Source organism: Pinus tabuliformis, chromosome 7 (genome assembly GCF_031772625.1).
Source record: "Pinus tabuliformis cultivar Carrire ecotype Pingquan chromosome 7, CPIR1, whole genome shotgun sequence".
Classification (NCBI taxonomy): Eukaryota; Viridiplantae; Streptophyta; class Pinopsida; order Pinales; family Pinaceae; genus Pinus; species Pinus tabuliformis.
Genome location: NC_142293.1, coordinates 1,693,446,614 through 1,693,518,702, shown reverse-complemented (window position 1 = coordinate 1,693,518,702; position 72,089 = coordinate 1,693,446,614). Strand labels below are relative to the sequence as shown.

The following is a 72,089-nucleotide window of genomic DNA, read 5'->3' as shown; positions in this document are numbered from 1 at the left end:
ATAGTCCTGATCTTCCTTAAAAGAAATTACACCTCCAAAAAGATCCTCTTAAAGCCTAACAGTGCTATCCCTTTTATAGGGAAGATGGCGGAGATATCTAGGTACAGAAAATAGGTAAAATAGCGATCCCTCAGGATCTCAGATCTTGAGGGATTCGCAGAATCATTAATACTGCGTTACTTCTTCCCTTTTCTGTTTCGTGCTAGTATCTCCGCGTCCTTTCTTAGGTTGATTCGTTGTGATCTAGTTCATTTCCGATCTTCCATCAAAGGGACAGCAGTTAGCTCATCCTTGTCTTTACTTTTGGAATGGCCACCTCCCATATTTCCTCCCTCCTGCACATAGAAATGACGACTATTAGTGCTCTTCATTAATCTCTCGTGTTTCGTTATAAATTCTTATCATTATCTAGATTTCTCATGCAAAAGGCTTTTGAGTTCTGATGAAAAGATACCAAAATGACCATCGAAACATACCTTCCTTGGTACTCCACAGTTATGCTCCCTATTCACAAATAGATTTATAACCGAGATGCCCCCAAGTTTTCCCAAGAAGCTGAGGTAGATATCCTCCCAGTGGCTAGATGGTTTGGGGAGGAGGCATTTATGTATATCAGGGTATTTGGCAACATTACCTCCCCCATGTCCTCCCATACTATGTTCCAGATAAATTGTTGGCTAGAGAGATAGCCTATCAAATAGCTAGTGAGGGAGGGGTGAGCAAAACATCAAAGGAATAAAAAATGGCCATCTGGACTACATTCCCTTTTTAGTGTGGAGAATTTTCATTTCAAGACCTAGGGCATGCACTTAAGGAAGTAGAGAATATGTTATCTCTGCAATTATCTAAATTCCCTGGAAGGCAATATGACCCATTCGGCACTGTCAAAGACTTTACCATCATGGTGAAAATAAAAGTATTCAATAATGAGGAAGATGCATTTGATGACATTATTTTTGCAGAAAACACCTTCACAGAGGTGAAGCATATGGCACAATTACTTTTTAACTGTGAAGATCTTGAAAACTTTACAGCTACAGAGAAATGAGGCTATCAAAGGTCCCATTGGACCAATTATTGATTGAACCAGTAAGGGAGCTTGCTCCCAGTGTCAGTATAGAAGGTGACTCCAAAGAAAATTCTAAAACTGATTCTGGAGTAGAATCCCAAGAGAAATCTACGAGGGAATCTGAGAAGTCATCACAAAATGGGAAAAGCAGAAGAAGAGAGTCAGAAAAGGATACAACCCAATCTACAATGGAGACAACTGAGAAAACTTCAGCTAGCAAATAGGCTGAAATCCATGCCACCTCCACACAACCAATAAAGCCCCTGGTAATTGATTTAGAGGAAGAATGGGACAATTTTAATAAAAGGCTCAATATAGAGGAACAAACACTAGAGTTTCAAACTCCACAACAAAAAACAACTCAGGAAATTACAACGAAGGAGACTATAAATGCTTAAGAGGTAGAACACATCCATGTTAGCCCCACCTGTGAAATTGTTTTGAGAATAGAGGAGATTCCCCCTCTAAATGTGTTTTATAGCCCACAACATAAGGCCGTTGTGAAAAGACAAAGGAAGAAAAGGAAATTATATTCTATAGTTGTTAGTACCCCTAATAATGAACCGATGGATGTTCTCTAGAAAGACTCACCTGTCGACCTGTCTGCCAACCTTAATAGACTCTCATAGTTTGTAGGTGCCTACGCTACAACAACCATCGACAAAGAAACAAAGGTGAAAATGTTAAAGAAAAAGGAGATAAAATTTTGTCGCTTGAACAACAATTACAACAAGCAAAATCTGACCAGCAGGCAGAGATATAGTTAGCTAAGCTACAACAAGATTTCGAGTAGATGAAAATAAAACATCAAACCAACTTAGCATAAAAGGAAGCACAAATACAGGGAATAAATGATCTACATAAAGATGATCCAAAAATTGATCAGTTTATTATCGAAGCGCTAGGCCTTAACTCCTAGCTGATGCACCAAAAAGAACTACTATGCCAAAAGATTTCGCAATGGAACTCTTATTGTGAAACAAGAAACAAATTGACAAGTCAAGTCGTGGAAACAAGACTTGAATATGATGAAATCTTGAAAAAGGTCTCCGACTTCATCACCTGGCTTTAGAAGATGGGACAAAAGCCGACTTGCCTAAACTAGAGGAGTCGCATAAAGAAATATTATTTGCAAACTGGGATTCTCGGCTTAAAGAAGCAGAAAAGGCAACAACAAACATGACAAAAACAAAAAACAGTGTCATCTAAAACGTTAATGAAAATTTACATAGCGCCAACCTTGTGGTAGAATCCATTCTAGGTTTCCTTCCTAATATAAAACAACTTGAACTACAATGGAAACAGGTAACAGAAGAAAAAGCAGAAGCAATTAGGCAAACAACCAGGTTAAAACTAGGAAGCATATTGGTGACATTTGGTAAAACCTCACAGCCAGTGGATGACCCAATGATGCCTAACCACTTCTACGGAGAAAATGGTGCCAACACTAACCGACACTGTATTCACTGGACAATTGAAAACTAAAATCGGCTAACCAACACAGCTCAAGCCCATGATGGACATTTGCTATCTAAAGGATCAAATGCAGAATAGTTAGTCACCATGCTCATTTTTATTTTGGTTTTATTTTGCATAATTTGAGGAAGGTCATTTAAACTTCCTCAAATATTTTTGTAATAATTTGTTTTTAGTTTTATAGTTTAAGTAAATTTAAACCCCTTTCATGCATTTAGAGAGGGGTCCAGAAATTTTATCAGAAACAATCTTCAAAACATGCACTTCTGTCCCTTTGAGGAAGTTTTGGTGAAATTAATGGAACAAGATTTATTTTTATCTGATTTAGCATCTTCTATTGAAATTGCACTTTTGTACTCTTAGATGGTGTTGAATCGACTGAAAGTAGAGCAATATTGCTGAAGCACATGAGTAGGACGTATTATAAATGGTGCTTTATCTCATAATTCTTTTTACTTATGTATCAAGAAATAATTTCTCTTCAAGTTGTTTATGTATGAAAGTCTAAATCTTGGTTGCCATTATTGCAATTTTGTATGATGATGATCTATATTTTATGCCGAATACGTGAATAATTTCTTATGTGATATATCTTTCACAATCGTTTCGGCTAACTTTTTATACGAAACGATTATTGTTAAAACAGATTCATTTCACATCGCAATTGAATGATCTTTATTATTAATTGCTTTCAGACATTATTGTAGATCGCATACATCAATTTACTCCCGGGTATAGTTATAATTAGATAGTGTTTAAATTAGGATAAAATGCATGTGATTATTACTTTAGTTAAGATTACTTCTAAGCTTAAACATTACTCCAAAACATCTCATATCACCCCATTAGCACAATCATTAAATAGATTTGGACACTGGTCCCATTACCCCCAGTTGGAGTCACTACTCTAAACGGAAAATGAGCTACCAACCAAGGTCTGGACTGGGTGGTTTTCCCCCATGTTGAAGCAACGATTTTCGAGGCTTCAACACCCCCCAAAAGAGGAGTGTAATTAGCCAGAGATTGCATTGGCTCAACCACATTATCAACCAACGCTTGATGATATTGTTGAGAAACCATACCAGATTCAAGAGTAGAAGAACTTTCAGACTCAGAACATATCCTTTGTACTTCTGGAATACCAGGGCATAAATGAGTAAGATGGTCTCCCTTGCATATATTTCAAGGAAACTTAGGTTTAAAACTTCCACGCCTAGGTTTCTTATCAACATCCATTCCGCCAACATGACTAGTAATGGTTTTCGGAGAGTCCCCAACATGACTTACAATGGTCAGTGACTCTTTCCCAAGAGAGATAGGACTAGTGCCCCCAGCCCTACACAATGAAGTCGATGAGTCAACAGAAATATGACTCATAGAGGTAGGTGACCCGTTGCTAGTATAACTCGTAGTGACTAGACTTATGCCCCCAGCGTGACTTGCAGCAGCTGAAAGCTCATCTCAAACATGACTAGAAGAGGTTGATGATGCATGGCTAGTATGCCTTGCAGTGACTAGACTTATGCCCCTAACATGAATTGCAGTGGCTGAAAGCTCATCTTCAACATGACTAGCAGAGGTTGATGATGAATTTCTAGTATGACTTGTAGTGACTAGACTTGTGCCCCTAGCAACATGACTAGCAAAGGTTGGTGATGTCTGGATATAATTATTATTCTTCTTCGCCTTCCTCTTTCTCCTCTTTTTAGATCTCTTATTATAAAAGGGAGGAGGAAGAGGAATCCCAGATTTCTCTTTGAAAGAAGACAAACAACCCATTTGATGCCATGGAAATAAAGCATTCGTCTGAAAAGCTTCAAGAACATTAGGAATATTCGGAGTGGACCATAACCAAACTGGTAGTCCAACATTCAATCCAGGAATATTCAAAGTGGCCATAAAGGGGGTACCAACGTTTCCGAAGAAAGGAAAAGCACAAGGATCCCCTTTTGGGAGGTTACCTTGGTTGGTTTCCACAAGAATATTGGCCATATCTAACTTATTTGTAGATCATTCCCTTACGGGAATGTACAAAGGACTTTCCAAGGAAGATAGATGCACAATCAAAACCTTTTCCCTTGAGGAGGCAACTCCACAACTTTCAAAAGAAATATCAAAAGCCTTTCAAGATTGGTAGAGTGGTAGGTTAGTCACTCAGAATCTAAAGTCCAAAAGTGACAAGACAAAAATACCTAAATCCAACTATATACAAAATAGCAAAGAGAACTCGACTATAAAGTCCCTAAAGATACAACCAATCAAGCAACTTCCAAGTATTTTCGCTCCGGGTGATGAGGATCAGACACCAAAATACAAGAAAGAAAAGTAAGGGACCTTCCAAAGATAGTCTAGGATAATGACGGCCCAGGCCTACTAGCGAAGGTATCAGAAGCAATTATGCTGACCTCTACACAATCGCCTTTGCCGGTGCAAGCATCCAAGATTCACAAGGGTACCCTCCAGAAGTACTACTGAACGTGATGCAACGTCAGCCTTAGGTGCCATGGGATTCCCCTCCACAACCACCTATGCGATCCCTATTAAAGGCAACTATGGATACCAACTCGTATCAAAATCTGGGTGGAACAGTCATGAGGCAGGATCCAACAAGTTGGAGAGGGGGTATCTCTCTTCCTTGTCTTCACTCTCCCTCGTGCTTAACTCCCAGTCACGGAGCTTTCCCGGTCTTTCTAACAATATTGGGTTTCGCTCTTTATTCAACTTCTAAGTTTTGTAATTTGAGCAGCCTTGGAGAGTTAACTCTCCACTCACCTAATCCAAGGCCCTAATGAACCTAAACTTGTTGGTGTTTGTTTAATGACAACAATAAAAGTTCTAGTTCATTTTATTAATCGCTTGATTTTATATAGCTATTCTTTAAGTCAGGGGGAATTACGAGAGTGAAACTGATGATGTTTTGACGCAACAAAAACCAATAGAAACTTAGCTACATGCCAATGCAATTATTTTCTTCAATGAAAAGGGATTTCTATAGAGTTCTATGAATAAACTTGTACAAGAAACTTTTTCTTTTTCCAGAAAACACACTCCACACACCCAAAATCTAACAAAAAGACTAAAATGTCTGTAATGCAAATTATCTTAATGCAAACTATAATGATAGTGCATGGATGCTCATAAAAGAAGCAAAAATGTGTTTCTTTATAGAGACAATAAGCCAACTTGAAAAATGAAGAGGGCCAAAAAATTAAAAAAAAATCTCTCCAAAGCAAGCAACACAAATTGAAAAAGATCACAAGTCACTTCTCAACGACAAAACAAAAGAAATCGTAAACCAAAAGCTTGGAAAAAGAAAAACAAAAAGCAATATTTTTGTGATTTTTCTTTTAAGGGAATAAAAGCAACTTTTTGAGGTCACAAACTCTAAAGATCAATAAATAAGCACAAGGTGTCTTTTAATCTCATAAGTTATAAATTCAAAAACAAATGAAACTTGAACAAGAAAGACTACAAACTTGCACAAACTGATCCAAATAGTAGCAAAATATTTTGACAAATTGACAAAAATTCCAAGAAAGAAATACTTTCAAACTTGTCAAAAGGACTCTCAAAAAGGCAAGAAAAGCAACAAGGCCATAAAACATATAAAATCAAATCAAGGGAACTTGAAATCTGGGCTGAAAAAGAAATTGAAAACAATTTCTTGTTCTGGAAGACCATAACAACCAAGAACTTCAGAACGAAGCCTTGAACCCAAGATACAAACTATAAACTTGCATAAGAAGCAATCCTAGGCCAAATCTTTTCAGCGAGAAGGAGATTTTGAAAAAGAAAGCTTGTAGGAAAAATGAATTCTCCAGACAACAGATAACCATACAACAACATAAACCACCAGGTAGAAGACCTAACTGGGCAGAAAGATTTGAAAAACAATTAAAAAAATTGCATATGTGACTGTGTAAAGACACAGAAGCGTGCACACATGTTTCTAATACAACAAAACTCACATATACGCGAGTCTTATTTAAAGAAACCTGCGTGTATATGCCACTGTAGTCAAAGAAAACAACGTATATAAATTTTTATTAGGGAAAACAAAAATCAAGGTCTGGTCAAAAAGTTCAGACTTGATGCATCGGATACTAATGGACCAAACAATACTATAAAAGCAAGCAATCAAGAAATTGAATCCTGATTGAGAACAAACAACCCAAACCAGGAATAACAAGATTGTTATCCCCAGTGGAGTCGCCAATTCTGTTGCAGGTGAAACCACCCTAGGGCTTTGGGTTGAGAATCCCAACAGAGTAGAGGGAAAACCACACCAAGAAATGCTTAGGCAATCAACCAAAATGCTTATTCTAATAAATCGTGTAGGAGTGTCCTTACTCGGATGTCCTTTGTTTGGGTAGATCCTGCAGTGTGCAAACCCTCAGCTTCTCCCGATGTTCTTGAAACCTGAAAATTATTCAAATTGAACATACATGGTTGTAGAAACATAAATCATGTTCATGATATTAAATTTAAATCATATAAATGAATGACTAATTATACATCAATATAAGATTCATAAATGAATTACAACATAATTTGATGCATAAACACATTTAATATCGGAAATAAAACAAAATTCCTTTTATTGAAGTAAGCTACAAGTAAAGTGGAGAAATATGACTTGAGTCCTTCTTCGAATCCAAGAGGAACCGTCCTCCGGATCCGTCCTTTCCTGGTCTTCATCAATCTTCCTCCATCACCGATACAAGGATATCTCAAGTAAGATGGGGGATATCTATAATCAAGGAAACAAGGGTTTCCTGAAGCTTTGGGGAGTGCAGGAGGCACAAGGATTCTTCAGACTAGATCAGGGATAATCTCACTATAGTATCAATATCTCATCTCTTCTCCCTTAAGGCCTTTTCATGGAGATTTATTTATACTTCTCCAAATTAGTTTTTTTCAGTTGGGAAACAGTTGGGCCATGGGCAATAGGAGGTGAGTAACAAGTAAAACCCATGAACTCTGCCCGAAATTAAGGAAATTTAATTTTTAAAGTGTTTTAACATATGTACGTGGGTTGGATATATGTTGACCCACGTGTACACACTTTTATCATAGGGCAAAGTAGCGTATAGGGAATAAAACTCTGTTTTTTAGATTTTGGACCAAGTCTGGAAGGAAGGGTTGCCTTAGGCCATAATCATAGCATCAGATCTACCAAGAGTGGTAAATGGTGCTATAACAACATGACACACCAAAAATAATTGCAATACCGATGCTTTCTCTTAAACACGCAACACTGACACGCCTTGTTTGTATAAATGCACCGGTGCATTTGTTTTATAGAGGTACGGTGCTCTTAATTTTAATAGTGCACCATGAATGGAAATCATATTTTGTAGAACTGGGGGGTGTTAGTTCTATGAAAGCACTGGTGCATTAAGAGTTACAATGCACCAGGGCATTAATTAAAACAATACCGGTGCTTGAAGACCTGAAAGGCTGGGTGCTACCATTTTCCAAAAAGTCAATGGTTATGCTAAAATGTGACATCACCATGCATTTATTTAAAGTAAAGCACTGATGCATTTTTATGTTATGGAAACACCAGTGTTTTTTTATGAGATTTTCCATTTTTTGGAGAGATCAACCTGTGACAGTACAATTATTGTAATTTTTTAAATCCGTTATTCATTGAAAAATCAACATATATCTTATAAAAATATTCATATAAATTAATATTTGATTAGTGCATTTGTATATGATGTTTGGATTAATTTGTTATATTATCAGATTTCACATCTCTTCATTATAATATTTAATCCTCCATATATTTAATAAGTGGTGTAACATTTCACAATGACATTGGATAACACAATAGAATAAATTAAATATATTTTATTATATATCAATAAGAGACTCTTTGTCATACAAAATCGGATTGTTACTGGTAACCCCTTGTCTTTCAATTGGGACACTATGTCCATCATTACATTAAACAAAATGTCTAATTTTCACAGACAATTATTTCAAAAAATACAACAGGTTGCACTAATATACAAATAAATCATCATTCTTTGCTGAAACAACTGTAATTTATATATAATTTTGTTCTTAATATAATTGCATTGATTTTTGTATTATAAGTGGAAAGTAAGTCTATATGTTCGTTCCACTAGATCCCTCATAGTTCTGTAAAAATCCCCCCCTTTCATTAACCTCCAGCACTATTCTAAATAAGCTAAGGACCAATTCATCATCATTTACATGTTTCATAATTTTTCTTTTCTTAGAATGACATTGATTTTTTCCTTTGTTGTTGCTCCATGTAGAACATTAAACATATATGAATTAATATATTGTTTGAAACATGTTATCTAATATTCTTAAGTATATTATTAATGAAAATTAAAAAGAAAAAAACTCATATTGAATAGTATTTTTTCATTCACCTAATTCATCATTCTGCAATTTTTCTATCAAGATTTTATGCTCTTCTGCACTTAGATTAGAAATAATATTATCGACCTTGTTCATTTTGTGGCTCTGCATGACACACACCAACTAATACATATTAGTTAAACTTACATATAGTTCAAACATATTAATTTTGTAAATAATTTACAAAGAACTTGCCTTCTCTAATTTTTTTGATGTGTTGTCATTGTGTCGATCAATATTTTTGTTACTTGAGACCTTCTGAGACATTTTTATCAATATACAACCTGTAACATTCAATACAAAATCCATTAAAAAGATTTTACAAATAAATCAAATAATTTTCAGCGCAAAAAAGCTCTGGTGCATTTATATGAATAAATGCACCAGTGCGTTTATAAGGTTAAATGCAATGGGATTTTAATTGTTCAGCACCAGATAAATGCACCAGTGTGTTTATAATGTTAAATGCAATGGGATTTTAATTGTTCAGCACCGTCATGGAAAATTAATTTTAAAATTTAATTCTAAATTAGGAAGGTGCGATTTGTAAGGATAAACGTACGTATTGATTTAATGGTGTTATTAGGAACATGCGCTCCTGTGTGTTATATTACACCGGGAGCAACAACGAACAAACTTGATAGAATCGAAAGTGTTATAATATATCGATGCATTGTATGACTTTGGTAGCTCCGGTGTGTTATATTACAAAGTGTGCAATGTGCAACATATAATTGTTTTTTAAAAAAGGAAAGGGCTAGCGGTGCAATTTGTAAGCCTAAACATAGCAAAATGATTTAACGATGCTATTAGGAACAAGCGTGGAAATGCGGTATATTACATTGGGAGAAATGATGAACATACAAGAGAAAATAAAAAGTGTTATAATATATCAGTGCATTCTGTTAATTAGGTAGCCCTGGTGCATTAAATTACATAGGGCACACCACGAAACATATAACCATTTTTAAAAAAATCAGAGAGTGCTGACAATGCAATTTGTAAGGCTCAATGCAATGCAATGATTTAACGATGCTATTAAGAATACACGCTTCAGTGCATTATATTACAAAGGGAGCAACGATGAACATACTATACAGAATCAAAAGTGTTATCATTTACCGATGCGTTGCATTACTCAGGAAACACTAGTTTGTTATGTTACAGATGGCGCAGCACGAAACATATAGCCGTTTAAAAAAAAATGGAGAGGGTTGACAAGGTTTGGATCTAATTCAATAAGTGATTCCTCTACTCTATATGTCAAACACCCTATATATAGTAAGTAAATGTCTAAATTGAAAAACCCTAATTGTGAAGTGGTAGAGAAAGTTAAACCCTAATGTGAAATTTTGCAGGAAGAAATAAGGGTTTAAGGTAAGTATTAATTTTTTTTGTCTTTTTTCAAAATTTTAATTAAATTTAAATAGGAACAAAGATCATACAAAATTTTACTAATAAAATCTTTAGTAAATTTTTTATTATACAAGGTTTTTATTTTTTATTTATTTTTCTGAATTGTGAATAAATCTAATACAAATTGTAAAATATTTTAACAGTAAAATTTAAGATTCTGTCTATCCAGGATTTTGAGTGAATCACCATACTTTTCAACTTCTGATCTTTCAGCGGATCCAAAATATTTTGCAGCTATGATCTAATCTTCTCTTGCAAATGATCTCTCTTTTAATTAAATCCTAACAAAAGGTTTAAAATGTTTTATTAGTAAAATAAACAATAAAATTTAAAACTTAATATGTAGGATTTTGAGTGAATCACCATACCTTTTAGCTTATGATCTTCTGAGTAGTTCTGCTGTTGCATAGTGTTCCTAGTATATCTCTCTTACAAATCACACCCTTGAAAATTTGGGTAAAATAATCAAATGACGATTTTTTTTTACTATTTGAAATACTTTATGAAATTAGATTTCGAAAAATCAATTGCCACTCGTTTTTTAATTTAAAAAAGAAGAAGAAGAAAAAAATCCCACTTTTTTTAATTCAAATTTTCCGCACATTAGTGCGTTTGATAGTCAAGCGCACTGGTGTGTTTATAAAAAAAACGCATTGACACTTCTAAGACGTCATATTTTTTCAACGCATCGAAATGATTCAAATCTTTTTCATTTTTGAAATCCCGAAATGGTGCGATTATTTTTTTAATGCAACAGTGTGGTCTATATTTAAAATAGCACCAAGATGGTTGAATTGTTTTTATTTTCTAAATTCGGGAAACAATTGCACACCGATGTTGTTTCTTATTTAAACATACCAACACATTTTTATGTAAAAGAACACTTATATGATAACTTGTTTTTTATTTTTATTTTTCAAAATGTCAGAAATTGGTGCAAGTATTATTTAAACGGATCGATGCTCTTATTATTTAAATGAACCGGTGCGATTTATTCTGATTAGTGCAGTGGTGGGGTTTAAAAGCTCTCTAAAATTTTACCTTCACATAAGATGGCATATTAATCTCAAATTATCCTTTAGGACTCATCGACATAAATTACAATAGTTCATTGTATACATTTTCTGCTTAAAGTCTCCTTGTTATTGAAAAATGGTTTCAAAACTATATTGAAATTCATATGGTGGTTATATGGTTCTTGAGATTAACTTTAGAAATTCACACAAAATTTTATTTCTGATTTTTCTCAAATACATGGAAAAAATATCAATAATATCAAATGGCCAATTCTTCAAATTCTAGCTCATTCCATATTGCTGATCAAAGTACTTCACGAAGTTCTCCCTTTCCATCTCGAGTAAGTTCAGATTTTATTTACATTTTGATTATCTAATTGGTTTTTTTAATCCATATCAATTTCAATAAAAATGTATGCAAAATATTTGTAGGATCCAGATTCAGAATCGATTTTAGATATAGAAAGTATTACTCTATATTATTTTCAAAAACATTGGAAACTCTTATAAGGATAAACATATAAAAAAAAATGGTAGATGAAAATGGACAATGTAGAAAATCTTGTGGATTCACAAGCTTATGCAATGTACTAAAGCACAACACAAAAATGTACTTCTACTTTCAACCAGTGGAAGACAATAGATTGATGAAAACAATATGAACAAGAAGAAGATAAATCAATGACACATAACACAAGGTGTATATGGGGAAATCCACTACTCAAAACCCCGCTATCTGTATTGCATATATCAGAAATATGAGTGAAAATACAAAGCTTGTTCTCACTAGAACAATTTCGGACAAGTATGCTCAACTCACTTAGCTCACAAGCTAGCTCTTGGCCAACACTTGGCGAATTATGCAACTCTCCAAGCCCCTAATCTCTTGCATAATTCCTAGGATGAATAACTCGTATTTAAAGGGAATTCATGCTTCCAAAACTACGAAAATCCAAACATAGGATCAATCTCTGATGCATGCATGATATTTACACTCTAGTTAATAATACAACTGATAGTACATTGTCCCTGCACTCTAGTCTCAATTGGATCTTTCTCAGAACGACATGCATGTGTTTCTTATGAGGGAATCTTCAATTAACTAGAGTGACACTTGTGGATGAACTGGTGCACCAACTGACTATTAACTCTCTAATAGTTCCACAAACAGTTTGGGACTAATTTAATTAATCTTAACTCAGTAAAACGAGTGATCTAATTTCCAACTCAATTTAAATTCATACTGAACCCCTAAAACTTAGGAAGAACATATACATGACTACAGAAAGACTTCCAACTCAAAATTCCCAAGTTAATTAAGTTAATTAAACTTAATTAACTATTTATAAGTTGCTATGAGAATAGAATTTGATTTTAATTCTTAGTTTAGTTCAAGGATAAATTAAACTGGAATTTCTTATTGCCATTTCTCAGCACTCCCTCTCAACAAGAAAGGGATTATCAGCTACCCCAATCATGTCTCTGTGAAATTCAAATTTACATCTTGATAATGCCTTTGTCAAAATGTTAGCATCTTGCTCCTCTGTGGGAATGTACTCTAACAACATAATCCACCTCAATACATAATCTTCAAGATGATGATATTAGATATCAATATGCTTGGACCGATCATGAAAAACTGGATTTTTAGAGAGTTTGATACAACTTCTATTATCACAGTAAATCACAGTTGGATCCATCTGCTGACTAAACAAACCAACCAGGATCTTCCTCATTTAGATGGCCTCACATGATGCCTGACTCGCAGCCATGTACTCTACCTCTGCCGAACTGAGTGCAATCGATCTCTGTTTCCTGTTGTACCAAGAAATTTCCACTGACCCAATACTGAAGATCCCTCCTAATATGATCTTCCTATCAAATGGACTCCCTGCCAAATCTACATCAGTGAAGCCTTGAAGATTCATTCCCTCTATCCGTCTGTACCATAATCCATACTGAGAAGTGCCCCTAGTGATATCTCAACACATGCTTTTCCATCTTCCAATACAACTTGTCAAGCCTAACCATCACTTGAATAAGCTGGTTAACTGCATAGCACATATCCGGTCGTGTGTTCACCAAGTACATGTGTGAAACTACAAGCTACTTGTAAACAATAGCTTCCACTACTTCCCCTCAAGTAGCATCCTCCTTCCACCAATTACCTGTCAGCCTCTCTAGTGCACTTTCTTCCCTCCTTGGAACACTTTTCCTGAGTGGATGTCTCCACTCCTAGATCCTCTTCATGTGGCAACTCCATATTAATCTGACGCTCCTCAACCTTAGGAGCTAAAAGATCCTCATCCACATGTATCTCAAGATCCCTCTCAAGGGAAACTTGCATGGCCTTCTTCTCTTCGAATTTGACATCCCTGCGGACCACTGTCATCCTACTGGTTGACAAGTACACCCGATAGTTGTGAGGTGTATCAGTGTACCCCATAAATATCCCCAACTCTGCTATCGACTCAAGCTTCTTCTATGCATCTTTGGTCACATGGAAATATACCAATGACCCAAAAATCCTGAAGTGACCAACATTTGGCCTCTTAACGAAATAAGCCTCCTCTAGTATCTTCATCTCAAATATCCAATGTGGGCTATGGTTCTTAACATAAACCATTGTGTTGCATGCCTCATCCCACAAGTGTAGTGGTAGGCCTTGATCGTGCAACATCGCCCTTATTGCCCCTACTATGCTTCTATTCTTTGTCTCGGCCACACCATTCTGCTGAGGGTTATGGGGTGTCGTCAACTCCCATTTAATCCCTTCCGTTGCATAGAATTTCTTAAAATAATTTCAGACATACTCACCACCATTATTACTCCATAGAGCTTTAACCTTCTTTCCTGACTCTCTTTCCACCAATTCTTTAAACTCACAAAAATTTGTGAAAGTTTGATCCTTTTTCTGCATGAAAAATATCCAACATTTACGAGAATATTCATAAAAAAATATAACATAATACCTATTTTGGCCGTGGAGGTTTTCAATAATGGTCCACACACATATGAATGGACTCGCTCTAGAATAGCCCCTGCTCAAATGTCTCTGTCGGGAAAGGAAGACTTGATGTATTTTACTAAAGCACACCCCTTGCATGTATCAACTTGCTCAAGCGTACCTTTGGGAAGACCAGTTGATATCTGCTGCAATATCTTCAAAGCCCCATGATGCAAGTGGCCTAATTTCTTATGCCACAACTCACAAATGTCTCAACTCTGCACCCTTTTTGCTTTTGTGCTCAAAGCAGCACACTCCTCTACCTCCAGCTTATATAGATTCTTCACTCGAATCCCTATCTTATTTACTTGACCTATGGCTATGTGTCGAAGGAACACCTTTCCTTTCAATAATATCACATCATAGCCTCTATCCTCAAGCATGAAAACGGATACCAAGTTCTTCTTCAGCCTAATCCAATAACACTATACTTCCCATTGTCACCCATCTCAATATGCATCTGGAGATCTTTCTCCTCTAGATCACTGAATAACTCCTTGCCACCAGTCATGTGGAATGAAGCTCCACTATCTAAGTACCATACACTTCCCATCATAGATGAAACCATGCATGCAATTAGGGAAAAGTCCAATTCAAATTGAGAGGCCAAAGCCTTACCCACCGCTCCTCTTAAGGACTTCTTCAGTGGACAATTTGTAGCAAAATGGCCCAACTCATCACAATGAAAGAAATTAACTTTCCTCATGTCTTCCTTCTTACCTCTATGATAAGAATCTGATTTGGAATGGGAAGATTTCACTTTCCCCTTCTTCACCTTAATCTCTAAGTCATAGTTCTCTTCATCATTAGTCTTTGATGAAGAGCCATCACTGGTGTTCCTCCTGATCTCCTCCCGCATCAAATTTGACCACATTCGTTCCCAATATGGCATCTTCTCCTGATGATTGAAAAAGTCTTGATAACTATGGAAACTCTTTGGGAGCCCTAGAAGAGAAAGAATCACCATATCATCCTCGGTGACCGTGATTCCATCACTTCCAAGTTCATCATGACACCGAGTGAACTTGCTCAAGTATTTTGAAATCATCTCACTTTTCTCCCTTTTGATTTTTCGAAGTTTGTCCTTTAGTGCCAATTTTCTTTGGTCACTCCTATTCTTATACAAGTTCGTTAATGTTTTCCACATAGCATACAAAGTTTCCTTGCCATGGAGACTTGAGACAATGTGGTCTAGAACTCCCTTAAGGATTATCTGCCTCAACTTCACCACACGCTTCTTACATTTAGCCAAATTATTTGGATCCGATGTTGTTGGCTTAGGAATTTCTTAATCAACTAATTCCTTGAAGCCATTATCCTCTAGCATAGCCTTTATTATGTACCTCCAGGCTATAAAATTTGAGCTACCTTCGAAGACATACTCGAGCCGCAAACCGTAGAATGCCATCTGTCGATCCTAAAGTATGTATTGAAAATTCAAATTTAACCTATAACCCAAAACTCAAAACTTTGGAATCTCCTCTAGTATATTTTTCTCAGCTTTGATACCATGTAGAAAATCCTGTATATTCACAAGATCATGCAATGTACTAAAACACAAGACAATAATCTACTTCTACTTTCAACCAATGAAAGCCAATAGATTGGTGAAAACAATATGAACAAGAAGAATATAAATCAATGGCACATAACACAATATGTATTTGGGGAAATCCACTACTCAAAACCCCGCTATCTATATTGCATATATCATAAATATGAGTGAAGATACAAAGCTTGTTCTCATTAGAAAAATTCCGCACAAGTATGCTCAACTCTCTTAGATCACAAGCTAGCTCTTGCCCAACACTTAGCAAATTATGCAGCTCTCCAAGCCCCTAATCTCTTGTGTAAATCCTAGGATGAATAACCTGTATTTAAAGGGAATTCATGCTTCCAAAACTGTGCAATCCAAACATAGGATCAATCTCTGATGCATGCATGAAATTTACACTCCAGTAAATTTTATACAACCGATAGTACACTGTCCCGCACTCTAGTCTCAGTTGGGTCTTTCTAAGAATCAACATGCATGAGTTTATGATGAGGGAATATTTAGTTAACTAGAGTGACACTTGTGGATGCACTAGTGCACCAACTGTCTGTTCACACTCTATTAGTTCCACAAATAGTTTGGAACTAATTTAATTGAACTTAACTCAGTAAACCGAGTGATCTAATTTCCAACTCAATTTAAACTCATACTAGAACCCTAAAAATTAGGGAGAACATATGACTACAGAAAGACTTCCAAATCGAAATTCCTAAGTTAATTAAGTTAATTAAACTTAATTAACTATTTACAAGTTGCTATGAGAATAGAATTCAATTTTAATTCTTAGTTTAATTCAAGGACAAATTAAATTGGAATTTCTTATTGCCATTTCTCAACACTCTTTACCATGCCAATTGGAACATGGCATCTTCTAGCTACAATCCTAGATCAACAATGGTAATAATTGTTTGGTATACTGAAATTTCAACAAACCAATTTCATTGACATGCTTACTGATATCGTTGATATTGTACTAATGACGTTCAATATTTTTTGAAATTGGGATTCTAGTGATGATGAGTGACCCACCTACCATCTTCCAGTGCAACCCACTACAACATCAAATTGAGAGAAGGTCGCATTAAGAGAAAGACTCAGAGAGGAAGCATACAAAGAATGGTTGAATCAACCACCTATTCAATTCCCACTACATCCAGATTTACCAAGTAGGAATGACTACAAAAATAGTAGTTCTTCATCACAATTTGGCAATGGAGGCAATCAAATGGAGCTTGGTATGGATGATTACTTACCGAATATGATTTCCATGGACGAAATTTTGTTATATGCATTCCATAATGATGAGCTAGGGGATGATGCTCATATCACTGATACCTTATTCGAAAGCCTGAAATCTGCTTCCACTACTCCTCTCTTTGGACTTGACAGTAAGTCAAAGTCTACTTATCCAGGGACAATGATGTTGTTGTACAATGTGAAAGAAAAGTTTGGCATGCCGAATGCATGTTTCTCGGTAATATTGAGGTAATTCACTTGCATGATCGATCAAGTTCCTTATATTTTGTCACTCAATCAAATTTAATAATGGTCGATTTTATGAATGCTAATTATCGACATTGTATAATTGTATTCCCCACCAACTGCAGGATATTCAAAGATAAGGTTCTTCCGAGTGATAATTCACTTGCAGGGTAGTTGCAAAGAGTCAAAGAAGTTGTTGAAAATGTTGGGTGTTGAGGATATATCATATCATGCATGTTTGAATGATTGTAGTCCATATAGAGGAGAATATGAAGACAAAGATATATGTCTGAAATGTGGGCATGACAGGTTAATTAAAAAATGGGTAAATCACATGGTCCTCGTCATAAGGTATTGAGGCACATTCCTATAATCCCAAGGATTCAAAGACTCTTTCGTTGCAAAGAACTAGCTATTTTGCAAGGATGTCATGCTTCACACAGAAGTGTTTTAGGAGTTATGTGAATCCCAACAGGTTCAATAGCCATGAAGCATATAGCCGATACATGGCCTAAAAAATTCAAGTATGAAGTACGAAGTCTATGACCCAGCATAGCCATGGATGGCGTCAACCCATATTCCATCCAAAACAAAAACTATTATGTTTGGCTTGTAGTAGTGATCAATAACAATACCCCCCCATGGTTGTCCATGAAGAATAACATATTATGTTGGATCTCATAGTCCCTGGTAGAAGACACATGGAGAATATGGATGTCTATCTATAAATGAATTTGAGGAATTATGAGAAGAGATACATGTGTACGATGTATCAAGACCCATCACAATAGAGAGGAGTTTTACATTGTATGGTGTATGTGCTTACACCATACATGATTATCGAGGCTTAGGAGTTTTCTCTTGTAAATTACGTTCTTATTGATTTGTTTAGTAACAATATTTCTTCACATATTAATTTAATTCATTGTAATTGTTCAGATCTTCATGGTTTCTAACGTGACGACCCATATACAATAATTATATAGGTCTTGTAACAAAAGGTATCGTGGATGTAAAGTTCTTCAGGGTATTCCTCCCAGAAGAACATCCTTACAAAAGAGAAACATCTGATTTCAATGGTAAACTAGAGAGAACCCAAAGGCCTGCAATAATGACACTAGCTGGATGGCTTAGAGCATATGAGATAAAGAAGGAGAAGGAGTTTGTAGAAATGTTCGATTCAAAAGGAGAGCCTATGTTTGATGATCTAGATTTCTTCGACACCTATGTTGAGAATTTCCTGTTGGGATGAAAACGAAATCTACCTTTTATGAACTCCCATATTGGGAGCATCTTAAGATTGCCCACTTACTAGACCCCATGAATATATTTAAAAATATCTCATCTTCTTTGTGGAGGCACATATCATCAAAAGAAAGTGACACATTAGCTGTTATGAGATATCTTATTTCTTCAAAAATTAAAAAGAAACATTGGTCAGACAAGAAACTAGAAGAGAGGTTGGTCCCTCTTGGTCTTTCAAAGAAGGTGATGTCCCATAGATTTTAAAGAAAAACGACCTTTCTTTGAAAAAGGAAGTTAATGAGTGTGAGGGTGCCTTATTTATATGGGTCTTAACTACGACGCTGCTTCACTGTGGATGATTGTTTGTTGGGGTTGAAATTGCATGCCTATTGGAACCTTCTAAGAGTACATCTGTCAAAAACATGATTTTATTATTTATTTTTATTTTTATGTAATGACATATTTTATAATAAATTTTTTTATAATGTACTATTTGCTGTGCAATGTCATTATCCTCTGTTCATGCCTGGGTGTGTGAACCATGAATTCTCCCAAGACCTACGATGTTCCATATCTAAATTATTTGCATTGGTACGTTGGATCACATCAAAGGAGATTCATATGGCTAGCATTCCATGGTGGCATCAAGAAATAGTTGAGATTGTTTTTATGTTTGAGAAGGAACAACAACGAGTTTCATATACTTGCAAGTTCATATTTTAAAGGGGTGTTTCTTATCGTTGGATGTTCTTCTTAGAGAGGTACATGAAGAAATTGAAAGGTTTTGTTTGACAAAGGGAAAAACCCAAGGGGTCTATTACAAAGTGATATATATCGTATGATTCTTTCTATTATGCCAGTGAGTACATCAAGCAGATTGAAAACAAACCAAGTGTGGTGATTTGGGATGATGAAAGGGATGAAGAAAAAAGAGAAGGGGATCTTCTTGAAATGAATGGAAAGAGGCGCATGATAAAGAGTAAGTGCAAGATTATCATTTGTCAAATTAATACACAATAACTATTCACACTGAACTTCATATTAATGCATATTTTCATCTCATACGTACTATATATATGTGTGTGTGTGTTGGTTTGATTTCATCAGTGAATTTAGAAATTGAAGCCATCAACAATTTCATTCTTTACAATATGGAAGCGACACAACTGTGGGTCACATTGTATGAAGAGAACAGGAGGAAATGGGATAGTGACAGAAAATAATTCAAATGGTTGAATCGTAGAAGTGTGCCTTATCCTCATCATTTAAAAGAAGATATGCCAATGGCATGGTTGTTACTCGCGCGCTGAAGAGGATACGATAAAAATAGGGATTGGATACATCAAATCAATAATTATAATATATTTCTGTATAGTTTTAACTTCATATTGCACCTTTGAATTGTAACACCTATATATATATATATATATATATATATATATATGTTCGGGTTATTAGACACATTACACTGTGATTTTTTCACTTTTTATAGGTGCATATGTTCCCATCTATGTGGGCATATGGAAATGATTTTTTGCATGGAGGATGCCAATGATGGATGCATGACACAAGACTATGGAGTGGAAGTCAAGTTCAACCAATCTATTTTTTCTAGCCATTGTGATCAAAACCTAATGTAGGGGACATTAGGTTATGTTGGAAACATACAAGAGATCATTCAAGTGGATTTATCTTCATTCCAATGTGTTATTTTTAGTGGCAAGTGGTGGGGCACCTTTGATTGAAATAATGTAAAAGGAAGATCGCGATAGTGGGATGATATTTATCAACTCTAGAAAGATGTAGCATGAAGCTAGGGAGCCTTATGTTTTCCCAAAACAATTGCAACTAGGTGTTTTTTTACCCATATGTCTTAGATAGGGATTGGTGGTTTGTATTAAGACACAACCCTAGATCAAAACATGTTTTTGAGAACAATAGTGTCATCATGCCAAGCGTGGGGGAATATAATCAAGGTGATGGCAATGGAGAGCGATATGTACTTGTGTTATTTCATCATTTATACTATTGTTGTATGTTTTTGTTTTCATTATTTCGCTAAGTATTTCCAATTACTGTTGCTCCTTCTACTGATGTCTCTACTAAATTATTGACATATAAAATAAATCAACCTCATACATAAAAAACATTTCTTTTATTAAATGAAAAAATTATTTATTAATATGGAAACATAACTTTCAATTAGAAAACAAATCATTATCGGTGCACCAAAACACAGTCATGCACCGGATTCAGTGCTCTATAAAATACAACTGCACCATAGACTGTGCACACATACCTATGAGGCACCGTTGTTGGTTCACAAATTTAAATTTTCGTAGCGGTGCATCACACATATGCACTGATGCGCACATATAACATTTTCGTACCGGGACGAAATGTTCACGTTTTCGAATGCACCGAGATATAGCTTTTTTTTTAAATAATACTTAGTCAGTGCATTGGGTAAATATGATAACATTGGTGTGAGCGGAAAAAACCAAGCACACCACATTTGTGATGGTGAATAAGAGGCATTTGTTTGATTTTCAAATAGACTTGGTGATGCATTTTTGTTTCCTGTTTAGATTATGTAAAATAAATATCTTTTTTTTTAAGAATTTATAACTAAATTATTTAAAGTAGACATGTCTTTATCATTGTGAACATGATGTAATATTCGCTAGGAGAATTGTGAAAAACATGAATTTTAGTGAATATCTCATGATAGTTTAATTTGTCTTGTTTAACTCATATTTACTATTAAAAATAATTAAATTTAAACCAGTACAATAGCAAACAAAGAACCAAAATAACATCAAAATGTTATATCTTTATTACTAGAAAAAAGTTCATTTGCCTCTTTAAGGGTGAACTTTTAATAGAGAAAATCCCCAACTACAAGTAACTTGATCACAAGCCTTATTTTACATTTCTTTATCCTCATATTTAGAGAGAATTTTTTAATTTAAATTGGTAAGACTTGGTATAAAGATGAAATTTAAACTGCTTGAAAATCTCATAACTTTAGTAATAAAATATTTTTTATAAAAATAAATTTTTTAAAGTTATATTAAATTTAAATTAATTGCACATGGGAGAGATGTTGTCACCTTACATTTAAAAATAGTAAAATAATAATTGAAATTCGCAAATTAAAACTTAATTTACACCTTAATCTTATTTAACTTTATATAGAGATATAATGTAACATAAACTAAAAGAAAATAATTTAGCTTTTATTATGAGGAATAAATATAATGAGTAAAACAATATAATTTACTTTTTACTACAAGGAAAAAATGTAATTTTTTCACATGAGAAGAAATAATGTTATTGATATTACATTATGTGTAATTCACCATTTACATGTTATATTTAAAACAAAAATATATTTATAACAAAAAATATTTTAGTGACAACCATAAGTAAAATATTTCAATGTCCATATTAAATAACATAATTTTATAGATACTTTATATAGAGAAAAATAAAGTAATTTAAATTGAAAATTTTCTTATATTTTCACTTTAGTGAGAAAGATTGAGAGAATTCTTATTCCATTAATAGTTGCTTTCTAATTCAATGTATGAGGGATATTTGTAAAATTTTCAATGTTTAATATGGATTTGATATGTAATATTTTAGAAAATATTAATAATAAAAATAATTAAATGTATACATACAAGAAAAAAATATGAGGGAGCATATTTTAACATTTTAATATGGAGAATATGAATTATAAATAAAATATTTCAATGTCAACTACATATATATTAATATACCAGCTGCCTAGATCCACCAAGCGCTTAGAGGGATCAAATCTATTTTCACTCAAAAAGATGTTTGCATCTCAAGAGATTTGATCCCTCTCGACGCTTGGTAGATCCAAAGTTAAGATGGATCTAGGCTGTAGGTTGTAAAAAAATCTGACTTAAGTTTTTTAAATTTAACAATAGATTGAATTTTATAAACTAATATTGAATTAGTTAAATTGTATTTTTGAATAATTTATTATTAATAATATTAATAATATTTTATATTAAACATTGAAGGAGTTACACATTTTTGTCTTTTTAAGAACTAACTAAATTATTTTACCTTTAATTATTTTATCATACTGAAATATTTTACTAATTAAGTTAGATTGAATATTAATGAACTATCTAAGCAATATAAACATATTTATCATAATTTTACAATCATAGTTTCAACCATACTAAACTTTGTAATTTATAAAAATATCTTTGCATTTTTTTAAAGTAAGTCGTTTTACATGCAATTTCATATATAAGAGTTTGATATAAATTTGAATTCACTACCACCATCTAATTATATACACTTTTAGTAGCACATGTAAATTCCATTAGCTACCACACAAATTTAATAATCTAATAGGGCATCATTATTGTGATCACATCTACCAAAACACAAAGATTGTTATCTAACATCATCACCACACACATCCTCAAATTATTAAAAATATCATGTCAAATAACTACTATCACATACACATATAACTACAAGAACATTAAATGAAGATATCTAACATGACCTAACAATATACACATCAACACCAACATATAAATTAAGTACATAAACATGAAGAAAAAAAATGCAATATATATATATATATACAAATAAGTCAAATAACTACATAATGAAGTCAAATAATTGCAATTATATATCCAATACAACAGACGTAGTAGTTCCTGTATCTTGTTCTGCAGTAGAAGACAATGGATGGTTAACTATTGCCTGATCAAGTACGTCTGTCAAACTTAGTTGAGGTGGAGGACTAAGAGGGGGCTGGTCTGCAGTAGAAGGTGGTTGGTTTGTAGGAGAAGGTGGCCGGTTTTCTATGTCAGGAGAAACATACGACACATCCTCTAGCTCTGGCATCTCAACATCATCAGGCGACTGACGAGCAGGTGTACTACCAGAAGGATCACCGACACCCTGATGACCATGATTCGATGGAGTGGAACCACTAGAAGCATCACCATTACCATCCTAATAATCATGATCATGATCATTACCATCATCATCATGATCATCACCCTCATCATCATCATGACCACCCTCATCTGATGGATGTGCTACTGCATGATGCCATGCATCCCTCATCGTTGTTAGTAAAGTAATAGCTCTGATAACATGATGCATAAGAGACATCAACTCTCGCGGATGTGTCCTGTGGAGATCCATAAACATCATATCCACACTGATATCTGGAGGCCTCATAGGACAGACTCCCTTTCGAACCAAAACTTTGGCCAATCTAGCACAATAGTCCATTCGAAATCACATAGTATTCCTCTGCCCCTAGATGACCACGCCCCCCTGAGGATGTGCCTCACCCTTTTGGGCCTTGCCCATCTCCTCCTCTCCTCCATACCATGGTGGGGGAGGAGTCATGTCCCCATCATATGAGCTGATGTCTACAAAATATATAGTACACAAGAATAATTAGACGATCCATTAAACAATTTAAAGAACGTGTTAGAATAAATTTTATTATAATTCATTAAAACAAGAAAATGAAACTAGATTAATTTAAAGAAAACACTAATATTACCTCTATCATCTAGAAGCTCAACCATTGTGAAGAAGATGTTGGGAGATCCTCTCCAATCAATCCCCATGTATGGATATGCCAACATGAAAAACACATGGCCATCCACATTGCCTAGTAACACCAGTGCCCTGTCCGAAATCCTGGATGTAAACTCTGGCATGCCCCTCTTGGGTATCATCTACCCCCACATGTGCATCCGAGCCTCAATGATTGGCCTAGGAGGGTGACGATCAAATGTAGGAATTTTCTCTAAAACCTCCCTTGTCTCGACAACGCACGACATCTATCTAAAGCTGTGCAAAACTGCCTCAAAAAAATGGTAGACCATCTGATGCAACGTGGCACCTGAATCAAATAATCAACATAATACAAAAGAGGGAAATTAATGTGCTTCCCGTCACCAAAAAAATATGAAATGGTGCTAACTAATAATGAGAGGCACCTAGCCTCCTCTGTAGCAAAGGAATAAATCCATAGTTGTCTACCATAGATATGAAAATCTGATGGACGAACCACATGATGTCGGAAATATCTCTAAGTATATGCAAGATAACTCTCAGTAGCAACACCATGGAGGACATCAGGGAATTGGGGAAAATCCTCCCTTCTCCTAGATAGGCTAGTGATAAACTATATGTCCTTCTCAGTGGGCCTATACGACAACTCAGGACCAACACATAAATACTACTCCTTGACATTCCATTAGCAGATTAGATGTGCCAATAAGATAGAATGCACCTTCATGGGTGTACCCTCTTCTTAGTACTTGAGGAGACCTACATTCCTCAAGAGCACTCAGGTTGCTACAATAATAGGGTGAGGGTATAAATCCCTCTCCCTCTCTCTAGACTGCCATGGTCAGACCATATTTTATGGGTCCACCTGCTACTCCTACTCTCGCTACTGACTCCTCTGCTACATGATTGAAATATAAAATACATCAGCCTCATACATAAAATACAATTTTTTTTTATTAATTGAAACCTGTATTCATAAATATGGAAACATAACTTTCAAGTAAAAAAAATTACCAGTGCACTCAAAACACAGTTATACATCGGATTCAGTGCACTTTCAACTCTAATAGCACCAGTAATGTGCGCACATAACTATGATGCTGTTGGCATTATGATACAAGAGTTGTCCTTGATGGCAACTCACTCAGAGGTTGATACAGGTAATGGCAACTTAATCAGAGGACAAATCTTAGTACAGCAGGTCAAGAGAGAGATATACGCAGGTTCATTGTGACAAAGCCGTGTATACACGCGGGTTATACGTTCCGAAGACGCGTATGCGTATACACGCACTTTCACGCAAGGAAAAGCACGTACATATGGGAGAACTTATGTTTTGGTCCGTGGTATTTAGTCTTCGGTAATTGAACCTATGGTTGTGGACCATGGTATCTTGTTAGAAGTGTTGATCCCAAGTATTGGGTCCATGGTATTGTTTCTACATGGTTTTGCACCATGGTATTGAGAGAAGCCTAACCTATATAAGGGCAAGATCATTAGGCAAAGGTGACGCAAGGAATGGATATCTAACGAAGTGGGAAGATCCAGTATTGCTGGTTATGGGTTTGTGATGCTTGGCACGGGTTGGATATGACAACGAAGGTATAAGTAATTATCTTTAGATCTGTACGCGGGTTGTCTCTGGTGAAAGCGCATATACACGCGGTTTTGATATAGTCAAGTAGCGTATGCATTATGAGATTTGGTGTTTCAGGTTGCTGTTGATTCTAGTGGTTGTTGCAGAGTTCTAGGCTCTGGTTCATGTTCTGTGTTTTTGATGACAGGGTTTCAGTGATTCAGTATTGGGTGATTTAGAGATTTATGATGCAAGTATAAGTTGATGATTGTATTGCAGCAGTGATTGTTTTGTACTTATGGATCCAGTCTGAAAATGTATGAAACATGGTCCCTGGAAGAAAAGAAGGTTGTAGCCTTCTGTAGGTCAGCACCTACGTACTAGTATCTTGGCTAGTGCAAGAGCTAAGGGGGTTGTAGCTCCCTTCCAGAAGAAGTTGGAAAACGAGAGAGGGTTGTAGCCCTCTGCAGGTTGCAGCCTGCGTACTGGTAAAGGACTACACCAGTACATTGTAAAAGAAGTTTCTTATTAAAGGAAGAAAGAGACGAATTGCAGCAGGTGGTTTTCACCCACATTGGGTTTCCACCTTATATCATGGTGTTCATGTGTGCTTCTTATGTGTGATGATCTGTTTTGTTTTACTGCACCTGTTTACTGTTAATATGGTTAATAATGTTCTGATGCAATTACTGAAGATAAGCTAACTGAATCATAAGATTACTGTATGTACGCTAGTTGCATTTAACATAGTCGCGTATATACGCAGATATACTGAACTGAAGCTGCGTATATAAATCTGAGTATGAAAAATGAAAAGTATCTGATTTGATAATATTGATTCACCCCCCCCTCTCAGTATTATTTCCAACAATTGGTATTAGAGCAAGTCCTTTAGAAGAAGCTTGATTGCTTGAAGGAAAGATCCATCAGAATGGCTAATCTAGAAAGAGAGGCACACATCAGGCCACCAATCTTTGATGGGAACAACTTTACCCACTGGAAGATAAGAACCACGACATATCTACAATCGCTTGGAGCAGAAGTTTGGGGAATCGTGGAAGGAGGATACAAATACCCATCAGCAATTCCTACAGATGCAGCAGAGAGAAAGCAATATGAGCTCAATGCCAAAGCTGTTACTATCTTATTGGGAAGTTTGACACAATCAAAATTTATGAAGGTCATGCATTTCAAATCAGCTAAGGAAATATGGGACAAAATCATTCTAAGCTACGAAGGAGATGAACAGGTAAAAAGAGCAAAGCTTCAAACTCTCAGAATCCGGTATGAAAATCTTAAGATGCATAGTAATGAAAGCATAGCTAATTACTTCCTGCGTATGGATGAGATTGTAAATTGTATGAGGAATTTGGGTGAAGAATTTAAGGAAGTTGTCTTAGTTGAAAAGGTTTTGAGATCCCTGTCTGCTAAATTTGATTCCAAAGTGTCTGCCATAGAAGAAAAGGAGAATCTGCAGAAAATCACCATGTCACAGCTTCACGGAATCTTAACTGCTTTTGAGATGAGAAAAGAGGGACCATCAGAAGCCGCATTCGAAGCATCAGGATACATGTTAGAAGAAGAAGATGAGGTAAATTTTGTCAAGAATCTTGAATGGGGAACTGGATGGTTCGAAGGTAAGCTACCTTTCAAATGCTTTTCATGTGGTAGAGTTGGTCACTACACTGCTAGATGCCCTCATAACAAAGGAAAGATGTCTGAAGAAGGTAATAGAAGCTATTATACCCATGTTAAAAGTAATGACTCATTCAATGATAGTGAAGACATTAGAAGTCTCATGGCATATGAAAAGAAGGATGCAGAAACTGAAGAAGTTACCAAATTAAACGAACAATTGGAGTCAGTAACCAGGGTAAGGGAGAAATTGCAGGATATAGTAAAAGATCAGAGCATAACAATTCAAAAACTCGAATCAAAGATCCTCTCTAAAAGATCTTGAAAAATCAAAGAAGTAGAACAGAGAAGCTCTTGAAGAACAAGAACATGAAGTGATCAAATTAAAGCAGCAAGTGGAAGAAGGAAGAAAAGTTGAAGAAGACCTAAGGAAACAATATCTAGAAAAGGAAGAACAACATCAGGTTGAGGTAAATATCTTAAAAGGTAAATTATAAGAAAAGGATAAATTTTTGTGATTCCAAGATAGCACTAAGATTTTGGATGACATTCTTGGTAGTCAAAGATCCCCTATTATCAAAACTGGTCTTGGCTTTTATGAATATGTTGAAGGTGAATCTAGCTCACAAGGTGAGGCAAGAAACTCTAATGAGAAATCTGAAATGCTCAACAAGGAACAACCAAGGAAAGAAATTCCTCAAAGAAAATCATTTGCTCCTAACTATGGAAGTGATAGACGATTATTTCCTCCACTGAATAATGTTGAATGTTATGTATGTCATAATCTTGGACATGTTGCAGCCAAATGTAGAAGTAGAATGGTTCAAGACCATCACAAAAGATCATCACATTCCAGGTATTTCAGAGGATATTGTTTTGCCTGCAATGTGTTTGGACACAAAGCAATTGATTGCAATAGAAGGAACATGAAATATGTAAGATGTTATACATGCAACAAACTAAGCAAGGGAATGCAGGAGAAAATTTCAAAATTCAAAACAAGAGGACCATACATCATCACAGTTCCAGGAATTGAAGAAGACAAAATTAGAGACAAAAAGGTGTGACATAACTCAGTTAGCTGACATAACAGACACAGGGGAAACTAAAAGTGAAGAAATTCAGTATTCCATCTTGCATACGCTGATATAATGAAGATAAGTCGTGTATATACGCGAGTTACAAGCTGCATAGTCGCGTATATGGAGATCAGAAGAAAAGGCAGTAGAACAGACTCAGGAAATGGTTCGGTCATGATATGTAATGGTTGGCACAAGCTCAGGGGGAGCATATACTTCAAATAATGCATTGTTGGCATTATGGTTAGAAGTTGTTGATGAAGTTTAATGATACATCTTGCTGTTTGATCAAAGGAATGGTATTGCAGGTTTGGATGTTGATGCTTATGGTGCAGATCATATATGATGTATGATAGGTGGCTAATGACTATCATGGTCTTGAATGGATTGCTAGTCTTAAAACTTGCATCTGCTCAGGGGGAGCATGGATGGATTGATACAACTTGGAATATACAAAGGGGAGCCCAATGAGAGATTTCAACAGGTACTCAGGGGGAGTATGAACAGTAGAGGGAAAGAACTTCTTGGTCTGCCCTTTGCCCTTGATGTCAAAGGAGGAGAGTGACTTTGTGTGGTGGTTGCCATCAAGTCCAAAGGAGGAGATTGTTGGCATTATGATACAAGAGTTGTCCTTGATGGCAACTCACTCAGAGGTTGATACAAGTAATTGAAACTTAATCAGAGGACAGATCTTAGTACAGCAGATCAAGAGAGAGATATACACAGGTTCATTGTGACAAAGCCGCGTATACACACGGGTTATACGTTCTAAAGACGCATATGCATATACACGCACTTTCACGCAAGGAAAAGCACGTACATATGGGAGAACTTATGTTTTGGTCCGTGGTATTTAGTCCTTGGTACTTGAACCTATGGTTGTGGACCATGGTATCTCGTCAGAAGTGTTGATCCCAAGTATTGGGTCCATGGTATTTTTTCTACATGGTTTTGGACCATGGTATTGAGAGAAGCCTAACCTATATAAGGAGAAGATCATTAGGCAAAGGTGATGCAAGGAATGGATATCTGACGAAGTGGGAAGATCTAGTATTGCTGGTTATGGGTTTGTGATGCTTGGCACGGGTTGGATATGACAGCGAAGGTATAAGTAATTATCTTTAGATCTGTACGCGGGTTGTCTCTGGTGAAAGCGTGTATACACGCAGTTTTTCTATAGTCAAGTAGCGTATGCATTATGAGATTTGGTGTTTCAGTTTGCTGTTGATTCTAGTGGTTGTTGCAGAGTTCTAGGCTCTGGTTCGTGTTCTGTGTTTTTGATGACAGGGTTTCAGTGATTCAGTATTGGGTGATTTAGAGATTTATGATGCAAGTATAAGTTGATGATTGTATTGCAGCAGTGATTGTTTTGTACTTATGGATCCAGTCTGAAAATATATGAAACGTGGTCCCTGGAAGAAAGAGAAGGTTGTAGCCTTTTGTAGGCTAGCACCTACATACTAGTATCTTGGCTAGTGTAAGAGATAAGGGGGTTGTAGCTCCCTTCCAGAAGAAGCTGGAAAACAAGAGAGAGTTGTAGCCCTTTGCAGGTTGTAGCCTGCGTACTGGTAAAGGATTGCACCAATACATTGTAAAAGAAGTTTCTTATTAAAGGAAGAAAGAGACAAATTGCAGCAGGTGGTTTTCACCCACATTGGGTTTCCACCTTATATCATGGTGTTCATGTGTACTTCTTATGTGTGATGATATGATCTGTTTTACTACACCTGTTTACTGTTAATATGGTTAATAATGTTCTGATGCAATTACTGAAGATAAGCTAATTGAATCATAAGATTACTGTATGTACACTAGTTGCATTTAACATAGTCGCGTATATACGCGGATATACTGAACTGAAGCTGCATATATAAATCTGAGTATGAAAAATGAAAAGTATCTGATTTGATAATACTGATTCACCCCCCCTCTCAGTATTATTTCCAACAGATGCAACACGAGTGTCTAAGAAATTTGAATTTTCATAGCCATGTGACATACTTTTGTGTCAGTGCGCACGTATAACTTGTTGGCACCAGTATGGTACATTCATATTATCGAATGCACTGAGCTATAGGAATATTTTTAAATATTTATTTGTGGCGCCTTTACTAAATATAAATGCACCGAGAGTGACACAACGATGTACAATCTATCACATCTTTTCCAACGTGTTTATATTTGCTAAACACACCGCCACAAAAAAAGTGTGTTACATTCACACACTGAAGCATGGTGCACCTAGTAAATTTATAGGGCACACCGCTCTCGGTGTGAGCCGAACATATCGAGTGCACCACATGTCGAAATTTTTGTTTTTGATTTTTTTTAAGAAATTCAACCTAATTTGAAATTCTAATCTGCTAAAAACTTAAATTAGAAAGAAAAATACAAATTACTTGGACATTTGGTCATTAGGGAGGCATTGTTGACACGTAATGGAGAAAAACAAATTTTCACACCGTTTGAAAAAAATGGAAACTCAAACAATGAGCATGGTACTGAAAGGTGGTGAGCAAGAGAAGCATTGACATCAGGGTAATTGCACGTGGAAAGAGTGGCACCGATGCTTTAGATCTCTCCCCCACTGTGGATGGTAAAAATGAAAATTATGGCTAGTAGGGTTTTGTTTTTTATTTAACCCTCCTCCAGTGCATTTCACGAAGCACACTGGGGTGGGATATATCCAAAAGAACCATGTTTTTTTTTACATTTAAAATTACCACGGTGCTTTATCAGACGCCCTGGGGTTTTACATTAGTGTTAATGCACCAGTGTTGTGGTTTTACCATAACAATGATCTTTTTTTAGAAATTAAAAATTGTCTATCGGTATGCTTTATAAGATGCCCCAGGGCATTGTTATATGTTTACCACACCGAGATGTCATTGTCAAGTAGAACCAACATGTTTTACTATATGTAGGAGTCCGGTTCTAATGAATAGTCAAGCATCAATGCGTTTCAATATTTAGCGCACCTTGTTTTTTTATCTTTCAAAAAAGGAATTCCAAGGTGCACCATGTTATAGGCAGTTTTGGTGTATGTATGGATGGCGAAGCACTGGTGCACTTAAATAATTTAGATGAACCATCAAATAAACATACACTAAAACATCTACCCACCCACCTTTGCTACAAACAGATTTTTAGGCTATTTTTATAGGGGCCTCCGCAAAAACCTCCGCTAGAAGGTCTTTTCCTTGTAGTGTATCAAACCATAAATCAACAACACACAAAGTCTTATTTCTCACTGCTTCTAGCTGATGTACCTCTTTTGATGTCCACCTCCTTGGCCCGTTGTGTTGATATGTGGGATTTTTACCTTTCAACTTTTGTACCAACTTCGTCAAAATATTAGGAAATTCTGCAAACAAGGCCTCATGAAAATCACTATACATATATTTCTACAACCATTTCTTCGTGATTTGACCCTGCTGTTTCTTTCGCAACAAGCTCATGCTCCTTTGGATTAAGCCAATAGGCGATCTCCTTTGTGGTAGGATTCTAGGGTTTCCACATCCCTAAGAGATAATCACATCATGCAACCATCCCAATCTTGACAATGAAACCATTTGTTAGTGCCCGTGATATTGATAGACCTGGGATTTGTGACAAAGTGGCCAACAAAGACTAGCTTAGAATACGCCGTTTTGGCCACACCCACAGAGTGAGTGAAGTCCCACTCAAGATGATAAAGGGTGACTGTTGGAACCATGATTTTTTAGTTTGGCAATATTGTATTGTGTTTACAATGCGTTGCTCCTAACTGACATGTACTACAACATCTCGTCGTTACTGCATACTAGGCATAATTACATACATTGGTCCATCTATCCACTATGAAAAATTACCATGATCATGTATGATGTTACAAAACCTAGTAAACCATAGACACTGAAAGGTCTGCGGTTGTTATGCAACCATCACTGACATATAAGACTAACCAACACTTTAGATTATAACAGGCAAACAAAACTTGTGCTTACTCGGCCAGGTTTAAAAACCATAACACTATAGGTCCTTACAAAACCAGAACATCACTATAGAATATTGTGTCAAAACATATCACCAAGATGAAAATTAGGATTAAATGACAAATCTATAAACCATTAACGATAATATAATCCAACAACAGAAAACAAGTAAAATATCGCTTAACACATATAACATTCACATTGTTGCGAGATTCATCCAAGCACTCATACAAGTATGCAATAAAAAGAACACAAAGATCTTTCCAACAAAAAATTATAATCATAAGAGAGTACAAGAATTTCTCCAACAACAGTTCATATATACATCTATTAGTGGAAGGAGCAAAAATACCTAGAGTTACATACATCAGTCTGCCAGGCTCTCTAACCATCTACAATACCATTCAAAGAGGGCCAAAATTTGATCATGACCATCTACAATAACTTAGATATGTTCAGTAACTAAACCCATTACAATAATGTTGGTGAGTAGCAACAGACTCAACCATGGTGAAAATGTGAAGTTGGGTTACACTTTTTGCCATTTTTTGAGAAAAGAATATCATTCTTAGAAGTTTTTCAACTTTCGGCAAGCCAAAGCAATTTTTATATTTAGAATTTCATTTTACAGTAAAAAGAAGACTTGTTAGAAATTTTATTAGCTTTCTATTACTTATTTTTTGGAATTTTTTATTCATATTTGATATGTCAACATAGAAATTGTTTGACTGTGTGTTCTTTAAAAGTCAAGGGATTCATAAAAAATCATGTTTTTTGGCACTGGCGTATTCTTTATTAACCTTGTATTTTTTGAAAAAAATGTGTTGCAACAATCTAGATAAAATCTACTTCGATATGGCTATATTTATGAAACCAACTAATGCACATCATAATTACTATAATTTTTTTAATTGAACAAATATTAAAAACTATAGATTTTTAAGATGTATAACATAACATCATGTTTCTCAACATATTAGTTAAAAACTAAAAAACTAAAAACTACCCATTAAAAAAGATGGACCAACGTAATGCACCATAAATTTTCCATATTTTTTTTATAGTTTATTTTGGAAGATGAAAAATTTTGATTTCATTGAATCATAATGACCTTCAAAAAAAATTTGCACACATTTTATTAGAAAATTAATTAAAATTAGCAAATATCTATGAAATTCCATAAAATTTATATCTACTGAAAGTAGATTCAATTCTGCAAATGTTGGTATTGGTTCCGAAAGTAAATTCACTATATTTGATGGATTTTAATCATTCTGAAGCTGGATAAATGTGATCAGAGCCGAGTTGTTGCATAGTTGCAGGTTTTCAGCCAAACAAAGTGGTTCAGCCAAAAAAAGAAAAAGAAAAATTTCACCTGAATTTTTGTTTGCTGCGGAGAGAGGTTAAAATAAATGGGAAATTTTTTCGGCCGATTTTTTTTTTTAAATTTTGGCCATTTTTTTTTTTTTAAGTTTTACTGAACTTCTTTAAAAGTTCAGCGGAAAACCTATCCATATTTTCCATTGGCTGCAAAATGGAAATGGTGTGACCCTACGATAAAACTGTTTTGACCGTATGCTATAAATAAGCTTGGCAGAAACATTATTTTCACACTTTCATTCCTCATGTGCAACTTTTGAATTACAAACTTCTTTACATCTAATTTTTGGACAAAAAGATTTGTTTGGCTGGATTTTTAAAGTGAGATTTTTGGGCTGAATTTTTTCTTTTTGTAAGCTTGGTAGGTCCTTCCATTTTCATTAATATAAAAGAAAGTTACATCCACATAATAGATAGTTAGGTGGCCTCAACTTGCCCTGAGGGAAACCAAGTCTGTTGGCCACCTAACAACGTGATATGCCATCCAATAACAAAAAATAATAAGTCTTTCTAACCAAGCTAGATAAGTCTGAATGTCTTTGCCTTGCCTGAATACTACATGCCTAAAAACAAAATGATCAATATTTTGAAAATTAAAAGCTTCCCACATACAAAAAGAAAAAGGAAACTGAGAGACCAGCTAGCATACTACTCTGCTCCCTCAACAGATGCAGACTCCACTGGAGTCAGGTCCTTAGCATTGGAACCCGGGAGCTCTGTCTGTGAGAGAATGCAAGGGAGATGTTCTTCTATTCTCCAAAGGTGGTCATCTTGCTTTTGCAACTGAAACTGGAGCTTTTGAAATTCCTGTTTATAGTTGGGAATGTCCTACACCGTTGCTGCCATGCCCACATAGACCTGCTCCAAAGATTTTCCCAAGATACTCTTCATGAAAAAGTACAAGAACAAGGTGTGTTTGAACTGAGTGATGTGACCATGAGTGTGCCCTAGATCCAGTACCGTAGTCCACCAGTCCCCCACCTCAATTTATGTCGAGCTAGCTTGACGATTCAATTCTTCTTCCCATTCCTCAATTAGCTGTCGGATTTCCTCACTCGTTCCTTCGTGATAAGTTGTAGCTGCATCATTTATGATGTTGGCAACTGGTTTATGACCCCTTGATTTCCCCCCAGAGGAGGTAGGCGGCCCTATCATTGCGCCCCCCCTGGTTCTTCCACCTCGGCCCCTCAGGGCTAAGCTTCGAGCCCTTGCAGTATTCATCCATGCCATTGTCGAGTGCTTATAATTTTTAGTCGAGGAAATGGTAAGCCAAATTGCTTGTATAGGTGGTAAACTAATCCCAAAAGATTCCAGCTTCCAGGTTCTACTACCACCCCGTACACTTGCCAAGGGAGAACCATGAAACCGTAATCTCTAATAAAGATCCTGAGGGACTTCCTCCCTTTTCTTCCATTTCATACCTTCCTTACTGACTGACCCAAATAAAGATACAATCGCCACAACCCAGAGCCCGTTAACATAATAGTTAGAAAAATGTATGGAGAAAACACCAAAGCTTATACCATAAGAACAAATCCAACACCCAAACCATTGCAGAGCCACAAATATATGCCCACAAATAATCCCATAGGGGTAGAGGCCATGGAAAAATTCGACTCCAAAACATATAATTTGGCTCTAGAACAAACAGAGAAAAAGCCCCGACCCATCCCCAAAAAATTCGGAAAGACAAAACCCAGGAGAAAAATTGTAAACTACCCATCCCCAAGTCCCAACAATGTTGAGTTGAGCCAATAGGAAGTCCCAGGGGCCGACCGTAGAGACAAAAACCCCATATAATCCCATCCTAGATAAAATAATCCCAAACAGAACAGACACAGAGACCATGCCGGGCAGATGGACTTGTTGCAGCAGGAAAACACATGCATGCAGATGCATGGAGCCTCTCTTTCTCACAAACCCCAACAATTCAAAACCATACAGTCCTAATTCCATTAAGTAGATAAGTCGTTGCATGGAGGAGAGAAAGGAATGGTGAATCACATACCAGTTTACCCTCACAGGGAAGGCTAGCCCGCCACCTCACCTGAATTCGTGTCGTTCCACAGAGCTCGACACCACCCTTCCACACTCCTTTACCATTCACGGGACACTTACCAACTTCTCTCGGAGTGTGTAACCAAATGCCAGAACCAAGACTCAATAATACCATCACCTCATATAGGAGTATTATCACCATGCATGTATAGAGCCATCACACCAAATGGCTCAAGCATATGGAGGGTGGTGGTTTTATGCCCCAAGGTCATCTTCATTAATCTGTCACAATGGAAATGTTGTCTAGCTCGCACCCCAATCGGGGGATCTGTTCAGAGGTCTGGAGGCTATGTAAACTGTGTCTCCTGTCTTGCTCTAGGATCTCTTCCAGGGAGTTAAACCTACCTTCCGGGGATTGAGTAGGCCAAGTCAACTCCAGAGGGTCGTTTCAATGTGAACAACCCCAATTTTCTAGGAAATTTGCTGCTCTATTTCCATCTCTTCTGACATGGTTAGTGATGACATAGTCAAAATTTTGGAGAAGTTCACCTATCTCCTGCACCAATCTAGCAGTTCTCCAGCTATGGCTAAGCTTGTCCCATTTAGCCCCCTGACTCAACTTTTTAGTTGTGTTAATTACTAATTTGGAGTCTCCTTCCACCACTAGTTTCTTATACCCCAATTTAATAGCCATGAGGAGGCCTTATCGGACTGCTGCAAATTCCGCTTCATTATTACTCGCATAGCCACAGTGGTCAACATATATTAGACGATATTTCACAATAGAGCCTCGAAATATCCCTCCAAGCCCGAAGGACCCAATTTGCCTTTTGAGGCTCCATCAAAACTCAACTTGATGAACCCCTCTGGAGGTGCAGTGAAGTGCTGCACTGAAGCCACACAACTCGTGATGAGTTTCCAGGAGTTTGGGGCAATCATTGATGGTGATAGGTTTAGGCGATGGAGGATTCTAGCCTCTTGGGGAGAAACTTGCCAGTCATCTGGTTGCCATTTCTCCACCAAGATTATTTCCTGGATGTTCTGGATGATCCCCTCCCATACTGCTTCTTGAGATTGTTGGCTATTCTTAAAAATCATGCGGTTCCTCTCTTTCCATATAGCCCAAAGCATGGAGCCCAGGGCTAGTCCCCATGCCCGATTAAGGACTAGGCTTGAGAATAGGCCTGTCCACCATAGAAGGATGGTTTCTCTAATGCTCTGATGGTCTCTATCCATCCTTCCAAAGAGGTCTTCCACTTGGTGCCACTTTTGAACTACAAAAGGACACAAATTTAATAGATGTTCCAAATCCTCATTATGTTGACCACAAAGGATACAATACGAGGGTCCATAGATACCCCTTTTTTGTAGTTGATCCCAAGTGAGGATTCTACCCCTACATACCAGCCAGAGAAAGTAGGCAACTTTTGGCCACCACCCACCTTTCCATATCTTCTTCCAAATTGGATGGTGATGCCCCTACTCCCAGCCTACCTTTAGACCATAAGCCTCCTTGATGGTAAATATGCCCTTTTTAGTATATCCCCATTAAAGAATGTCTAGTCCATTTGGACTGTGGGCTCCCTAGATTCTAACTCCTTGTCTAGCCGCTTCCATTGATCTAACTCACGGGGTTGAGCCCAACCCTAGCATTCCTTCCATTTCCTCCATCCATCATTAGCCAGGGTATCTTTCCAATAATGATCCACCATGTAGAAGTTCCTGCCAGTTGTGTACAAAAATAAGTCACTCAAATCCTATCTCCCAAATAGTTTTTCTCTCTACTTCCATGAGTCTTGCCAGCATAGAGTTGTTTTGATGAGGTCACTATTCTGAACCGCCAGGTTCCATATTGCTGATCCTTTGGGAGGGTCATGGTATCTGAGGATGTCTTTAGTGTGAATTGGCATGCCATATTTGCGGGTCCAAATCTGTTTCCAAAGGTCGGATCCTCCTCTTATCCAACACCACCAGAGTTTGGCTCCCATTATTTGATTCAAAGTGTAAGGGTCTCGAAGACCCAGACCCCCTTCCATTTTAGGCTTTGTTAGGTTGGGCCACGAGACCAATGCCCATTTCTTCAACTACTGAGCTCCTCCCCATAAGAATTTTTTGAAGGTTTCCACCATCTTTGCACATGAGGTTTTTCAGGTTGCCATCCTTGAAATATGGTAGATCGAGATGGATTGGAGAAATAATTTAAGAAGGACAGTCGACAAATAAGATTTAGGAATCTGAAGGCCCAATTACTAAGCTTCAATTGGATTTTTTGAAGTAGATATTGCCAACATGAGGTTTTTAAGGAATTCAAGGATAAAGGCATACAAGATACTTGGAGGGGAGAGAGATGATGCAAAAGCCTAGAACTTGAGCTAGGAAGGTTTGGATGTTCTCCGGGGTGTTGAAAAATAAGATGTAGGATTTATCATTGTTTATCATTGCCCTGATGTATCCATTAAGACTCTAAGGATATCTTTTATGCACCTAGCTTCAAGCAAAGATACATGGAAAAAAATCATAATGCCATCCAAAAATTTTTGGTGCATGATATTGAGGTCATTTCCCCACAACCTCAGACCATGTATATGCAAATCCATAGCTTCCAACTTAAGGTACCAGCCCAGACCTTCAGCCGATAGAATAGAAAGGAATGGAGAGATAGGATCTCCCTGTCTTAGGTCACAAAAGGGGTTAAAAGTTCTAGTGGGAGATCTATTGAGAAAAATGGAATATACATGAGAGGAAACCATGGCAAGGACCCAATCGATCCATCTCTGGTCGAAACCACAAGATTTAAGGATGCTGGTGAGGAACACCCAATTTAGTCGATAATAAGATTTAGAAAGATTTAGTTTGATCATCATTCCTGGGAATTTATGATGCTTCAGAGAGTGCACAATCTCCTTGGAAGTAACAAAGATGTCAAAGATATAACAATCTTCTACAAAACCTATTTTCTCAGGGGAGATAAATTTGGGAGCAGGGGATTGAGGCATTTGATAATGACAGTGGCTATGATTTTGTAGATGATATTGCAGAGCACAATAGGTCTAAACCCTTAGGGGTATTCAGACTTAGTCATTTTAAGAATTAAAGCAATGAGAATAGGATTTAGTCTTGGACATACCTGTTGGTTGTGACGCAATTCCTCCACCACCTCCAGGATATCATGCCCTATGAATCTCCAGGTCGCTTGGTAAAATTTTGTTGCGAAGTCATCTGGACCGGGAGCTTTGTTTTTCGCCATTCCTTTGACAACCTTGTGAACTTCTTCCACTGTAACTTCCCTCATAAGGGCGAGGTTCTAATCCCTTGAGATGAGATGAGGGATATTTCGAGTGATTCTCTTAATGGCCTCCGACCTATCTTGAGCGGGTTTAGGAAAGAGGGAATGGAAGTGGTTTAATACTAGGTCCTCCATTTCCTCATGCTAGTCTAGTATATTCCCTGCTTCATCCTTTAGAGAGTATATCTTGTTATGTTGGACATGTTCTTTATGGAAGAAACACATATTGCGCTCTCCTTCATGAAGCCATTTGACTCAGGATTTCTGCTTCCATAATATCCCTTCTTGTTTTTGTCTCTCTTCTAGCTGGTTAATTAACCACCCTTCCTCTTCCACTAGGTCTTCAGATCTACCCTGGCTGATGATCTTTTTTTGAAGTTCCTGCATTTTGTTGGTCAGCTGATGTTGGTCTTTCATGATGTGGCCAAACTCTTCTTGGTTCCATTTCTTGATCTTTTTCTTGAGCTCCTTTAGCTTCAGTTGGAAGGTATGCATGTGGTTTCTTCCTTGTTCTTCACTTCCCTTCCACCAGCCTTCCACTTTCTTCATGAGAGTGGAGTCCCTTAGCTAGAAGGATTCAAATCTAAAGGGGCGATTCTTAGGACCAGTTTTTAGATCAATCTCCAGCTGGATTGGCCAGTGGTTTGATCCCATGCATGGGAGGATCGAAGCCTCAAGGAAAATATCACAGTTGATCACCTGCTCTGAAGTCAGAAACCGGTCCAAGCATGATGCAATTTGGTGTAATCCCCTGCCTCTTGTTATTCCATGTGTAGACTCCATTATTCATTGGTAGGTCCACAAGGTGCAGGTCAATGATTAGGTCTCTGAATGCTTCCATGTATGCCTCTATTCATTGGATTCCTCTTTTTTTCTCGTCCAACGATGAGATCATGTTAAAGTCACCTCCTACTATCCAGAGATATTTTGGATATACTTTTTTCAGTCTTTCAAGATTTTGAAGAAAAAACCCCTTTTCTCCTATAATGTGAGGCTTGTAGACCCCTAAAAGAAGAACCCAATCTCTGGATCCAATGTGGCAGAATCTTCCTGAAAGGAGGCTGACCTAGTCGTCAAAGAATATTTTTGTAGGGTTCCATAGGATAGCAAGGCCTCCAACACTACCCCTAGCATCCTAGGCAACTACCTCGTACTGTGGCTTGAAACTCTTCATAATATCCTTTAGCTTTACTTCCAAGATCTTAGTTTCTTGGATCACCATGATACTGGGTTTGTCTCTTTTTAGTCCGTCCTTCAAATATCTTTCTTTTCCTCTATAGTTGAGGCCACTTACATTCCAGGATCTAATAATCATTTAGGAGGTTTGTTAAGTTGGTGGAAGACTTCCGACCACGACACTAGCCTTCCTGAGTTCACCAACATTTCGCTTATCATATGTATGTATTCATTTAGGTTCTTTCTCCCACACTTCTTTCCTCCTTTTCCATGAGGTCCTTGTTCCACATGTTGGCTTATTTGAGATCCCAGTTGTTCAGGTTGATCTAAAGCTATCATCCCTTGTTTAGCTTTATATTGTTGAAAGGTTTCTTTATATAGTTGTTTATGGTCCTTCAGTATGAATCGTTCGTCCAAATGCCTCCATTCATTCAGCAGCCATCACATGACCTATTCCTTTGTACTTAGATCCTCCTTTTGGCTATCAATCTCCATGTTAGCCTGGTCTATTGGTTGTGTAGGGATTTCTTTGTCTTGTGGTTCCTCTTCTGCCTTTCTCTTCATATTATTCCCTCATTTCTGCAGAGTTGGGTGGGTTTCTAGTCCTGGAGATGCAGTCTAGACATCCATGACATCTTCCTCCTCCTGAAGGATGTCATATCTATTATTGTTGCAGAGACCTTTTCTTGGTGGCAACTAGGGTGAGGTTTGTGAGTTCTTCTGATTCTGTTTTTTCCTTTGAACTTCCTGAAAATGCTCTGTATCTTCTCGTGATTTTGTCTGGAAATTAGCATTAAGAGTCTCTTAGGGTTTGAACTAGTTCAACGGGAACTCACGAAACATATGCCCATACTCATGGCATATATGAAATCTGAAGGGAATATGCTTGTAGTCAAGGGGATACTGCCAAACCTCATCATGATACTCTAACTCAATGAATTCAGGAAGAGGCTTCGTTATATTCATGTATACACAGATCCTATAATAGGAGGTGTACCTTCCCCACCATGTGGAGGCTGCAACCTTAACAAATCTTCCAATGGAGTTCCCAATTCCTTCTAGGATGTCTGTGTCCTAGAAGTCTACCAGTAGAGAAAATAACCTGACCCATGCCGGTGCTGCCAAGAATTTGTTCTAGTCAGGGCAGTAGCACTCTTCGCAGTGACGCATGAAGAGACCCCCATTGTTGAAGAAGTAAGTACCATTTTCAAAAATACTTTACTAATCCTCTAGACTAGTGAAAATTGCTGTAAAGAAACCTCTAGCCCCTAACTTCAGCTCTATATGGCCTTTTAGTTTCCATTTGGGCTGAATCCACTTTACTAGGTCTTTCTCAGTTGGCCAAACCCTGATAAATTTGTAGATTAATGCAAGCAAGAAGGTGTGCCTGGTGAGTGTTTGTTTGTAGGTATGTAAAATTTATTCTATGACTGAGGGAAATATTAAAGTGAGCCTCTAAAAGAGAGTTTATAGTACCACCCTGGAAGAGACACAAGCAATCAAGAAGGATATTTCTAACATCAAGTGGAATAGTCCACAAAATATGTGACGGTTAATACAATAAATCAATGAGAAAGATCTGTCTAGTATCTCGCGGAATAGTCCACAATGATGGGACAAGAATAAAAACCATTACATCACATTCTCAATAAGATAAGCACTAAAATAACTAAAATAGTTCAACTAATTTAGCATAGATGGAAGTAAACATGAAATACAAACATCCGCAAAATATTCTTACAAATATTCATAATCCATGCATGAAGAACATGTTGGCATTGAAGGTTTCTGTTAGTAAGTAAACATTCGAAGACACATATATACAATGAACATCACTAGCTCCAATAATGGAGCGTTGGAGCCACTCCTTTCTTCTCAAAGGAATTGATCTGTCTCTTTAATCCCTTGCAGGAGGAGCCAACGTGAAAATTCCTTTTCTCATACAATGAGGGTGTATATATAACCAAGAGGTGATGATTCACCTTCCTTGTGACTCTTTGACTACCCTCATGACTATTTGTGTTAAACCCAAACATGGTGAAGAAGGGAGGTGAAAGATAAAAAATGAATTACATTTCTATTAAACATGATATACATTTATAATACACTCTTGTGACTCTTGGATTCAACTTCCAAGGCCTCTTGGACTCCCTTTGGTTTTTCAACTTCCACACCTTAACCCTTAGTAGATTAGGTGTCCAACATTCCCCCCCTTAGTCTGTAGAGGTATATATGAGTCCAAGAAGAGAGAAATAATACAAAATACAATAATGCATGACGGAAATAAGTTGAATGTGCTCTCTGAGATGATGGAATAAGGTGGGAGAACTCGAGGTCTTAACCGGCGGTGGTTTAAGGATGACACCAACACTGAAATTTTTAGTGCAGTTCCCAAAAATCTTCCAAATATAGAAAGAAGATGAAGTATTCTGTTAGAGGAAGTGTTCATTATTCTCTGAAGAGGAATACCTTCAACCTAGAAAAAGGGAGATCTACATCTTGTGGTGGTTTAGGGAAGACCACCAACTAAAGGAATGCTTAGTGCAATTCCCGAAACTCTTCCAAATCTAGCAAGAAGCTGAATTATTCTATTAGAGGAAGTTCTCCTTAATGCTTTGGAGAGGGATATATTCAACCTATAAAGGAAAGTCTACAACTAGCGGTGGTTTAAGGAAGGACACCAACCAAAGGCATGCTTAGGGGCTTTTGCATATTTGCCTACAACTTTGACTTTGGGTATGGTTGTCTCTGGATGTAGGCTCAGGCAATAGGTTTAGGTTGTGGCTTGGGCTTGCTCTATTTATATTTTAGACTGTAGATGACCGTCACTTCCTCTCCTGTCAGATATAAGTTGAGAAGATGAAGAGAACTCAACTGCAACACTTTTCAATACTCTAGAAGAAATTTTAACATATGACTGAAATATCTTCTTGGTTGTTGAATCCTATTGCCAAGAAGCGATCCATCTAAGGTGAATCTTTGTTCTTGCAGGAGGTTTTTTTTTTAAGCATCTGTGTGAAGAAGGAGTACGTTGACCACAATTCTTGCATGGGTGAAGATCAAAACAATGATCTTTCACATGGCCAACTCTGTCACAATTTTGGCATTTGAAAATTTGTGGTTGTTGTGGAAGAGGAGCATAATCTAAAACAAGTGAAGATGAACTACCATGAAGAAACCATGCTGTTGTGGGGAAAAGTATCCGACTCGGAATGACCCTATCCCGACTCTAAGGGTGATAGTTCCTTAGCAACAACTGAAAGTAAAGCTTTGATAGTTTTCCTTTATGAAAATACAGAGAAAGAAGAAAAGATTGACCAACCGATGTCTTTCGCTTTTGTCGATCCCGTCTTCTCTCTTTGCCTCTTGCTCCCAGCTCCTTGCTCTCTTGCCGGCCCAGCTACACACAGATCCTGCAAAAAACGAGAGGAGGAAACTACAAGAAACATGTACTCATAACTGATGCATGGATTAGGATGAATCAAATATACAGATGAAAACAATACATCATTGCAATACAAGTATATAGGAGAACATCAAAAGCTTTATTGATAGAAGAAAAAGGTTCTGAGAAGGTTACAACCATAAATGGCTCCAATCCAGCAGCACCTCCCCAGCAGCAAGAAATCTCCTCTTCTCCTCTATAAAAGCAATCACCCAATAGCTCTAACTATAAACCAACAACACTTCCTTACTTTGCACAAAATTCCAGCCTCCCTAGACCTCATAGAAGAGCTCTATATATAGGGTAGAAGGAGAAAGGATGAGTCAGCTTGAGACTGACATAAAGCTGCCTTGTGTCCTCTCCCTCTTCAGTTAAACTTCAGTTCTTGAGTCCACTTGGAGATCCTTGCTTCCACATGGAGATCAAGTACCTCTTACTCATCACAGGGCGAATTCCTTGAACCAAGTGTCAGTTTGGAAGCTTCCTGGGCAATTGACACCTTGCAGAATGACTGTGCCACTTGGCCAATCTCGCCCAGCGCAGGTAGCCTTCATTAGAGTTGACTTTCAGCGCAGGTACAAGGAGGAGCAGTTGACATTCAGCGCAGATGCTCAGTGGAGCAGCTGACATGATCCAAAAATAGCCTGTTTTTAAGTGTTTTCAGGTGGAGAACTGATAGGAAGTGCTGTGGTTTGCTGACCTTGTTCCTCTAGGGGTAAGAACAACATGTTTAGGGACTGAGGATCCCTGTAATTATTGACATTTCATGCTCCATGCTGCGAGGCACAAAAATGTCTATAACAGTTGCCCCCTAAAGTATGAGGCCGTTTATCGGGTGAAATGCTTTATCCAGAGGGTCCGAAGTTCATTCAAGTGCTGAGAGGTTCCCTGTAATACAATACAATACAATACATTATTTTTCATTCTGTTTTCATGATCTAGCTGAGGCGGGCATTCCCATGCTCAGCTTTATAAATACATTTTAGTACATAGAACAGACGATCGTCTGATGGTAGACTGATAATTTTCTGCTGAAATTATCATCCTTTGAGTAGGATGATCATCTGCTGCAATGATGTACATGACAAATGCTTTTATATTTCCTGAATATGTATCGCAGCCCGGATGGATGAAACTAGATCCGGGGTCTTCAAACTCGTTCGATCTTCACTCTAAGTACAAGTCGATCCATGTGAGAATTTCGCTGAAGTCGAACATGGAAAGACATCGCTTGATTACCGGTCAATGATGAAAACCGTTAACAAGCACGAGAGGAATCACCGATAATGATAATGACCCTCAAGGTACTGCAGTACAATTCACGTGGCGTGAATAAAGGACTTGGCGTCGAACGCCACGCAAAATCTTCTGGTCGAAGGTCATTGATGTATACCTGTCGCCGGAAGTGAGAAACTTGCCATTGAGGCATGCAAGCTTCAAAGTACTGATGGGGTTGTTCCTAGATCAACTTCTTGGATAATGAGCTGAAGTCGACAAGAAGCGATCCGTCAAAGGAGGGCCTTAATGAATCCCACATCAATGACACGGAACGGAGCTAATGATTTTAGTGGAGGTGAAAACAAACTGTGACATATGATTCAGGGTGGCGATCATGAATGGATGAAGGATAATGTATGACAGTGGATGGGACACGGTTGACACTTTCAGAATGACCTCTCTTGAACATATAACGACACTGATGCGATGGATTGGTAGCATTACCCCAAAATGTGGATGGTTTGGCGAAGACCATGGTGATGAGACCGGTGAATGAAACAACCCAACCCGATGTGGTACGGAAGAAAAGTGTCATGTTCAAGAGCGACTTGCTACCATTAAGCTTTGATGTTCTCCCAATTTTTCCCCAGTCATTTCTGACCAGTACCTCTTTATTTTTGTCAAGCTTGAGGAGGATAACATATGCTTGTTCTATAACCTGCCCTTCGGGCAAGCCCATCGCTATGATTTAACGAGCTTAGCGATAGGGAAACTCGTTCTCGTCTAAAGACAAGTTTGTCGCTATTTAATCATTTTAACGAGTCTAACGACAAGGAAAACTCGGTCCTTTTCATTTTTAGAGAGTCTGAAAAGGTACAGAAAGTTAACTCCATAATTCCTTTTTCGTCATCTAATCCCTTAAGTCCGAAAAAGTATAAAACAATACAGAAGGGATGAATTTTCGATTGCTTTAACGAGCCGAACAAAACAAGCGCTCGATCTTTTTGTGCAATAATACCTCAGGTCCAAAAAGATTAAAATCTAGAGGAGGGATAGCTCTTCCGGTCGCTTTAACGAGCTGGAAGGCCAAAACTCGGCAAACTTTTCATATTTTACGAGTCAGTGAAAAGAGCTCAAAGAAGACTCGTCTTTTGAGGAACGAGTGATAAACAGGGATAGCAGCAGATTCCAGGTACAAGTTGGAATATTCCAATCACAGCAGTGTCACAAGGATGGCTAAGTGAAATCACTCTTCGCAGCTGTTCCTCAAAATGGGTAAACAAACATATGGAGATGAACGATTGGCCAAATGAATGGATGGAGGTGAGACTGCAAGAACACGACCAAGGGCTTTAATATGGCTGTCAAAGGTTACGTTCACCAAGGTTATTTACCGGTTCATTTTTTCTGGGTGAGCTTGAACTCTATGGGAAGATTGCTCACAACTTATGTTTATTTTTTAACGAGCATGAACTATGCGCTAAAACTGCTCGGATCTTGCGTTTATTTTTAAACGAGCATGAACTCTGTGCTAAAACTGCTCGAAATACCAGTCATAAAATAAGAATGCTTCCTCTGAGGATCCATTTTTTATAGAGCTTGCGCCTTACCACAGCTATGCTCCAACTCATCCTTCCTTTATGTAAGTTCGGAAAACGGTTAATCTTAAAACCAGATAAATAACCGCCCCTAGCTTACACTCCAAAAGGTTTGCATGCCCCCAGGTATAGGGTAGGATTTCGAGGCTGCCCCTCCTCTCCCCCACCTCTGCTTTTCTTTGGGGGTTCACAGCTACTTGTCATCTTGCCAATCTAATGTTAACGATACTAGTCTTCTCGTTATTTTAAGGGGTCTTACGCGGTACTCAGTCTTCCCGTCGGCCCAAATTTTAACGAACAGCTATTTGTGACAAGAGAAGAACACTACTCAAAGACAAAACATTGGTATTATTGAGGGAGGCTTGCCTCTTTCTTATTATCCGAAGAGGGTTCTATTCGCTGCCGCAAATCAATCTCTTTCTTCGGCGATGTCTATCATTAGGTTACTCAAAGATGGTTACCCTCTGTCACAACAATAGAATCTCTTTCTTTGGAGGCTGCCCCTACTTATCCTTCAAAACATTTGTTTTAATGGGTGAGGCTTGCTTTTCCCCAAAGATGGTTACTGCTTGTTGCAATAAGGGAATTCCTACTTGGGCATTGCCCACCTCTTTAGACAAAGGTGAATGACTCTTTTGCCAAACACATAACTTTAACAAAAGAATATTATTCCAGAACAACCCCTCTTCCATCCACGGACGGGGTACGGACTAGTCATATTCTTCTGCGGAAATTCTACCTTATACCCAGGGTTTCTTCTGCCCGAAGCAGACCAGGGTGCATGCCCCCTGGGTTCCAGTCTTTCTTTCCGAATCACTCGCACTCATCGGGAAGGAGGACTGGGGGTGGAGGCATATCTTGAGTGAACAGACCATTTAGGATTGGTATTTGACTATTTGCGATGCGAGATCCCGGAAATGAAAGTTGGTCTACGAGCTTGACCATCCTTCCTTCGTGTGGAAAACACATTACTCTAAAGAGTGAGGAGACTATCGCTCCCATGCAATAAATATAGTCACGTCCAAGGAGTAGGTTATAATCCAAGGGTCCTTGGACGACCATCACGTTCAAATTAACGGTCTTCCCTTTCAATGTAACAGGCACATTGGGGAGGATTCCTAATGGTCGACTGGTTCCTTTATCAAAACCTGAGAGATTTCTTAACTCAGGTAAAAGCGCCGGGGAACCCAATGCTTTCCAAGCAACAGAGGAAAGGATACTCACAGATGCCCCTTCATCAATGATAGTACCAGCCATAATCATTCTATAGATCTGGACAATGATTCTGAATGGTATGCTGGCTGGTAACCGGGGTCTGCCTAGTTGATTCCAATCAAAGGATACAACCAGGTTGCTTGGTGGTGGGACCGAATATACGGCCGGGTATGACTCTGATGATGTTCCTTCCTACGATAAAGGAATGGGCGCATTGCCCTGACGCTCATCAGAGTCGGTGCTGATGAAAAGAACCTGGATGGTGTCATCCTTATTCTCTTCAGTGAGGGTGTCGCATGAAGATGACTCTTCGGCGACGGTGTCATTTGAAGATGAAACTTCTGAAGGTAGAACCGGGTCAACTGCCGTATCGACCTTTGGACTTTCGTCCGGTCTGGATTCAGTAGGTTCATTTTCAGTGACTGAAGCTTCAGCCGACCACTTGAGCGGGCCAGCTGTATTTTCAACCAACGAAGGACTTGGCACGAGTTTTTTGTATCCAGGAGGAAGTTTTACCGGTGAAACCGGACGATCTTCCAAAACTCTCTTCGCTTCGTCTAAGAAGGGACAACGGTGGATGGCATGACTGCCTTCACACAACATACAGGGGAATCTTACTCCCCCTTTTTGTCTTGATCCTTCACTTTTGCTGGTTGACGGAAAGCAATCAACTTGATTGTCAGAGGTTGATGCCCCCGAATTGTGCAGACGAGGGGACCAGTCCCTTAGTATCCGGGGAATACAGGGACAATCTCTGTGGAAATGGTCTCCTCTACATATGACACATGGCGATTTAGGCCCGGTCTGTGCAGTGTGTGGGTTTTTGTCAGATGCCTTTTTCTTGCCCCCAGTCACCTTAGGCTCCTTCTTCTTCTTCTCTTTCTTCTTCTTCTCCTTCTTCTCCTTGGGAGGTTGACTTTTGCCGGCTCTACCTTGCGAAGATGAAGGATTGGAGGAAGAGTTGTCAGAAGTAGAAGGCTGGTGGGCAGCTCTAGACTGATCTAACAGTTGACTCGATTGATCAGGAACCATGGTGGCCTGAACTACATTGGTCGAGAACAGCCAAACTGGCAGGCCTATTGTTAGTCCTGGAAGCGACAATGTGGCCATATGGGGCGCACCAACTTCTCCCCAAGAGGAGAAAGGACTAGGACTTCCATCTTGTGGACTTCCTTGGTTGGGGCGTTCCATGTTCTCAACTTACAGATCAACGCGGGAATAAGAGGTGATTATGTTCCGTTTAAAATGAATTTTATAACGACGCTTTATTAGACACAACTTTGCTTTTTCATGTTTTAAGAGTCGAGAAAAAGCTAAAGATGACTCTAGTCGCCTTCAATGTATTAACGAGCCCGAAGTGACAAATGCTCGGTTGGAATTTTTCAGTTATAGAGTTTGAAAAAGGCCAAAAGAAACTGCTCTGGAGATCTAGGCAGAGGGTGTGCCAAACCTTTCGCGAAACCACAGAATACGTTTTACGGTACGGGTGGTCGATCTTCGTGAATGCTGTGTTCACTGCATCGCGATCAGTAGGGCGACCGACATGGCTTCCTAAGGATAAAGGCTTTATTCCTATAGGGGTCTCCCAATATACTCGACGGTACGCGGGAGCACAAGTCCGTATTGATACTTATCGCTTCACCATGGAGGAATCACCCAACCACTCAACGCTAAGATATCACATTTAACGACGCCAGAACACGTCTCTAGCTTAGACCTCTATGTGTTTGCGTTATGTTTCAATGCGTTGTTATGTAAATTCAATTCATTTTAATGTTGATCTTGCTTAGCAGTTTGCCTTTAAGGATCACCACGAGATGTATATATACAACTTCCTAAATGCAATCTAAGATGAGAAGCAAAACTTTTCAATCTTTCAACTTTGAAAACCTTAATCTACTGAGGGAAAAGAAAGACATCAACTTTTCACCCAGATCATAGAACACACACTAAATGCACTTTTTCCTAAATCAACATGCAAACTGTCAATAATGCACATGCACAATGCAGATATTTCTTTTCTTTATCCTTAATGTTGATGTAAGACAAAAAGGAAATTGTTGCATAACTTTGAATCTAATTTCAAGCAAAAGTAAACAAGCTTGTCCAAAATCAAAAGACACCTTAAGATCGACTTGTTTAGACACTGGAAATGTATAGATTCAAACCACAAAAATGAAAAACAAACAAACTCAAACAACCATGAACAGTAATAAAACTAGCTCTTAAGATCACAAAGACACCTTTACAGTTCAGGATCTAAGAGGCCACAGCTATACTGGTTTGCTTTTCACAATTGGAAACTGTAACTGAAACAAGAAATACTGAAAGAACAATCACAGTTTCATCACACAACTGAGGCGGAATAATGTCAAGGAAAGTTGGTTTACAGCAAGTACAAATGACAAGCAATCAACAGCAAAACAACAGTGAAAACAGGGCCAAGACTCAGTGGGAAACCTCAGGAAGACATAGCCTAACTGGTTCAGCGCAGGCTCTGGTCTGTCAAACTGACTCTCAGCGCAGTTCCCGAAGGGAATACCTGTGCTGAAATGCAGACTGCCTTTGGACAGCCTGCACTGAGACACGAGAGTTGCGTTTACAAGGATTTCCGGGTCATAAAAAGCTCAAAAATTCACTGTTTTTGCTGAAATAAAAAGCTATAGGTCAAGTACAAGCTAAGGGATGATCAAGAGGATGAAAAGCTATCACAAAGAGCACAAGAGTCCTTGTGGATCAGCTCTTCAAATCATAAACTTGCTCAGAAACTGAGCCAGAGCAGCTGCCCTCTACTTTGCAATTGAAGGACTCAATTGCAGTTCGATTTGGTGCTCTCCTTGTTTATGAGATGAATAGCAAGAAACACAATAAACCAACAAGATACTAGGCTCCCCAACGGAGTCGCCAGTTTGTTGTGGGGAAAAGTATCCGACTCGAAATGACCCTATCCCGACTCTAAGGGTGATAGTTCCTTAGCAACAACTGAAAGTAAAGCTTTGATAGTTTTCCTTTATGAAAATACAGAGAAAGAAGAAAAGATTGACCAACCGATGTCTTTCGCTTTTGTCGATCCCGTCTTCTCTCTTTGCCTCTTGCTCCCAGCTCCTTGCTCTCTTGCCGGCCCAGCTACACACAGATCCTGCAAAAAACGAGAGGAGGAAACTACAAGAAACATGTACTCATAACTGATGCATGGATTAGGATGAATCAAATATACAGATGAAAACAATACATCATTGCAATACAAGTATATAGGAGAACATCAAAAGCTTTATTGATAGAAGAAAAAGGTTCTGAGAAGGTTACAACCATAAATGGCTCCAATCCAGCAGCACCTCCCCAGCAGCAAGAAATCTCCTCTTCTCCTCTATAAAATCAATCACCCAATAGCTCTAACTGTAAACCAACATCACTTCCTTACTTTGCACAAAATTCCAGCCTCCCTAGACCTCATAGAAGAGCTCTATATATAGGGTAGAAGGAGAAAGGATGAGTCAGCTTGAGACTGACATAAAGCTGCCTTGTGTCCTCTCCCTCTTCAGTTAAACTTCAGTTCTTGAGTCCACTTGGAGATCCTTGCTTCCACATGGAGATCAAGTACCTCTTACTCATCACAGGGCGAATTCCTTGAACCAAGTGTCAGTTTGGAAGCTTCCTGGGCAATTGACACCTTGCAGAATGACTGTGCCACTTGGCCAATCTCGCCCAGCGCAGGTAGCCTTCATTAGAGTTGACTTTCAGCGCAGGTACAAGGAGGAGCAGTTGACATTCAGCGTAGATGCTCAGTGGAGCAGCTGACATGATCCAAAAATAGCCTGTTTTTAAGTGTTTTCAGGTGGAGAACTGATAGGAAGTGCTGTGGTTTGCTGACCTTGTTCCTCTAGGGGTAAGAACAACATGTTTAGGGACTGAGGATCCCTGTAATTATTGACATTTCATGCTCCATGCTGCGAGGCACAAAAATGTCTATAACACATGCACTTTGAAATTTGATTGGATTTAAGTAGTTTGGAGTATGAAAGGGCGCCTCCTTATCATATCCAAGACATTTTCTATGCTTGTTGATGAAAATATTTGCCCAAGGTTTGATAATCAACTTGGGAAGTGCAAGATGAATTTATGATTTTGCATGCAAATTTTCTCTTGCACTAGGCATTGAATGTCTTTATATTCTTGTTGATGATGGGAGTTTGTCTCAATATGGAACAATGGATTTTTCTAAATAGAAAAAAATTCAGAATGATGCTTATGTTGTTGTAGCTTTTTCTCATTCTGCAAAAACTCACTATTCTCTTGTGCATTTTGCAGACAAGTTCTCATATCAAACATAGTATATTTGTTGATTTTAACTGTGTTTTCCACAACATATAGGATTAGATAATTTAGTAACTCTAATAAACCTTGAATTTTCACCATTATTCAAATAAATGAAGTAAAAAATGACCAAAAATTATACTAGTAAAAGTAGGGAGTTTCAAAATTAATTGTTCCCAATAATAAGAGGGAAATCCATTGAAGAGAAGGATAATCCCATTACTGGTTGAAGAATCCTCTCAAATTCAAAGAGTAGAAAACATTGTTACCAATAGTACCATTATTTAGCGCATTTCATGTCTTCCTCTAAGCTCCGAAAATAAGAGGAATTTATATTCTAACCACTTTTTCTACAATGGATATATCTAAGCTACATGTTATCCAACATTTTTATGTATGTAGAGAATACAAACCCATAATCCACCAGGTGGCATACCCATATTTTCAACCATATTAACATTCACAACTTCATGCTCACCATTAAAATTGAATTGTCTATCAACTAATCTAGGCAGATAGGTCTTTGTCCAAAATCACGAGAATCATTGCTGATTACTCAGACATGCAGCTTCATGTTCACAAGGCTTCTTCAAATTCCAGCAAGAGAATGTTCCACTATGATGTCACCATATATTTAATGGGATTTTTTCCAACGCACACAATACATTCATTTGACCAAATCATTGATTCAATGCAGGTGCCAATACAACTTATATTAATAAATATGAATAATAAATATAACCAACAAATATTAAATGCAGGTGCCAACGCAAATATAACCAACATAGGTGCCAATACTCAGGTCACTGTAGGTTCACCAGTTTTGTGGCAAATGCTAATTGCTTGTCTTCGGATTCAACACCATTATCTAATGACAAATTCTCTGTTGCCACAAAATAAACTTACACGAGCTTAATTGAATGTCTTTCCTATGGATTAGTAACCTTTAATGGGAAATCATATCCATTCATACGCACAACTTGCAGAAAGAAAAACTTAAACAATGCATAGGATTTGTTGGGATTACACACAGCAATATGCCACAATTCATGACCTTTAACACCAAATATAATATATATATGCCATGAAGAGGAGCCTTGAATGCATAGATTCATCACCAGTTTACAGGAAATTCTTCAACGCATTGTATATATGATATATATCCTCTTGCAAGAGCCCATGCACCATTGAAATGATAGTCATGACTTGCACATATTCAACCATCGTACATACATTCCAATGCATAAGACCAACGAGAATCCTAAGGGGCAAAGAATGTAGCTTACAGTATGAGCCAATGCACATAGAACAATGCACAAAGACTACTTCAAACATTTTATATTAGTGTAAGAAAAACAAGATTGGGGCATAGGTGGGAGAAATGGTAACAGGTGGAACAGACATGTAATATTCCATTCTTATTTTGGTTGGCCACAAGTTATTTAAGAGCATAAGAAATGGTGCCAGGTTGAAAAATATCAAGAACAGGGCTGACACCTCAACCACAAGATTAAATACTCAAAGCACAATCTATTCAATGCAGACTTGAATGGAGATGGAATTGTATACATATGAACCAATTGTATGTGTATGAATGGTTAACCAGTGCACGAATAGGTAAAATATGGAGGAGACGTGATAGAGAATTTATGATTCTGTGTGTGGAAGATTTAATAGCAGGGACAACTCTCAGAAAAATTGGTGCTAGAGCTCCTAGGGTTCGATGCTCATTACAACAGAACAAAGAAAAGTATGTCAGGGATTCCAAAAATTGTGTTGTTTTGATAGGTAACGCAAACGTAGTCTTATGGGCTGAGTGAATGGAAAAGAAACGTTGTGTAGAATGGCATGCAGAGAAAATAAATGATTTACCAGACAAGCGCCCAGGTGGAGTAGAGTAACAATATTTCTATAGCTGACAGGCCAAACATAGAAATGGCAGACAAGTTCTGGAGAGGAATTATCATTTCAGAGAGCATATTCAAAATGACAGAGTGCCTAGATGCAGATCCCAAGGAGGCAGGAATGAGGGCAGAATTGGTCACAAGACAAGTGGATCAAATGGATCAAGGCCAAAATTTGCCTTGCTTTGATACCATGTTAAACACAACCATGGCCAAGATGGAATGTGAAAGATAAAACATGAATTAAATTTCTATTAATAGAGATATACATTTATAATACACTCTTGTGACTCTTCGATTCATATTCCAAGGTCTCTTGGACTCCCTTTGACCATTCAACTTCCACACATTAACCCTTAGCAGATTAGGTAACCAATAGTTTGACTTCCTATGAATTTTTGACTTTACATGACTCTTCATATTTTGAATGTGTCCTTTGGACTTCCACTTTACCATACATTTTGAATAGGTAATTAGATAATCCACAATAATGATGTGGCATATGATGACTTGTGACGGGACATGACATGACACTGATGACATGGACTACATGATGATGTGATAGTGCCAAGTTGTCCTTCTTGCTACTTCTTTCTTTGTGTCTTCTTGAAAAGATGACACATTTTCTTCTTCTTCCTCCTCCTTATGACTTGCAGATGAGGATTATTCCAAGTGATATTGATCTTCATCTTATGTTATAGTATGGTGTTCCTTCGTCTTCTCGCTTGATCATCATCTTATCTCTTTAGCTCCACATGTTTCTTCTAGCATGTCCTCCTTCTCCATCACATTTTCCATCATCTTGCCATATCATGATAGAGTACTTGCGTCTACAATACACCCATAACAAGATGACATCAGTCCAATAAACTCCTAGTTTAAGATGGTACATATTGATCCACTAATTGAGATGGAACTGGGTGACGGGTTAGGAAATAGGCTCAGTAATTGCACAATTACGTAGATCAGGGAGTTAGGGGTGAAACTTGAGCCTTGAGACTATGCAATGTGTAGTTCAAGCTAGACAAAGGAAGAAGATTGTGCAATTTGGGACCTCATTGACCTAGGCAGAGGGGTTGGGCACTATTTTAGTCAACTGCATAGTTTTTGGAGGCAAATCCAATCTGGTGATTGCATAGTTATGCAACTCAAGAGCTCAAGGAATGGACTTGAGGTCTGAGACTACACAATCTATAGTTCACACTTGGCTGGAGGGAATTATTGCACAGTTTCAGAGGTCAAGGCCTGGGCTTGAGCACCGAAATTGTAAAATGTGTAGTATTGGAAGGAAATGAGGCTAGATGATTGCAAAGTTTGACAGTTCAAGAGCTCAAGACTAAGGCTTGAGAACTGAGAATCCACAATGTGAAATGTTGGCTTGGCTAGAGAGAAGGATTGCATAATTCTAGGGCTAAGGGGCTAGGCTTGAGCAATGAGGTTACAAAATGCGTAGTTCTAGGAGGCAGAGACTACGCATTGCGCAGTGTCGAGTGACAAGGTCACTGCTTGAGACCCAAGACTATGCAATGTGCAGTTCAAGAGGGTTGGATGCGGCTAGTTTGTTGGGAATTTTCCAAAATTTGGATGTGTGTGGGACCGAAGAAATTATTGTGAATAGTCATATGAATTTACTGTGATCACACACTTGAAAAAATTTGGCAACACAACAACATAGATCATCTAGAATATATTAGCAACATATTCCCTCAATGCAACAACTTTGCGATGACTTTACGACAAGTGTGACACTAAAAGTATACTTTACAACGATCATGACGACACTTGCATGACAGTTCTTAAAAATTTGGGAATGAGTGTAACCGATGTTTACATGGTTCAACCAACTCATTCACACAAATATAAACCCTTTAAACCACCTAAACAAGCATAAATATATTGTGCGACAGCTAACATGTGAAAAGACGAAAATTGTTAAAGTGTGAATGACACTTGCAATATTTGAACAACAGTGAAAGTAACACATGACAGAGGAAATATAACATGAAAATGACACTAATTAAAGTGAAAGAAAGTGAAAGTGACAACCGAAAACATGAAAATGACACTCGCGATAACACATACCCTATTTGCTTAAATATTCTTCTCCTTGTCTATCCTTTGAGAATGTGGAAATAATATTTAGAAGAGAAGATCACCAACATGGTTATTATTCTATGAAGGATGAAGATATATTATTCACTAGATCAGATCCTTTGATGAGGTATTGGATGGTTCTAAGCGAATCCCAAATAATTACAATTTTTTATACATTTAGGTTCTTGGCTAATTGGAGGCCTCCATACAACCCATACATCCCTTCCAGGTTGTTTTATTTATGTCCAAGCCCCCAAGCATACTTGATTTCCAGTTTTCCTTCGGGATTTAGAAGAATCCCCACCCCCCCCCCCCCTCCTACTACCCCTGGATTCCTTTTTGAGGCTTAATAAAAATATAGGATCCATTTCTTTTAGTGAGAGACCCATTCTGCAAATTTGTTGTCGGGAAGTCTAAGTTTCCAATTGGAATGAGTTGAGCAGTGTTATAGAACTGGTGGATGATCTTGATGGGATTTTCAATGAAAAAAGAAAATATTCATAGCTTGCCTTTACAGTGTACGAGTGTTCTTTCCATCCCAACTTGTCTTGTTCCCTTCTATTTTCTGGTGCACACCCATTTAGGCAATATTTGAGAAGATCCACCAGGCATGAGAGATGAGGATGGATGTTCTCCATATGCCAATCTTCCTAGTATCCATCTCCTCTCCATCTATAAATACACGCAAGTGCCCTTTCCTAAATAGGGAGGAACTATTGAAGAAGTCTCAAGTACTTAAAGTTGAGAAGAGGGGGGGAGTTCAGGATTGAGTTAGCTTAGAGGTGGATTGAAGAAACATTTCCAAGAGTCAAGCTAAGGTGTCTATTGATTAGATCTGATGAGGTCGCTATCAATTTCCAAGTGGGAGGGCAGAGGAGTAAAGGAACACATTGACCTGCTCTACACATCTATTCATATTTACTTGAGATGACTTTTACCCACGAGACTTCCTTGTTAGTTTTCATTTTCCAAGACAATTCCCCCCCTATTTCTTGGTTCATGAGAGTAGGGTACTTGATCCCCAAGCTACCATGGTCTTTGGGGGGCTGAATTCTAGCCCAATTAATCAAATGGAATTTTTAGTAGAGCCTTTGCTTCCTTCCTAGAGAAATTTGCAGATGATCTTCCCCATAATTCAAGATTATTTTTTCAGCTACTAAGGCAATGAATTGGTACAAAGGAATGACTGACATAACCAACTTAATGAGAACAATTCGATCACAAGGGTGAGCGAGTAAGATCCCCACAACTCCAGTTTATTTATTTATTTTTTATCTTTGAAAGGGTTGATTTCCAAGCTTGAGAGTAAAGATATTTGAAGCATATTGGGATTTCCATATACTTAAAATCCTTCCAAACTTTAATAGCACTAAATCCAAAAATTTCATCAATATGGAAATGCAAACCTGCAGATATGTTCCAAGTATAAATTTCGGATTTAGTTGAATTGGTGAGACCCCTTGTGGCCTCCATAAATTATCCAAAACAAATTTTAAATTCCTGGATATGGTCATCAAATTTCATCCAAGCAAGATGGTGTCATTTTCAAATTGAGTATGGTTAGAACTATTGGTGGTTGAGGAAAATCGTAGTCCATAGAGATGCCCTATTTTACTTGTATTCAAGTCTCTTGCTGAAAGAATTTGCTATTAGGATGTACAAAAAAGGGGATAGATTGAATTCTTGGTGCAACCCTCAAGAGGCCTATAGAAACTCAGAGACTCTACCATTAATCAAGGGAGTGATCCAAGGGGAAATGATGCAGAGAATTATCCTCTAGGAATTTTTGAAGCCCATTTTTCTCATATTTTTAAAGAGGAATCCATGCTTGATAGGATAAAAGGTGTTTCCATATCCAGCTTGATATCCATCCCTTTCTTTCCCCTCCCTTTGTTGGAAAACATGGCCTCTTACACAAGAATTATGTTGTCAAAAATTTTTCTACTTGGGATAAAGCCTCCTTGATTCTCAAAAATGATCCCTTGGGAGGAGTTGCTTTAATCTCTTAGCTAAAATAGTGGAGATTACTTTATAGGAGACATTCATAAAGAGATTGGTTTGAATTTGTGGAATGAGCAAGGCTTACTTTCCTTAGGGATTAAAGCTAGGAATGACGAGTTGATTCTACCTCCCATACAAGAATTCTTAAGTGAGTATCCTATCATTCTACGAAAGTCTCTCTTAATAATTCCCCAAAAGCACTAAAACCCATCTGGTCTAGGAGCTTTATCTGGATAAAAAGAGAAGATAATTCCTTAGATTTCTTTCTTTGAGGGGAGGAGGGTGATCCTTATGTTCATTTATTTAGAGATAATATGAGGTGTGTGTTCCAACATGTCTTGTTTTGCTTCCTCTGAGGGAGGATCCTGCTGAGAGTAAATATTTTGGAAGAAGTTCACTGATGCCTTCTTTATTTGCTGGAAGTCATTAATCTTAGCTCCATTAACTTCAATATCCTAAATTTTTATTTTCCTCTCCCTATTTTTTCTTGTTTATGGGAGAGGAGAGATCAAGTTTGATAGGTCGATGGTTTGAGTCGTTCCATGGAAGAATAATGGATTTGGCTAGAATATTACAATGGATAAAATCATCAAAAATAAGGAAGTGGTCAAGCCTGGTAGCGATATGGTTAGGACTAGATTGCTTGTTGCTCCAGGTGTATTTTAGCTTTGCTAGAATTATATCCATCAGTTTAGCATAAGAAATGGAATATTCCATTTTTTCTTGGAAAGGGTATTGAACTATCATTCCTCCTTTATTTTCCCATCTATTTAGAGTTGTATTGAAGTCACAAATAAATATACCATAGGCTCCAAACTCATAATCCACAGGGGAGTGGCGAGAGGCCCAACATTCTTGTTTCTCTCATAAATGAATAGGCATGTAAACGTTAACAATAGAGCATAATTGGTTCAAAGTGAGATAAAAAACTGTGGTGGCTAGCCAGTGTATATTTTGAGAGGAGTTAAGGAGTTGAATTTGGGAATGGTCCCAAAGAGTGCAAAGGCCTATAGATCAACCTTGGGCACTCACTATAGAGATACCACTACTAGTCCATATGCGATAATGTTAAGCTAACATTTCTTGGTCTTAATGTTTGGTTTTTTGGATAAGGGCTATCGAGGGTTTTTCTTTCTTGATGAGAGATCTAACTTTAGATCTTCTTTTTTTAGTCTCTAATCCCCTATAATTATAGGATAAAATAATCATTATTTATTTTTGGAGAGGGGAGACCCTTTCTCGAGCTTGATCTTAAACTTTTGTTTCTTCCTTTGCCTCCTTGATCACTAATTTGGATGTTTCTGAGCGTGGATTGGTGGCCTACTTCTTTCTTTTTTCCATTTGTTCAATGTGGATTTCCCTATTGGATTTTCTCCCAATATTTTGGTTCTACAATCCACCTCCTTCACATTATCTAGTTCTGATTTTTCGTCTGCTAAATTGGTGAATGGAGCTTTGTCCTTTCCCTCTCCCAGGGAGAGGAAGCCTTCCTCCTCCTCAAAATATTCATTTATCGAATTTACAGGGTGTTTATTGGATTTAACTACCATTGGTCCATCTATTGGGACCTAGAAGGAGAAATGGACAAGAGTCTCCTTTGTGATTTAGGGGTTTTCCTAATGAATCTCCCATTATTCTTCTACATTTGTGAGCATTTCAAACTACATGAAACACATGCAGGATGGACATGTAGGTAAACTAAAATGCAACGAGACCCACTCCTAACCTAACCAACTATAAGGTCAGGGTCACATATAATGGAATTTCCAATGTAGCCATCGTAATTTTTCTCGACCCGCAATCACAAAGATGCGATCAATCAAAACAAATATAAAACACTGTGCACTATACAAGATAATAACTTGAATATCTTGCACAAAAATTTGAAGGTATTTCCTGTGAGCAGAAAAATAGGTCATAGCCACTACTTCTAACCCGTTTATATTCTTACCCTTTTGATGAGAACCATCATTCAACAAACCTTTGAATATTGTCGCGAATGTGTCTCCATCTACTCCAATCTCCTTAGAAAGTGTGAGGAAATATCACAATTTGTTATTCATGATAGAGCTTACCAAGTAGGACTGTTCCAACCATTCAATGATTGGATCATAAAATTCATGATAAGCCTCTTGAAAACCCCAAAATATTTGAAAAGGTGAATTTTCAAATAGAGGCACGAGATTATGATGGGACTCTTATGAGGGAAAATATATTTGATCATATTCATTAGTCATTTCAAGACATTGAGGACCTGACATAACCATCAACGAAGGCTGAAGTGCCTCAATCGATTGATAAAAATTCGAATAGTTGGATATTGAATGATGAAGATCAAAGTATGTAAAATAATTGTCATTGGATATACTAGTGGGAAAATGATAAAACAAATGATAGTCATCAAAGACAAAATAATGATCAGATGGGTTGATTAAAGCATAAGATTCCTAGTTTGTAATTAACAAAGATAAATGAATTCGAACAGTTTCAAAAATTCTCTGAATAATAGAATCATCTTCCTTGTGTGATGAATGTGATAGTCCATTTCTTTGTAACTGGTAACACACTACACTAGCATCGTAATCATCGAAAGAAGTGGAAAGGAATGCCAGTACAACAAACACATGAAACCAGTCAAGATGCAGTGAATGAAAAAGAATTTGATTCACACAATAACTCATGCATTCATTCGCACTCAAGAGGATTTCAAGTGCGATGAAGAACAAGATTTGTGATATGATATTCACAAGGAAAGCCAAGAGCTGCTCATCATGAAATAAATATGATAGATATGATTCCTTCAGCCAAAGATGGTATTTGGAATGATCAACTTCATAATTCCATGACTCTATGAGAGATACACATTCCAAACCCGAGTTTGATGTGAGAGATTTGCATGAAGATGAATGAATTGAAAAATATTCTTGAATCTGGTCAGAAGTAAAATCTTGGAAATTTGAAAGATCACATCCGAGATACCAAACATTTTTTAAAAAGAAATTTTCATCGAATGAAACCATACAAAGAGAAGGATTGCTTGAGAGAAACCAAATATGAATTAGTTTGGGTGGCTTACCAGAGTTGCAAGATCCTAACATAACCATCAACGAATGTTGAAGTTCCTTGGCTCCTTGGCAAGTCCCAGAACTTTACAAGATTGTAAAATTGCATTTTGAAGCTTGAACCAGATCATGCATGGTTTGAGGATAACTGCTACCACTAGTTTTAATAAGGTCACTTCTCATCGGATGGCAGCCATCTCTGTCACTAATTTTACTGGATTTTTAACTTCAACAACTAGACTACTCAAGTCAAAAGATTCTTCTAATCGCAAATTTGAAGATGAATGAATTAAGAAAATTTTGTGAGCAAGCTGATTTGAAGAGTTATCTTCATGCAAGAGAAGAGATGATGAGGGATGGGAAGGGTACTCAATGATTTGATTGTTTTCATTTGCATCATGGATAATCTCACAACCTTATGCCAATTGAGAGGTTAACTCATCAGATGAATGATTTGAAGAGAATGGAGTATCTTTGTCACAAGTAGATGCATCGCAAACGGTAGAAAACAAGGGATGGTGAGATGAAGAGGAAGTTTTGATAAGCACATATTCTTTGACCAAATCAGATTCTGGATCTAAAGTGAAATCTTCATGAGAAACCAAAAGATCAGTTGATGCACTTGGGCATTCATGATCAGATACATCAACAAAGTCATCATCATCGAGATGATTTCTGCCCAAAGTTACAAATTGATTGAAAGAGTTGATTGCATTTGAATCACTACCGAGAGTAGATTGAAAATCATCCAAGAATGGAAGTGCATCATATTGACCTGGGGAACTTTGAGAATGAGATGAGTGATCAACAATCTCTTCACTTTTCTCCTCATCTACCAGTGCAATGTAACTACCTTGTATCTGATCACAATTTGAACCATCAAGAAATCAAGAGAGCATGAAGAGCTAGTTGGTGGAGCAGATTGATCAAGCAGATCATGATACACATATTCATAACATGTAGATGATAGAGGATGACAAATGTCCCTTGAAGAAGTAACACTTTCAATGGAACCAAATTCAAGATTATTGTTTAGAGTGCTAATATCATCTTGAGGAATGAGAGTATTAGCCTTCACCCTAGGCTCCATGAGCCATTCTGGGGTTTCTTTCATTAGATATGAATCATGAAAAGTAGAAGGAGGATGAAGAGATGGATTAGGAATTTGATTTGCAGATTTCCCAAATTTATTATCATCGCAAGGAGGCACCCACATCAGAACTGGAAAAGGAGGAGGACAAGGAACAAAAGGAGTAGTAGGTTCCTCCTCTGAAATGAGAGGTGCTTCATGATTTAAAAAAGTTGGGGAAGTAGAAACATCAGGGGGTTCAGATTCACCATGCAAAGAGATGTGAACCAACTTCTTAAACTTTTGTTTAAAGAAATCCCAATTTGTGTCTTCTCCTGGAAATTCATAACAAAGGTGAAGGAATCAATCAGAAAAATCCTCAACTAATTCATTAGGCTTCATTCTTAGTTGATTAATTCTTTTAAGAACATTTTGGTAATCATACATGTCAAATTATTTATGAAGCTCCTTCACAAGCTGGTCGAATGAATGGATAGAAGCAGTGGGTAATGTATGACACCATCGATTAACGCGACCTTCAAATTTGAGGGTGAGTAATCTAGCCATGAAATCCTTGCAATGTATTCCATTAGAAAAGAAAAAATGAACAACTTGAAACAAATGTTCACGAAGAGTTAATTTACCCTCACCATCAAACTTAAATTGGGATAGGTTATGAAAAACTTCCATAGCGATGGTAAGATTAACCTCATTATAAAAACATCCCTAGATTGCAATTTGGGGAAGAGCCATTTTGAATAAGATATTCAAGGAAACTCAACAGGCACAACCTATAGTCTGGTCCTCCTTATAGCACCATTGTTGATGGTGCTGGAAATGTTTCAACCAAGGGGTCTCCCTGATGTGAAGTCCCAATTATACCTCACACCATTTGGAATAGGAGACCCATCCGGATTATCGACCCAATATCCATGTGTTGGCAATATTGTCATTGATGGCAAAGGAGAAGCAATGCTAGGAGAAGCAAGAAATAAGAGAAGGAAAAGGAGGATAAGAAGGAGGAAGAGTTGCGATACATTAAAATGTTTTGATAATGTTGCAGATGTTACTATATTAAAGAATTTATTGTGATGTAAAACTATTCATTAAGCTTAATTGTTGTGATGCAAAGGCAAGACTCCAAGGCAAAGGAAAATATTTTTGTGATGCATTAATGAGAAATATTGGTATTTGATGTTGGCATTAGGTTGATTCATTTAATGATTACATGTGGCTGAAATTAATATTGGATGAATTATTTTTGTTCTAATATTCAATATATGAAGAGTTTGGAAATGAATGAGTGAAAGGCAAAGAATCAAGCCTATTCACTTCATATTCCTACGTGGGATACAAAAAAATGGAAAACTATCTCTATAAAATATGTGATTTTGGAAGGCATAAGTGATGTTAGAGAATGGATGAATGTGGGGGAGTTGATTGAACTATTATGCATTAGTTACCTGGAACTTATGAAGCTAATGTGAAGCAAATTTGAAGGGAAGAAGATGCAGAAATGAAGATGGAGATATGTAAAAATTATGACCAGGTAAACCAGTACATTGTTATTTCGTGTTTGCATAAGGGGATGGTAGTCTCCTTTTAAGTTTAAGCTTGATAAATATCCAGTTGGAGCTAGTTGAGGTAGAAGCCTCTTGTGGGTTGTAACCTACATAGAACATATGGGAGTCAGAGCTTCCTTGCATATTGCAGCTTGCAGAAAATGGAGGTAGCAACCTCCTATAGGTTGGGGCCTACAGAAAATCAGATGTAATAAGGAGTAGGAGCTTTCCTTTGCATCACAACAATAATAAAACCGTGGTTTTCTCCCTTTATGGGTTTCCACATATATCTAGTGTCAATGTGTGCTGTTATTATGTGTTCATGTATCTGGTTTGGTTTGCTTATTACTTGCTGATCACATATTCATATGTTGGTTATTATTTGTTAAGTTTCTCATGTTATGTATCTGTTAATGATATTAATGAAAATAAAATTAATGTCCATGTATATACTAAACTGATTCACCCCCCCTCTCAGTTTAGTCAAGTTTTCAACAATTGGTATCAGAGCAGGTTCCTTTTGTATAAGCCTAACAACTTGAAGGTAGATCTGGTTGAGTCATGGACTGTCAAAGTGTACCTATGTTGAGTGCAACAAAATTTCATGAGTGGAGAGATAAGGTGAAAACCGAATTGATAGCTTATGGACCTGGTGTATGGAAGCTTTTATACGAAGGTTACTGTAAAATCTCTCCCTCTATGCAAGAAAAATGATGGAAAGATAAGGAAAAATGTGTTATATATAACAATCTTCATAATAAGGATCTTGATACAATAATAGATTTAACGTTTGCAAAAGAAAGCTGGGATAGATTACCGCTCATGTATGAAGAGGCTAGTAGCAACAACGTAGAGAAAGGAAAGGAGGAAAAAAACTGCCAAAGGAAAAGTATTTAGTTAAATGAAACCTCTACCTGTGTGAATGTACCTAACTCTCTTGAAGAAAAGGCAAATGAAAATCAAGCCAAGCTTGACTTATCATTGGCTAGTATAAAAAGATTGAAGAATGAAGATAAAGATCTGAAGACACTCATGCACATATGTGATGAGAGAGAGCATGAGTACAAGGAGAAAATTGACAACCTGAAAACACAGCTTGAAGAAGCACAGAGACTGGAAGAGGTGATGTGTAGTAAACTTAAGGAGAAAGACCTACAATGTAATAAATTAGAAGATGAGGTTGATTCAATTAGAAGAGAGTTAGATGAAAATAACAAGTTCTGTAAGCAACTAGAAGAGGAGATAGCATTCATGAAGGACTCAGAAGAAAAGAGAAATAGCTCAAAAGCATCCATAGAGGGTAATGAAGCAACCCTGAAAAGACCACTCGAGGAAGGTACAAGCAAAGTAAATAAAAAAGAAGAAAACAATACCAAGAGGAAACAATAAGAGCCAAAGAGTGAGTCACGAAAAATAATTTTTGCAAAAAGGTCATTTCCTCCTAGAGATGAGTTGAACAAATTTGGAAGATCTCAAAGGAGATTCTTTTCTCCTGGAAAAGATATCAAGTGTTTTTCTTGCCATGAACTTGGACATGTAGCAGCAGAATGTAAGAGAAAGAAAGTCAAGACTAATCAGCATAACTTACAACAAGAAAGAATATATCCTCAAACAAACAATTAAAGGAGAACACCAACCACTAGGTACATAAATTCTTTCTATGGTTATTGTTATCTATGCAATGAATTTGGACATAGAGCTATTGAATGCAAAAATGATGTAAAGAGAAATATAAATGCCTCAAGGAAACACACATCATTTGTTCCTTTTCTCAGCCATATAAGGTGCTATATATGTAGTAATCCTGGACACAAAGCCAAAAACTGAAAGCTTCCATATATCCTAAAGAATCCTAAATAGATGATGGAGGAAAATCAAACCAGACCTAACTCTGAATAAAAAAGAAATGCAGATAGTAGAAAACAACCTGGCAAAGTATGGAAGAGGAAGAAAAATGAACATCCTATGATTTCAATAACATAATGAATCTGTCATGATCTCAAGGGGAGTTTCTCATGAAGCAATGCCCAATATTGTCAAACTCCATGTTAGAGTAGTGGTACCTCATGGGAAGACAATGTTCCTTAAAGACATGATTGGCCAATAAATGTGATTCACTGGCTCTATGGGTTATGTGTAGGATGTCATGAGATTGTTATGCAAAGAAGTAGGAAAATACAAAAGGAAGGAAAATCATATAAACATCAGTTATTTTGAGGGTATAAAAGTGGAAGGAGTTACTCTAAGCAACATGGAAATCATCTGGTCAATATTAGAATAGTGGAAACATCATATGGTTAGACATGGATGCTTCCTTTCGTCATAGTATAGGGAATCTACTAGTTCATGGTGATCAGACGCACTTTGCATGACTCCAAGAAAACACCATTATTACAGAAGAATGTGAACCAAGCAGGCATGAGATTGTTTACAAGTCACTCGCAAGAACTTCACCAGGTCCAACAGATCAACAAATGGCATCCAGAAAGAAGAAACCCACCAACATTACAACCACCCGATCTTCTTCAGTAATACCGAAGCCATTTTTAATGTTATTTTCTCTAGTGGTCATAGCAAAAGTCCTCATTTTCTCTTTGTCCGTGTTTCTCAATTTCAAAAGATATATACCTCTCTCTAATCATTTAACAACACTGGATTTCTCTATAAAATGACATAATGCATCCCTCCATAGCTCTGCTCGATCTAAATCCCATCTGAGGAACCCCCCACCAACACAATTCCACAACACTTCACACAACACCACAACTTCAAGCCATGAAAGAAACCATCCGGGTCCATACCACAACTGGAACTTATTCCAGGCAGACTTTCAGCAAATGCTCGTCAATCTCAAGATTTTCGTATATCCAAACATCTATAATAACAATCACTCCCTTGTCGGGATTTTTCTCCCCCACCCAAATCCATATGACTCAAAACTTGGCAACCATTTAAGCGAACACATGTTCAAAATCAATCTCCTTCAGAGCCCATTTCTCACATCGAATCCAGAAGAGGCCCATTTCTTCTTCTTTCCATTCTCCATAAATTCTCTCAAGAATGATCCCCATGTGCATTCTGAGGCTTCCATAGCTGACTTTGTGGTAATGTATGCTAAAAACATTAGTGGGTCTTTTGAATTTTGGAACAGGTCACTAGGGGCAGACCACTTTTACGTCTTTTGTCACCCTGTAGGGAGGAATGCTGCATCCAAATTCCTTGATCTTCACAGAAATGCAATACAGGTGGTGTGCTCTTCCATCTACTACCATAAATTATATGTGGCACACAAGGATGTTTCTTTGACCCAAGTCTAGCCTCGCTTACCAGAGTCGAGTTGGGTTCCTCAGCATAAAGGGATGAGGTTGGCATTTTTCGTTGGACGGTTGCAGAATTTTGGAATTCATCAGCCATTAATGAGTGTGTGGTAGAATTACATTTCAATCAATATCTTCCTCGGGAATCTACGCAATTCATACGAAGATGGTTTTCGGAAGAGTAAATATTGTCTTCATGTGAAAGGGTACGAGGCCAATACAACTCGGATCTCAATTGTGATTAATTTTGGTTGTGTTCCTGTTATTATTTCCGATCATTACGAGCTTCCCTTTGCAAACATTTTATATTGGAGTAAATTCTCTGTTATCATACATCATGACGATGTTCAAAACCTGAAGGCAATTTTACTCATTAGTTCTGGAAAAATGTATGCAAGCTTTCTTGCAAATTTAAGTTACACTGCTGTTGGGTGTGACTTTTTACCTATTTTCAGCACCTTCTCTCCCTAGTTTTGATCCTCTTATCCTCCAGGCCCATGAAACTCTACATGATTAATCACCCTTTTTCTCATTTATGCAACCAGTTCCACTGTCATGTTATTTTTCCATGTTTTTCTGAATAATACGATACTATATTCCTTTTTGTGGTTAACTGGGGTGAGCATTGGAAGGAGTATTTTGGAAGCTATTCTCTTTTTTAGGTGTTTCTCGTGGGAACAAGGTTATGGAGTAAATAAGCAAGGCTAATCGATTTAAGAGAAAGGTAGAGCAGTTCGTTGTTCACCCTATATGCTATTACAAGTTTTTGTTACACACTGAATGTTGTTACAGACTGCTGTTAGACTACGTGCTGATACAGAGGACCGTTGTTACACCAAGGGTGTTGTCGCCAATGATTTCCATTACATCCAGAACTGTTATTCACTCGTAGGATTCTGTTGCACCCAAACTAGCAAGTTGTGGGTACTATTCCACATAACAACTGTCGGGTGTTAGGAATTGTTTATTTTAGAAGCAACAGACCTAAGTGGTTGCAATCTTAACCAATGTACCTGAGAAGTATTTGTATTTAGAAATAGGTTGTAACTACTTTTATTTTTGATTAGCATGAGAATCGTGAGATTCTCATGACTGATATATTTTGTAATAATTATAAAAGAAACTTGATTTCCTATGTACCAGGATGACATATACAAAAGCCCTGTTACTCTACTCTTGTAACTCTAAATTATTTTAATATTAAAATCGCTACGGTTATGTTGTTACTGCTCTTCATCTGATTCGTTAACTAATCTCGTGTTATTCCTACACCCCTGCTAGGGAGTAAGGGCCCTCCTCTTTAATAGGGACTGCAGCGGAAGAAGTAGTGTGCATTATTGTTTCTTTTATTGTCATATGGTTTTCTGTTGTTGCTATACAGATTGTGAAATACATCCGCTTCTGTTCTAGATTATATTATGTTGTTACACTGGTTTGATTAAACAGAATGATAATGACAAACTAGTGTAGTCATTAGTTTACTATGTGGCGCACCCTTACTCTGGTAATTGCGAAGTGTGATTTCAATTCTGTGGAGTGTTTTAATTTCTGCATGAATGATTTGATTTTTGTAATTAATTCAGTGACATCTTTTACTGTTATTTCTATTTTTCATTCTTTGCTGTAGTGTATCGGCACAAACAATGCGAACTCCATTGAAACAACAAGACCTACCCTGGGTTTACTATTAAATGTTTCACTCTCTGTCAATTAGGATTGATTAAAACAACACTACATTTTGGCGCCGTTTTCGAGGATGGAAGTTGACAAAACAATCAACCAAGTTGTTTGTTTGATGATAGAGTGTTCCTAGTCCACAATTGTTGGGCGGTAAGACGAGAGGTAAGAAATTGCACATTGCTCTAACATACCTGGGCGGGCTCGCCGTTGTGATCACTAGGGCACTTAGGGTGTGGCATTGTGGAGTTTTTTTTAGCATGTCTTTAGCTCTTCAGTTGCTGGGCGGTAAGACGAAAGGTAAGAACCTGCGCATCGCCGTAACATACCTGAGCGGGATCACCATTGTCGAAGACTGAGACACTTAAAGTGTGAATCAATACACATATGGTCCATGTGTGCAACTGTAGGAACTATAGAAATACCAAAACTACCCCCATTCTAATTAGTCACAAGAAAAATGGGCTGTAAAAAGGAAAGGAAGAGTGTGGATTTGGGAAGGAAAAAATTTATCTAGGAACTAATCTCTAAGGCAGAAAAAGAACAATCAATCTCTCAAAGGGATGCAATGAAAACATGGCCACAAAAAGTTGTCACTCCCATAACAAGGGTAGAAACCTCTGATTCCTCTATCTCGGGGCCATATCATTCTAAAGCTATCACCCACACTCCCAAGATTAAGCATCCAATTCAGGAACAACAGGGGGAAGCTAGTAGCTAGAACTTTAGGACCGAGGGACAAGGGGAAATTGAGGGGGGGCATCAAACACCTGAGATGGGAGAGCACCTATTGGTTTATCAATATCCAGATTCAGGTAGTGTGGTGAAACAACCAGCCCTAGAGTTACCTAAGCCATCAATTACACCTGCAAGACCATCACAAGAGCAGTTTGAAGAACGTCTGTTACAACAAGGGTTAGAAGGATTAGCCATGGGGGACAACAATGACAACAACGCTAAAACAGATGCTATTGTTACCACCTTTGAGTTCCCAATCGGGGATATCAGAGGCGAAGCTCCTATGAAAAATATTCCTCTATCATCCTTACCATCCTTCCAAGGGATGACTATGGAAGACCCAGACACCTTCTTATTTGAATTTGATGTCTTATGCAGGAGTTATGACTATATCTCAGATGCTCAGAAACTAAAATTATTTCCTGCTACTTTGAAAGGGGTAGCCTTGAGATGGTTCATGGGATTGGGCTCCGCTTCTATTCGAACATGGACCAATATGAAGGAGACATTCTTATCAAAGTACCAAGACTATTGTAGAAGCAGGGACTTAAGGAAGGAAGTATTCAAAATTACACATAAGGAGGATGAGATCCTGGAAGACTATGTATAGTGGTTCCACTATAATCTGCAGATGTCTAAACACAACAATTTATACTATGAGATCTTGAAGACCATTTTTATCAGAGGAATGAGGGACGATTGCCTTGACACCCTGAACCTACTAAGGAAAGGGGATATATCGCAGGAACCATTCACTGAAATCGTAAAGCTCTATATAAGATGCTCTAGAGGATCGTCTAAGGGGAGAAACACAATTCGAGATGCCTCTGCCCGAATATAAAAATCTACAAGTGGAGGAGTAACCAGAGCAGAGATTGAGATTTTGTTTGAAAATTTCAAGACCGATATCCTCAGTACTCTATCTACCCAGATAATGACAAGCATAGATCAAGAAGACACAAGCAGAAGCTGATACACCTCTAGTTGTGTTCTATCCAAATTGCCAGAAGAAACATCCCTTGAGGGAATGCCAATTGAACAACATTAGCTTGTGCAATATTTGTGAGCTGGAACATTTGACAGGTCAATGTCTGGAGCTTGTTGAAAATAACAACAAGAAATGCTAAATATAGAAGTGCTAAAAATAGCATTTCTATAAATAGCATTTCAAGATACATTCCAATTTTAGTTAGTTCCTGAACTAAAATTGAGAATTAAAATTCGAATTTGATCTTAGCAGCTATTTGAAAAATAATCAATTAATTCATCTTGAGTTAATTAGTTGGAGAAAATCAAACTTGAAGTCTATGTGAAGACATGCAATAGTTATCCCTTTGATTGAGGAAGTTATCCCTTAATTAAGGAGATCAGGATGAGTTGTACTTTGAGTTGTAATTAGTTAGCTTAGTTAACTGAGTTAAGTCCAGTTAGATTAGTTCCAACATTTTTTGGAACTGATTGTGAGTTCAGTTAGTTAATGCATGCATGCATGTAACTAGTGTACTTCAAATAATTGACTATTCCCTCATAAATAACTCATGCATGTCAATTTAGTCAGAGACCCAGTTGAGATCAGAGGATGGGATAGTGTACTATCAGTTGCAAGAATATTCCCTTGAGGATATCTCTTGCATGCAGAAGGAATTCATTCCTTGAGGATTACACAATTATTTCTGAGTTTGGTGAGTTGTGTGAGAGGTGAATTCACATAGGTGGCACCCAAGAGAAACTGTGCAAGGAAATAGGAGGCTTGGAGGACTGAGGGAAGGCATATGTTGTGTCTATTCTATCTATGAGCAACATTGAGGGATTGTACTGAGAGTTGGATAGCTTGTGAGCTAAATCTTTGTGTAATCCGGAAGTATTTCGACTTGTATGATAATATAGATAGCGGGGTTTTTAGCTGAGGCTTTCCCCAGAGTATTCTTTTATGTTCATGTGTGATTGATTTTTGATTCTTTGTTATATGTGTTCTATTTGATCTTGCTCAAAATTGATTAAGCTTCCGCAAGTTTTTTGTAGAAGAAGATCAAGTATTTTTCTTTAGTATATTGCATTATCAGGTGATCTACAATGAGAAATTATACATGGTATCAAAGCAAAGGTGATCAAAGCGGAGAACATTATACAAACAAGGGAGAAGTTTGTAGGTTGAAGTTCCTTCTTATAGAAAACAAATTCTTATCACATGTCAAACTTCACCAATAGCATTCAACAGTTTGAGACTCGAGTATGCCCTGGATGGTAGCTCGAATTATATAGCCTGGAAGGATTGCATGGAAGCCGTATTAGAGGACAATGGTTTGAAGGACTTCATTGATCAAGAAGTCCCCAAGCCAGCAGCTGCTAATGCCCAAGAATTGGCGGCATGGAAGAAAGGTGTGGCTAGAGCAAGGAGGATCCTTCTGGAGGGAGTTAGAGACCACATTGTCTCTAGTCTCCATGGGAAGGAGACACCGTTTTCAATGTGGAAAACATTGAAGGATCTATATCAAAACAACAACGATCAAA

General features: G+C 37.6%; 1 pseudogene; it reads left to right on the top strand.

Moving 5' to 3' along the window:
* The first annotated feature begins 27,450 nt into the window (after window positions 1–27,450).
* Window positions 27,451–67,634, top strand: LOC149255035 (putative glycosyltransferase At5g20260; annotated as a pseudogene).
* Window positions 67,635–72,089: the final 4,455 nt, after the last annotated feature.